Below are 71,839 nucleotides of genomic sequence, written 5' to 3'. Positions count from 1 at the left end.
ATTGAACTCCCAGCCTTATGGGCAAAGCTTTCAGACGGCTGCCTTACCACTCTGCGCCACAAGAGGCTCTAATGTTCTCTTAGGGAGGTTTAACTGCATGCATTTAGCGGAGAGACTATGTCTTCATGGTTGTATGGTTCCCGATCTTCTTCCTCATATTATTTTGTTTTGCCCCAAGTTTTCTTTATACCTCTATGTGATATCTGACATTCTATCCTCCCTTCAATTCCACTGTGACGAAACTGTAATAGTTAATAAATTACTTGATAGCAAGGATCCTGCCCAAACCACCTGTATTGCAGCATTTTTAGGTAAGGTTTTTAGAATTAATTCCTTGTTTTTAACAAAACTGAGTAACTGCTTGATTTAAATTTTTTTTTACTTTGTATCGCCCTTCTTGTGTTGTTCATTATGCCAATAAAGGCCTCTGTATCTATATCATGTAATGTGTGCATACAGAGGTGAGTAAACTGTTCAGATGACCAATCATTAATGGGATTTTCCTCCATTTCATACAGTGGCTTGAGGCACCACACATTCACATCCCACTGTCCTTGTCAGCAAGTTCTTGTTCCTCCAGCCACAATAATATCTTACTTGCGGATGAACGTGCATGTAATTGTTGACACACGTTTCTGTGCTAAAAAAAGTATTTTCACACAATGCCTGTAAGTGCAGGACAAAATTAAGGCCTATGTTGAGCAAGGGACTCTGTGACGTTATGAGGCTCACTTGGGAAGTTTAAAGAGATTTGAAGAAGGATGCTCTGTCTTATCGTCAGGCACTTCTGTCTTGGTTAAATAGGGCCTTTGGCCAAACAAGCCGTGTGCTTGCTTGTTCATTGCTTTTGGCGATTTGTAGGGGGGGAAATGGCATTGCCATCTCCCAGAAGCTTGGGGGCAGGATTGAAGGAGGGACATACTTTCTACTGCTATTCCGAGAATGCACATGTCTTTTGCTGATGCGTTGCTGGTTGTTGTCAGAAGTCAAGTGCTTTTTGGGGGGTAATCAACTTTTTGCGATTACTCGAGTAGCACTACAACGGACCAAATGCTGCGGGAGTATTGCAGTTTGTGTGCGATGTCATGCGGAATGTCAAAATTGTAGCATTTGCAATTTGTTACAATTCAGCTACTTTCTAGTTGTGCGGAATGGGCCCTTATTTTCTCCCCCTAAGTATGCAAAATGCTTCACATACATTATCCTGCTTATCCTGTGACTATTGTTCTGGAGCATCCACCAATCTGAGTCAGTGTTGTGGCTAGGGCAGTCAAATGAGTTTTTTTTAGAAAGCATCTTTTTACTTGCTCTACTTTTTGTGTGTGGTATGTAAATCAGGTTCTGGAGGTTTTTTGTATCATTCCAAAAAACTGTTTGACATGAGGCAACATTGTCATTAGATAAATGTATGCTGACTTGTAAGGTTGCTACCTCTCTTGCCACATTTGAAGATGTCAGTATTCTACTGTTCGTCTATAGTGCTGTGACTGATCTAGGCCACATTTGGAGTTTGGCAACTGTAATGTGGAAGGTTGTGCTGCTGGTTGGCATGATCTCAGAGGGCCCACCACTGACAAGAGAAACTTAGCCCATCTGCTGCTGCATGAAACAAGACATTCCCCACAGGAGAACAGCACTCCGGCTCCCTTTAGCTTGAGTGGTGCTATACCTAAAAAAGTATACCTAAAGAAGAAGACCTAAATATGCACTGATGGGGGGCAGTGGAGTGGTTTTGGTTCCTGTATTCTGAGCTGTCTATGTCTGTCCACCATAGGAAATGGAACTTCCATCTGACAACTACTCTGACAACAGGCTGAGATTCAATTTGAACTTCCACAATGAAGTGCTCATTGTTTAAGGTCCTCACCACTAAGCTTTGCCAAGTTTTCTCATTTCTCCTCTGGGCTCACTGTTTAAGGTCCTCACCACTCTGCTTTGCCAAGTTATTTCTCTTGGATGCAGTAGGGAGAATTCCTGCCAAATAGGAAACTCCTGAAAACAGAGGGGGCTTGACTGCAGCCATCCACATGTTTGTTCGGACCAAACACGATGTACATCACTGCCAGATGACTCTTAGAGAGCATTCACTGCTGCATTTTAAATTGGAGGAAGAGAAAAGATTGAACTTGTCTGAAATCAAGGGAGAAGCCCTGAGATAATGATCCCAAATTAGCCAGATACAATACACACAAACAGTAAAAGTTCCTAAATGATGGGGCAAGCAGAGGCCAGGTCATGGGGGCAGGAGTCACTTAATTACACTCATAGCATTAATGAACATTTCACTTATGGTGAGAAATGCTGAGAGTGTACAGGCTTACTGGTACATCTCTAAAGTTATTAATTTTGCTAGAGGTGTCATTTTCCATTTAGGAAACCATGAAGCAAAGGATTTAATTATGCAGGCTTAAAAATCGATGAGGCTATATTTTGCAGTCTGGAGAATTAAAGATATACATGCAAACAAAGGCCTGGTCCTGTCCATGGAGGAAGGGGAAGTAGGAGCCCAGGTGAAATTAGTTACTCTCCCCATAAATCTCTGGGAAATTCGAACAGCCATTAATGTTTGTAGAAATTTTAAGCGATGGTTTCATAATTGTGCAAATCTATCTGTGGCTTTGCTATAGATGAGGGTCATTTGGTTTAGTGTACATTTCAGTCTTCATTGCTTTTTAAGTAGTTTTTAATCAGTAATTATTGCTGAGCTGGAATGGTATGCATGTGCCTTCCTGTCCGCTCCCCAGAAGAATGCCAGTCAATATGTCATGTCAATTAGCCCATGGTGTGTAGACTGGCAGGAAGCACCGGATCTCTCTAGCAAAGGGAAACTTGAAAAGTAGCTTGGGGAGGATGGGCTGGAATGGAGAAGCTCCCCACTGCTGGTTGCAGTCTTCCCCAAGGGTTTCAAGGCAGAAGGGCCAAGATGGCTAACGATTATAAAGTGCCTTATTCAAGGCATGAACTTTTGAGTGCAAGCACTCTGATGAAGAGGGCTTGCACTCGAAAGCTCACACCTTGAATAAATCTTTGTTGGTCTTAAAGGTGCTACTGGACTCTGATTTTACTGTGCTATTTCAGACCAACTCATTTGAATCTATTATAAAGTGAAACAGTTACCAGTGCCTCCGGGTTTGCTCGCAACCAAAGTATATTAGAAAGTAAGCCAAGCTAATTCTTATTTTAGACAAGCTCATCTGAGACCATTTAGGCTGCTCCTGGCGCTGTTTTTAAAAACAGAGACAATCTGCACCTGTAATCTAGGAAATGGGAGCCCAAGGAGTGTATCAATATTCTTTCTCATTATTTTACCTGAAAAGTTATGTAAAAAATAGAAATTTGCACCTGGTTAACTTCTCAACTTAGTGTTAGGGTTAAGGAAAGTATGCTTCAGGATGGGTAGGCTTTTGGTTTCAAGGAAGCATTAGGGCTGAGGAAGATGCTGTTATGTGGTTGGGAGACCCCAAGGAGTGCATCAATATTTTTTCACATTATTTTACTTGTAAAAATTATGTTAAAAATACGAATTTTCACCCGGTTAAGTTCTCAGATTAGGTTTAGGGTCAGGGAAGATATGCTTCAGGATGGTTTTTTTTTTTGTTTAGTGGAAGCATTAGGGCTGGGGAAGATGCTGTGATGTGATTGGCAAAGCCCAAGGAGTGTATCAATATTTTTTCACATTATTTTACCAGACAGATTATGAAAAAAATAGGAATTTGCACCCAGTTAAGTTCTCAACTTAGTTTTAGGGTTAGGGTGAGGGAACGTATGCTTCAGGGTAGGTAGGTTTTTGGTTTGGTGGAAGTGTTAGGGCTGGGGAAGATGCTCTGACATGGTTGGGAATGGCCAAGGAGTCTGTAAATATTTTTTCACATTATCTTACCTATAAAAATTATAGAAAAAATAGGAATTTGCACCCGGTTAAGTTCTCAACTTAGGGTTAGGGGAAGTATGCTTTAGGGGAGGTAGGTTTTTGGTTTACTGGAAGCATTAGGGCTGTGGAAGATGCTGTGATGTGGTTGGGAAAGCCCAAGCAGTGTATAAGTATTTTTTCACAGTATTTTACCTGAAGGCTCGAGGCGGGTCACATAAAAACCAATCCCCTAAAACAATAAAAGCACAATAAAACATAATACAAAATACAAACGTTACGACAAGAATGGTGGCAAAATTCAATATAGCTAACACAATTCCACACCCCCTAAGTAGGAAAAGGGAGGGGGCAGATGACAGATGCAACTGTCACATTTGTGAGGGGAGCTAGAGCTTCTTGCTGCCTGGCCTCAACCGAAAGCCTGGCAGAAGAGCTCCATCTTGCAGGCCCTGCGGAATGATGACAATTCCCGCAGGGCCCACAGCTCTTCCAGGAGCTCATTACACCAGGTTGGGGCCAGGAACGAAAAGGCCCTGGCCCTGGTCGAGGCCAGACAAGCCTCCTTGGGACCGGGAATGACCAATAGGTTATCCCCCACAGAGCATAAGGCCCTGCGGGGGGCGTAGGGCATTAGGCGGTCCCTCATATACACTGGGCCCAGACCATGGATGGCCTTGAAGGTCAAAACCAAAACCTTGAACCTGATCCGGAAGATAACCGGCAGCCAATGCAGCTGCCTCAGCACTGGCTGGATATGTGCCCTCCAAGGTATAGCAGCGAGGACCCTAGCAGCCACATTTTGGACGAGTTGCAGTTTCCGGATCAAGCCCAAAGGCAGGCCAGTGTAGAGCGAGTTACAGAAATCTAATCTGGAGGTGACCGTCACATGGATCACTGTGGCCAAGTGTTCAGAGGACAGATAGGGCACTAGTAGCCAAGCCTGGCTTGCTACCTGTTTGACCTGTGCCTTGAGTGTTAGTGAGGCATCCATGGTTACCCCCAGGTTTTTGGCCTGAGATGTGATCTTAAGTTGCGTCCCGGCCAGAGAGGGCAAGCGCGCTTCCTGGTCTGCTCCCCTACGGTCCAACCACAGGACCTCCGTCTTGGAGGGGTTGAGTTTCAGGCGACTCAAGCCAGGAACGCTAGGAGCTGGTCCGCCGCAGCCTTTTCACCACCTTACCCAGGAACGCTAAGTGCGTTACCAGGTGGTAGCTTGTGGGGTCATGCGGCTCCAGAGATGGTTTCTTGAGGAGAGGGCACACCACCGCCTGTCCCCTGACTGGAGAGAGCAGTTGACGATGTCCCTGAGCTGATCACATATTCGTACAGGGACGGATAGGGATCAAGGGGGCAAGTGGTCACCCTCATCCTCCCTAGCAACCCGTCAACTTCGGATAGAGAGAGCCGCCTGAAGCCATCAAACGTTGTCTCCAAAGGCGGCCAATGGGCCTCCAGTTCATTAACTGTATTAACTGTGTCAGGAAGGGAGTGGCGGAGCGACAAGACTTTATCCGCAAAATGGCTCGCAAATGCCTCACAGCTGATGGTCAATTTCCTACTATTTTGGCACCCTTCTTTCAGGGCGGTAAGAGATCTAACAACCCTAAATAGTCGATATGGGCGAGAGCTAGCGGATGCAATTTCCGCGGCAAAGAAGTCACGTTTAGCTGCTTTCACTGCCGTCTCATACGCCCTCATAAGAGTGCGATGAGATGTTCTTGTAGCCTCGTCATGAGCCTTCCGCCACACTCGCTCTAGTCGTCTCAATTCCCTCTTCTTCTCCCGGAGCTCCCCGGTATACCAGGGTGCCCGTTTGAGTCAAGGGCAGAGAGGACATCTAGGAGCAATTTTGTCTATGGTGGCTCACAGGTGGGACTGCCAGTCCTCCACCATGGCTGCCAGCGAGATCCCGGGAGGTTTTGGGCCTTCCAATTGGATCCAATTGGAATCCATACGTCTCCTGGGGCGGGTAAAAATACGCCTGCTGCCCAACTGGGGAGAGGGTGGAGTCTTGATCTGAGCCCACAGGGCGTAGTGGTCTGACTATGGTACAGCCAAGGCCGTATCCAGAACTACCTCTATCGCAGCCCGAAAATCAGGTCGAGGGTGTGGCTGGCCTGATAGGTGGGCCCAGCAACAAGTTGCGAGAGCCCCAGCGTCGCCATGGACGACACTAGGTCCGAGCCAAGTCCTGGGGACGGCGCATCCGCATGAACATTGAAGTCCCCCAAGATTATAAGCCTGGGGAACTGCAAAGCCCAGGCGGCTGCCGCCTCCCGCAGCCTTGGCAGGGCATCTGGTGTCGCATTGGGCGGGCAGTATACCAACCAGATGGCCAAGCTCTCAACTGAGTCCAACCCAATACCGACACACTCCACTCCCTGAAGGAGAAAGCCTCCTGAACCAAGATTGCCACCCCCCTTCCCTACTATGGACCCGGGGTTGGTGGAGGACCGCAAAACCTAGGGGGGCAAGTTCTTTTAAGGCGACTGTTTTGCTGCCCCACACCCAGGTCTCGGTCACGTACGCAAGGTCAGCCCCAGACTCCACAAAAAATTGTTGCAGGGTCAAGGCTTTGTTGTTGATTGACCTTGCATTGCACAAGACCAAGACCGGATCCACCCTAGCCTCCTCCCCAGTATATCTAGGGATGAGACGGAGGTTAGAAGGACAGCGAGCACACCCCGAGCATCTGCGGTGTAACCACGGCTTGGCCCGAGGACCATCACAAGTGTTCCCTGGCCTTCTCTTGTCCAGCCTCCTCCCCCAACCATATCGCCCTTGACCCAGTACGGTCATGATCCCAGCACCAGATTGGGCCCCCCTTGTGACGGTCCCACTCCCAACATACTTACAAGGGGACTACAATCTCAACTAATTCCCTAGCACTAACAATCCCACTAGCTGCCTATAATAACCCACCCTAACCCACCCAACCCAATCCCACCCATAACAAAACCCTCCCTAACCACCCTCCCTAACCTCATGTCTACCAGCCAGTGGTCTTATTTCACTGGCTGATTGGAGCAAGGCCAGATCCCGCCTCAAGGGGGTTCTCACAGCTCTGCCCCCAGCTGGTTCCTATAGACCACTGCCAGGGATACCATTAACTAGCTTAGTTCCCTGTAGATGGTCTTAAGTATTCCCTTCTTCTCCCCCTAAAAACCCTGACAGCCAATTCAAAGGAGGTGCTGGAACCAGATCTTCCCACTTTAACCAGACTCCTGCTATCAAGTGGTACAAGGGTAGGGCTAGGGAAGATGCTATGATGTGGTTGGGAGAGCCCAAGGAGTGTATTAATATTTTTTCATTTTATGACTGGAGAAGGAAATGGCAAACCACTCCAGTATCTTTGCCATGAAAACTCTATGGACAGTACCAAAAGTTAAAATGATATGACACTGGAAGATGAGCCCCTCAGGTCTGAAGGTGTCCAATATGCTACTGGGGATGAGCAGACGGCTAGTATGAGTAGCACCAGAATGAATGAAGCGACTGGGCTAAAGCCGAAAGGATGCTCAGTTGTGGAGGAAAGTGGAGGTGAAAAAACAGTCCGATGCTGTGAAGACTTATTATTTAGGAACCTGGAATGTCAGATCCATGAATCAAGGCAAGCTGGACGTGGTCAGACAAGAGATGACAAGACTGAACGACATTTTAGGAATCAGTGAACTAAAATGGACAGGAATGGGTGAATTTAATTCAGAAGACAATCAGGAATACTACTGTGGGCAAGAATCTTTCAGAAGAAATGGAGTAGCCTGCATAATCAATAAAAGAGTAGGAAAAGCAGCATCTGTAAACGGCTCTGTGGTTAAAAATAAAAGCCTAAGGGCAAGTTGGGAGGAGTTAGGGCGGGTGCTGTCCGTGATAAAAACTCGGCAGGCCGAATCAGGAGCCGCGAAGCTCCTGATTCGCCCCTCCGACTGTTACTCCTGGCCCAACCAGGCAATGGTGAGGCGTGCAAAGTGCGCCTGCTTGCCCGTCGTGGACTATGCCTCCATGCGGGGAAAGGAGCAGGGACGGCACGTCGACGATGCGTCGGCCCTGCTCCTTTCCAGCCGCACACCCTCCCAACTGCCCCGCGAAGCCACGAGCCAATCCCATGCCTCCCGCTCGCCCTTCCACTGACGACCACGCCACCGCCGCTGGCCTCTGGAACCCTGCCGCCCCCCCCCACCGACCCAGGTAAACCCCCCATTGCTGCTACACCTCTTCGCTTACCACCCCCCCATCCCGCCCCATCCCCACTCCCCACACTTCCTTTGTTGCCGCCCACGTGAACACTCACCTCCCAACAAGCCACGCTGACTCCGCCGCACTTCCCACCCTACACCCTCAACCCCCTCACATTATCCTTTCCTCCCAACACACCCACCCACCCTCCGCCGCGCCCTTACTTGCCGCGTCGCCGACCGCTCCGTTCTCCCATGCCCTGCTCCCAACTGCTCCGACGCCGCCCCCAGCGCAGCTGGCCCGACACCAACAGACTGAGCCACACATGTGCACCGTCCCGCACATGCTTTGCTCAGCTCCCGCACCCTACCCCCGCCCACCCCAGGCTGCCAAACCACACATGTGCCGACTCCCGGACATGCGTGGTTCTCCTGCGCCTCCCCTCCCCCTCCCCCCAACCTCGACCGCCTGCTCGACTCCTGCTGCCTGATGCCACACCGGCCCGGCCCCACACTCCACCCTCCACCCACCCCTCCTGAGCGCTGCCGCGCAACCTCCCCAAACCTCTCCTTATTGCCCATTTTTACAAATGAGCTTTCTTTCTAGTTGGGATATAATTCCCAAAATCACAGTAATCCAGGTCTATGCCCTAACCACGGCCGCTGAAGAGGATGAAGTTGACCAGATCTATGAAGCCCTACAACACCTTCTAGAAGCAATGCCAAAAATAATGTGCTTATAGGGGATTGGAATGCTAAAGTAGGAAGCCAAAAGATAACCGGGATAACAGGCAAGTTTGGCCTTGGAGTACAAAATGAAGCAGGGAACAGGCTGGTAGAATTTAGTCAAGAGAATACAATGGTCATAGCAAATACTCTTTTCCAACAACCCAACTCTACACATGGTCATCACCAGCGGAAGCACCCTGATTCGCCCAGCCCCAACACCTCATGCCTTCTGAGCCCGCTCACTCCCTAGTGCCTCGCCATTTCTCAGTTGCTCCGCATGCCGACTTGTGCCACCAAGGCAAGTCTATAGCCCACCGCGGCAACCACAGCCCACCTCAGGAGCCAATGCTTTACAGCCGACCCTGTCGGCGTCTGCCACCTGGCTGCAGTGCCCACTAACAATGGGGACCACCCATGTGGGAGAGCCGCCACTGAACTGCCACCCATGATGCCCTCTGCCACCCACCCCCCAGGGCCTGCTCACCAGGGGCCATTGCTGGTTGAGGACTCCACCATGGCCGCAAATGCGGAGACGAGGCGGCACTGAAACATGCAGAGCCCGCCATAGCCAACTCCCAGTTAGGCCTCCACCCACCCACAGCCCACGTGCGCCTGCCAGCAACTTGCTGCCCATCTAGCAGACTGCCTCCCACCCCTCACCCACCCCTCACCCACTGCAGCCAGGCGCCTGCTGTATTTTTACTACAGTGGGCTTAGAAGCTAGTAACTATAATATTTTTAAAAACCTCTAGTAGAATAATGTTATTTCCATTTTCATATCAAAGCTCCACTATTGCCAACCATATTGTTATTTCAGTAATTTCTAGTTACTAAAGACATGAGTACAGTACCCTCTGCTGGAAGAAATAATGAAATATCATCAAAATATTAGAATTTTTTTGAATAAAATATTTGTATGGTTATTAATGCAGACTGTATCCTGTATGGTTCATAAGTTCAATGTAAACCATCCTGAGCCTCCAGGGAGGGCGGTATATAAATATAATAAATAAATAAAATAAATAAATTGGGAACAAAAAATAAGTCATTTATTAAATATACACATATCCAAAAATAGCAGAGGATTCAGTGACCCCCTTACGCGTAACAGCTGCAGTGAGGTATCCTAGAGTGACGAGCGGGCCAGGTAATGTCATCTCAGAAAAACAGAAGCTGAATTAATCTATCCTGCATTTTCCATTTGTTTCAGCACTGGAAAAAAAAGTTAAAAAAAAAACTTTTCAGGGAATCAGTTTTGAGAACCTGGAAATGTAATAATTGCAGGTTTGCCCCACACTTAAGCAACTAATTTAACTTATCATAGCTTGGTTCTACCCAAGCTGCTAGATTTCATCAAGATCAACCATATTTGACCCTGAATGAGATTTGGATCTGAATTATAGTTCGATTAGCTAGTGTGTTTGAAATTACTGAAATGATTTCAGATAACAAGGGAACTTTATAACATTTTAGAGATTAAAAGGAGGCAAGGGCTGGAAAAGGTTTCAAGGAGATTTTTTAAATCGTTCAAATCAGAAAAATCCAAGGCAAGGAAATGTCACCACTGCCATGAAACAAACATGGATATCCAGCAGGACGGCTGGTATCTGAGGGGGAGGAATGAATTATCCTGATTTGGTGCTCTGGCCTGATTTGCATTCAGAATCACATCACCCCGATGAGTGCCTGATGAATAAATCGTAGTCTTAGGCAATCTCCATGGTTTAGAAAATAATCATATTTGAAGAGAGAAAAAGAAAGTTTAAGACTAGGGAATTTGTTAAATCTCCCATAACACAAATAAAGCCACCCACTAGGCATGGCTTTTTGAAGGATGAAAGATTAGAAAACTTTTTTCCCCTAAAGATAGTCATATGAAATTTGTTTGAAACAGTACTCTAACCAGTGCTTTGAACTAGTCTTTTAAAAAACAGTCATCAAAATCATTAATTTTTTAATGGTGCATTGACAATTGAATTCTAACAAATAAAATAGCACTATGTATATAGAGATTATAACAATGTTGCAAAGATTATTAGTGGGTGTTGAAGCACCTGGCCTATAAGGAAAGGTTGAAGAGGCAGAGCATGATAAGTGGTTTATCAAATTTTACATGGGGTGGAGTTTAATGTTTTCCCCCTCTCCTAAAATATTACAAAAGAAATACTTTATTTAAAAAATAATTTAAATGTAGCTGCCAGAATATGTAGTGATGGCCACAGAAATTAAAAGGTGATTACACAGGTTCTTGGAGGATAGGTGTTGAGGCAAGGTGTTGAGGCAACCTCTGAATACTGGCGACAGGAGGTGCTATCATGGGAAGGTCTTGGCCTCTATGCTTTGTTGTCGGCCCTCTAGAGGCACTGTGTGTCAGGATGCTGGACTAAGAGGAATCACTAGTCTGATCCAACAGGGCCTCTTCTCTTCTGGAGACAATGGCAGCTTCAGGCAGCAGTCTTTAAAGTACACCATAGATACCAGGCATAATCTCTCCTCAAACCTCTTCAAAGTCTCCAAGAATTTACTTGGCCGACGTTAAATAAACAAATACTGGAAATGGGCTCCATGCAAATACTGCTTTGTCTGCACAAACACTTGTGGCAATGGAAGGGAAGAGATGGGAAATAGGGCATCAGACATGTGATCTGGAAAGTTAACGTTTCGTTAACTTTGTGGGCAGCAAGGGAAAGGTAACCATTCATGCTTTGGAGGAATTACTGCTAATTTCACAGAATAATTGAGCCCTTTACTTTAGTAAGGCAGAATCAGAATCCATCAAAAAGAGAGGAGCTATTCTGAAGAGCAGAAAGATCAGATTTAACTTCCTATCAAGCCATTGTCATCAAGATGTCCTCCATTCCAAATGGCAGGACAGAAAAGAAAATTAATTTAACAGCACTAGTTTTTGCAGGGTTCCTGCAGCAGTTTTTGATAAAGTGTGGGACCTTGTGTAATCTTACACCACACAAACTGATTGGGCCATTTGATCACTTTTAAATATTCTGCTAAAGTAGTCATGTTGTCATAATTTGAAAATTCATGCACTGCAGCCGCCTGCCAAAGACGTTAATCCCCCCACCCAAGGCTCTTTTGTTGATTTTATAAATTGTTTATGTCTCTCGCCTTAGCTTTTATGGTCCCATTATGCTGCCATTTAGTATTCTTTGTGCTGGTTTTAAAATTCTACAGCTGCCATTTCTTTATTTATTGGTCATTGTTTATTGGCCTTTATTTATTGGCCTCTTCACTATTTATTTTCAGGTATATATATTTATTTAATTCCTATGTGTGTGTGTGTGTTTCCTATTGATGGAACTTTCCTCAGAACTAAGAGCAATATGTGAATCACGAAATAATGGCAGCTATTTTGTTTATTAGCCATATTTGTTTATTAGCCATTTTTATTTTGTTTATTTTGTTTTTGTTTATTTGTTTATTTGTTTGTTTATCAATCATCAGAAAGGCCAAAGCTGAGAGTGAGCTAAGATTGGCCAGGGAAGCCCATTGTAACAAGAAAAGATTTTTCAGTTATGTGAGGAGCAAATGTAAAGTAAAGGAGGCAATAGGCCCACTATTGGGTGCGGATGGACAAACTCTAACGGAGGATGCAGAGAAAGCAGAAAGGCTCAGCACCTATTTTACATCTGTTTCTTCCCAGAGGTCAAAGGGTTTAGACACATCTAGAGATGGCAGTAGCCACGGGATAGTGTCGGGGTGGCAGGTTGACATGGACAGAGAGGTTGTCTAGAGGCATTTAGCTGCACTGGATGAGTTCAAATCCCCTGGGCCAGATGAAATGAACCTGAAAGTGCTCAAAGAACTTTCCAGAGAACTTGCACAATCCTTGTCCATCATCTTCGGGACCTCTTTAAGGACTGGAGATGTCCCGGAGGACTGGAAGAGAGCAAATGTTATTCCGATCTTCAAAAAAGGGAGGAAGGATGACCCGGGAAACTACAGACCAGTGAGTCTGACCTCTGTTGTGGGGAAGATAATGGAGCAGATATTAAAGGGAGCGATCTGCAAACATCTGGAGGACAATTTGGTGATCCAAGGAAGTCAGCATGGATTTGTCTCCAACAGGTCCTGCCAGACCAACCTGGTTTCCTTTTTTGACCAAGTAACAGGTTTGCTGGATCATGGAAATTTGGTTGATGTCGTTTGCTTGGATTTTAGTAAAGCTTTTGATAAGGTTCCCCATGATGTTCTGATGGATAAATTGAAGGACTGCAATCTGGATTTTCAGATAGTTAGGTGGATAGGGAATTGGTTAGAGAACCGCACTCAAAGTGTTGTTGTCAATGGTGTTTCATCAGACTGGAGGGAGGTGAGTAGCAGGGTACTTCAGGGCTTGGTGCTCAGTCCGGTACTTTTTGACATATTTATTAATGATCTAGATGAGGGGGTGGAGGGACTACTCATCAAGTTTGCAGAGGACTGGCAAATATTCCAGAAGATAGAGACAGAGTTCAACGAGATCTGAACACAATGGTAAAATGGGCAAATGAGAACAAGATGCAATTTAATAAAGATAAGTGAAAAGTTCTGCATCTGGGTCAGAAAAATGAAAAGCATGTCTACTGGATGGGGGATACGCTTCTAGGTAACACTGTGTGTGAACGAGACCTTGGGGTACTTGTGGATTTTAAACTAAACATGATCAGGCAGTGTGATGCAGCGGTAAAAAAGGCAAATGCCATTTTGGGCTGTATCAACAGGGGCATCACATCAAAATCACAAGATGTCATAGTCCCATTGTATACGGCACTAGTCAGACCACATCTGGAGTACTGTGTGCAGTTCTGGAGGCCTCACTTCAAGAAGGACGTAGATAAAATTGAAAGGGTACAGAGGAGAGCGACGAGGATTATCTGGGGCCAAGCTACCAAGCCCTATGAAGATAGGTTGAGGGACTTGGGGTACTTGTGGATTGTAAACTAAACATGAGCAGATAGTGTGATGCAGTGGTAAAAAAGGCAAATGCCATTTTGGGCTGTATCAACAGGGGCATCACATCAAAATCACAAGATTTTGTATATGGCACTGGTCAGACCACACCTGGAGTACTGTGTGCAGTTCTGGAGGCCTCACTTCAAGAAGGACGTAGATAAAATTTAAACAGAGGAGTGCGACGAGGATGATCTGGGGCCAAGGGACCAAGCCCTATGAAGATAGGTTGAGGGACTTGGGAATGTTCAGCCTGAAGAAAAGGAGGTTGAGAGGGGACATAATAGCCCTCTTTAAGTATTTGAAAGGTTGTCACTCGGAGGAGGGCAGGATGCTGTTACCATTGGCTGCAGAGGAAAGGACACCCAATAATGGGTTTAAACTACAAGGACAATGATATAGGCTAGATATCAGGACAAAAAATTCACAGTCAGAGTAGTTCAGCAGTGGAATAGGCTGCCTAAGGAGGTGGTGAGCTCCCCCTCACTGGCAGTCTTCAAGCAAAGGCTGGATACACACTTTTCTTGGATGCTTTAGGATGCTTAGGGCTGATCCTGTGTTGAGCAGGGGGTTGGACTAGATGGCCTGTATGGCCCCTTCCAACTCTATGATTCTATGATTCTGTGATAGCCCTTTCACATGTAAAGTGCCCTGGACTTGTGTTTGGGGTTTTTGGAGAAAGAAAAGAGACCAAAATCCAGCCCAACCCCTCACCCCTGATTTCCTTCACTTTTCTGTCATTTTGAAAAATACCCATGCAATGGAGGGTTAGGAACCAAGCTGGAGAAAGGTTCTATTTCAGATAAAACTCATACCCATAAACGGGACATAAATATTATCAAAATAGCTGCCATCACAATGTCTATTGATAGTCATGTGGAGGCTCCATGTTTTTTGTTCATTGTGACTAGAGTTGTTTACTAGAGTAGAGAATTTTTAATCAAGTAACGAAGACCGGGCCAGTCTCACCGATTCTTTATTTTTCCACAGTGCTATTTCAGCTCCTAAACTGTGCTAAATATTTATCCTCTTCACATAGGGGCATATTATGGGTAAAACAAAACAGGAAAGGCACAGCTATTAAACAGAAAACTAAGATGAAAGAACTAACATCTTTGTGTCTGAGAAGTAGAATAAATCCAAGACCAAGGGGACTTGGGGAGTCTTTTCCATCACATACAGCAGGTGCTCTCCAAGATGTGGTTATGGCAACAAAATAAATGATAGATAATTGCTTTTGTGACAACTTGCCAATTAAATTAGGCTCAGCAGGATAACATAATGACAATTTGTTATGCTCTGGTGGGCACTAAGATACCAATCAAAATTAAATACTATGACTGGAATAGAAGGTGGCTCTACCCAGGAATATATAACCCCAATTCCCTCCCTGTGAAACGTTATAGGTTTGGACTTGATATTTAATTTCAAGAGGATATAGTATTAGCACACAGCAGAATGAGCTTGCAGTATGCACAGTGCTGGTGTCCTCGATGTTTGCAGCTCTGTTCGCCTTGCCTCTTTTCTCCCCCGGGACTGCAGCGTGTTTTCTGGCTGTTAGGTAGTCCTGAGGCTCGCTGTCTTCCCTCAAGCCCCCCCCGTGCAGGACATTCTACCACTTCGTTGGCTCCTTTACCTTTCTCTCCCTCCTTAGCCCCGTCTGGACATCCCTCCCCCCTTAGAGTGTCCAGAGATGCATTCGAGGGTTCAAAGAGATGTGAGAGAAAATAAGCATTGGTCCCCTGCCTGCTGGGCCTGTGGACAACCTGAAATGAGAAAGGAGAGAGAGACATATACCATCTCATTATCCTTGCATTATTATCCTTGTCCATCATTTCAGGGGTTCATGATCTATCACCAATAAGAAGGTATTGTCCATCAGATAGAATTTCAATGCTCCCACGGCCTAGAAGATCATGATGGCTTCTCTTTCAATTGTGGAATATCGAACTTCTGACGGTGTCAACTTCCGACTCAAGAACCAAATAGGTCTCTCCACCGTGTTCTTGAGCCAACACTGCCCCCAATCCTCATTCTGAAGCATCTGTTTGCACAATAAAAGGTTTATCAAAGTCATGATTTTGCAGCACGGTGTCAAACGTACAGAAAACTCACAACAGGCTTCTTAATGAAAGAAAGCTTTATTGGAAAGTACTATACGCTAGGGACTGAAAAGTCAAATCTGACCAGAGTACAGATTTGCCTCTGCTTATCAATACAATTCTCCCGCTCAAAACTTGACAGTTCCCAAGGGAGGGGAGCCAGAGAAAAGACATATGTGTAAGAAAAACAAAGATACATTCACACAACCTTGAGGAGGTGTCAACAATCCCAGGCCCAGGCAAGAGCCCACAACATGTGATAAGGTTAACATAACAAACTATTCACTTTTATGGCTAGCAAGGATACAGGGCCTGGAGCAAGCAGGCGCCAAGCAATATAAAACAATATAACTGACATGGAGGAACTCAAGCTAATTTATGACAGAGATTCTACAATCCTGACATCCCTCCACACTAAAAGGACCTCCCCCACCCTAGCCTGCATCGACAGGGCGGGGGCAATCAGGGAATGCCCGGTGGAAAGCCCGGAGGAGGCGAGGTGCTTTCACGTTCTCTGCCTCTACCCACTCCTTGTCCCCTGAAGGGAAATCCTTCCAATCTACCAAATACTGGAGGCGACCCTTGTGCACACGAGAGTCTAAGATTTGGTTGACTTCGTAGTGAGTGTCCTTATCGATGTAGACCGGCACAGGTGTAGATAGCGGGGGGTGCCACACATCCGGAACAGGGGCTCTTCGCAGCAGGCTGGAATGAAAAACCAGATGTACATTCCTATAAGTTTTTGGCAAGGACAGTTCTACAGTTACAGCATTGATAAGTTTCACAATAGGGAAGGGCCCCACATATTTAGGACCAAGTTTCTTGGACTTTTGCTGGCAGCGCAGGTTCTTGGTGGATAAATAAGCCAGGTCCCCCACTTTCCACGCGGGCGCTGGTGCTCGTTTCTTGTCAGCCTGGGTTTTGTAAGCCTGTTTAGCCTCCTCGAGGCTTGAAACGATAACAGGCCAACCAGCACTAATGGTTGCTGCCCATTTGGTGACTTCAGGGGCTTCGGTCGAATTTAGCTCCCAGGTGGGAGCAGCCACCAAATCTGTCCCATACACCACCTTAAAAGGTGACACCCCCGTGGAGGCGTGCGCTCCATTGTTATAGGCAAACTCCGCTAGCGGCAAAAGGGCAACCCAGTCATCCTGTTGATGGTTGATAAAACAGCGCAAGTATTGTTCAAGAATTTGGTTCACCCTCTCAGTTTGGCCATTTGATTCAGGATGGTAGCCAGATGTTAAGGCTTGCTCCACCCCTAACAGTCTCAAGAGCTCCCGCCAGAACTTGGCAACGAACTGGGGGCCCCGATCCGTGAGCAGGCGCCTCGGGATCCCATGTAGGCATATTATGTGGGTCACAAACAACGAGGCCAATTTGGCCGCTGAAGGTAGGCCCGCACAAGGGATAAAGTGGGCTTGCTTGGAAAATGCATCCACTACTACCCAGATGACAGTTTTCCCCTGGCTGGGCGGTAAGTCCGTGATAAAATCCATGGTGACATCAGACCACGGGCGGGAGGGGGTGGGCAGAGGCTGCAGCAACCCCCTTTTCTTCCCGCCAGCGGGTTTGGAGACGATGCATGTGGGGCAACCCTGTACGTACTTCTCCACATCAGAGCGTAAAGTCGGCCACCAATAATGTCTCCTGATCAGATGCAGAGTTTTTACAAAACCAAAGTGTCCTGCGGTTTTCGCATCGTGGCAAAGTTTCAAAACGTACCCGCGCGCTGCCGCCGGGACGTAGAGACGCTCCCCCTTAAAAAACAGGCCCCCCTTCTCGATCAAGTCGGGGCGGAGGGAGCCAAACTCCGTGTCCAGTAACACCTCTTTCTGAACCCACCCTCCCGGGATCGAATTTCCCTGCTTGGTTTGACTGCGCGTCACTGCGGCCATTCCCAGTTGGGCGGGAGTAAAAACTGTGTCCACCAATGGATAGCGCTTGCTATTATACTGGGGCAAGCGGGAAAGAGCGTCCGCCAGAAAGTTCATTTTGCCCAGCAGATGCTTTAGAGAGAAGTTGAAGCGAGAGAAAAACTACGCCCACCGCATTTGTTTCGCTGAGAGCGAGCGGGGCTGCTTGAGCGCCTGAAGGTTCTTATGGTCTGTCCAAACTACAAAGGGGACGGCGGACCCTTCCAACCAATGCCTCCAAGTGGCTAAGGCCAATTTTACCGCAGCCGCCTCTTTCTCCCAAATCGCCCAGTTTCTTTCAGCCCCGGAGAATTTCTTAGACAAATAGGCCAACGGGTGCAATTTCCCATCCTCCCCCTCTTGTAGGATCACGGCCCCCATTGCTACATCCGAGGAATCTACTTGCACTGTGAATTGCTTAGCGGGGTCGGCATGGGCCAGCACGGGCTCAGAGGTAAACAGGAGCTTCAGATTCTCAAAAGCTTCCTGACACTGGGGAGTCCACTGGAGTGGGGCCCCTGGGCGGCTTGCCGCTTTTCCCCCTTCTTTTGTTTTTAACTAGTCCGTGAGAGGCAGTGCCACTTTGGCAAAATTGGGGATGAAGGTTCTGTAGAAGTTTGCAAATCCTAAGAAACTTTGCAGCTGTCTTCGCGTGCGGGGTGGTTCCCAGGACAGCAAATCCCGCACCTTGCTTGGGTCCATCTCAATCCCCGCTTGGGAAACCCGGAAACCCAGAAATTCCACCGCATCCCGGTGAAATTCACATTTTGAAAGTTTAGCAAACAACTGATGCTTCCACAGGCGGCGGAGCACCTCGCGGACTAATTTGGCGTGCTTGCCCACATCCTCAGAATACACCAAAATATCATCAATGTACACCAACACCCCCTGATACAATAAATCATGCATAATTTCATTTATCATGTTCATGAACACGCCCGGAGCGCCGGCGAGGCCGAACGGCATGACGGTGTACTCAAATTGGCCCAGGGGGGTGTTGAACGCAGTCAAATATTCATGCCCCTTTTTTATCCGGACCCGGTAATAGGCTTCCCTCAAGTCCAATTTCGTAAAAATCCGCGCCTTCCCCAAGTGACCCAGCAAGTCTTTAATCAAAGGCAGTGGGTAGGCGTTGCACGTGGAAACAGCATTCAGCCCTCTGTAGTCCGTGCAGAGGCGCAAAGACCCGTCTTTCTTTTTCACAAACAGGACCGGGGCCGCCAGGGGCGAAGTGGCGGGTCTGATGAACCCCCGGGCTAGGGTTTTGTCCAAAAACTCCCTGAGTTCATTCATCTCCCTCGGGCTCATCGAATAAAGTTTGGCTTTAGGAAGGGGCTCCCCTTCCTTTAACTCGATGGCACAGTCAGTTTTACGGTGGGGGGGAAGCTGATTGCACTCAGCTTCAGCGAACACATCTGCAAAGTCTCGATACTCCTGTGGGAGGGCCGCTCCCCCGGCGGACCCCACCGCGGCCACGACTTGGTCGTTTTGGGGGAGCTGGGGGCGAACATGCTGCTTACAACTGGGCGAGGAAAATTTCACTGTCCCCTTTTTCCACTTCACCGTGGGATCATGCTCCCTCAACCAATCCAGCCCCAGGACACACGGGAATGCTGAGTGGGGTGCTACCAGGGGTTGAATCTGCTCCCAATGTTTTTTCACGTCCAAGTCCATTGGGCGCGTCTTTACGGTAGCCTCCCCCCCTGGAACGCATTTCCCATCCAGCTGAGTGATGGGTAGGGGTTCAGCCAACAGCACCTTGCCCACCCCCAAAGTCTCGGCCAGTGCTGGGCTTACTAAAGTCTGGGTACACCCTGAGTCCACAATGCAGCGAACCCCCACTTTCCGCCCGGACTTGGGGTCGGTGAGAGTTGCAGGCAAGAGTATCAGGGGGGAATCACTCACCACTCGTTTGCCCCTTCCGGAGGCCTGCTGGCGGGGCGCCTTTACAGCAGACCGTCTTCGTTTCCCGACTGCTCTTCCGCTTGATCTTCTCCGTCTTGGCCGTTGCCCTCCTCCGATTCCTCCACAATCGCTGCAGCGCCGGCTGGGACCAGCAGAGACTTGGCACTTTTCTTCGGGACCGTCTTCTTGGCAGGAGAAGCTTTAGGAGGGGTACCTCCCGGTGCTTTGGCGCTAGGCACCGTCTTCGATGGGCATTGTGCGAGAAAGTGGCCAGCCTGACTGCAGCCCAAGCACAATCCCTTCTCCATGCGCCGAGTGCGCTCGTTCGGTTCCAGTTTCACCTTTGGCTTTGCTTTCACGGGTGTAGAGGTTTTTGCCCCCGCCTTCCCTGCCATTCCTTGATACTCGGCAGCCCTTTCCAGGCGACTCTCCATCTCCCCAGCCAGCTGGACCCACCTGGCCACCGTGAGGGGGTCCTCCAGGAGGAGGCACTTGCTAGACAAGTCCCCAGAGAGGCCCCCCACGAACGCGTGCACACGTTGGGGCTCGGTCCAGTCCGGCACCGCTGAGGAAAGCTCCTTGAATTCCCTGGCATATTCGGCCACGGTCAGTTTCCCTTGCTTCAGGGCTTTGAGTTTCTTCTCCGCCGTCTCCTTCTCGAACGGCTCCACGTACATCTGGCGCATGGTTCTCAGGAAGTGGTTGTAATTGCGGATAGCTCTTGGGTTGTAACGGTACAAGTCCATGAACCACTTTGCCGCCTTTCCTTCCAGGGACTCACCCACGAAGCGCACGCGCTCGGCATCATCATGGAAGGTGAATCCCATGTCCATCATGTAGGCTTGGAGGTGCACCAGGAACGAAGGGAAAGTCGATGGGTCTCCCGAGAATTTAGCTTTGAATTTGTAGGTGCTGCGCATTTCCACTCCCCGGAGATGGGGAGGCAGTCGTCCCTGGCCCCAATCCACCGGGGCCCTCGCTCCACGACCGATGCCACGACCGACTCCTGCTGCTGCTCGCGCCGCCGCTGCCGCTCGCGCCGCCGCCGCCGCTCGCGCTGCCGCCACCGCCGCCTCTTGCGCCGCTGCCGCCGCCGCCTCCGCTCCGGCCACATCCACTGCTGCTCCCGCCGCAGCCGCTCCTGCCGCCGCTCCGGCGCCTTCGGCCGCCCCGGCGCCTTCAGCCGCACCGGCCCCACCTGCGCCCTCGAGGTCGCCTTCTTCTGCCTCCCGTCGCGCTCTCGCCAATGCGGCGGCCTCGGCCTCTGCTGCCGCCTGCATGGCCGCTTCCTCGTGTTCTCGCAGGGTGGGCAGATCCCCCGATCTCCGACCACTGGGTTCGTGGACGCCTCCGTGCACCTCCCGCAGCAGGCGCCGCGTCTCTCGCTGCTCCTCTGGGTCCAACCGGCCCGAGAGGTCCTGTAGCCAATTGGTCACCTTGTCCAACTTGTGCTGCAAGTCACGCGTCTCACCGGCGGGCTCCGACCTGTAGCTAGGCATCCCCAGCTGATCCGGCCACTGCTCATCCCCCGTCAGGCGATCATATTTCGACAAACGCCTGCGCTCGGTGATGTGCCTTTCCAAGAATTCGGCAGGACCCGGGGTCGCTCCTTCCACGGCCCTGATCATGCCCGAACTGTACGGACCCACACCGGCTCCGTAACTCTGGGAGAGGTCCCAGTCCAGGCCCTCTCCCTGTTCCGTATAGGTATTTCCTTCGTCCTGCATGTTGGCAGGCGAAAGGGGTTGTGAGATTTGACTTAATGTCAAACGTACAGAAAACTCACAACAGGCTTCTTAATGAAAGAAAGCTTTATTGGAAAGTACTATACGCTAGGGACTGAAAAGTCAAATCTGACCAGAGTACAGATTTGCCTCTGCTTATCAATACAATTCTCCCGCTCAAAACTTGACAGTTCCCAAGGGAGGGGAGCCAGAGAAAAGACATATGTGTAAGAAAAACAAAGATACATTCACACAACCTTGAGGAGATGTCAACAATCCCAGGCCCAGGCAAGAGCCCACAACATGTGATAAGGTTAACATAACATACTATTCACTTTTATGGCTAGCAAGGATACAGGGCCTGGAGCAAGCAGGCGCCAAGCAATATAAAACAATATAACTGACATGGAGGAACTCAAGCTAATTTATGACGGAGATTCTACAATCCTGACACACGGTTCCCTGTGACAGGCATGCACAAAGATCTGCAAAGGCTGCCTCCCACTCGGGTGTCCATTGTATGACATTAGGTTGTGCTTTTGCTAGCGTATCGGTGAGGGCAGAAGCTTGGTGAACAAGGGTACAAAATGTTGGTAATAGCCGATGAATCCTAGAAACTGCTGCATCTGACGTTTTAGGTTTGTTATAATTCTCAAGGAGCACAACCTTCTCAGGAACTGGACATAGCTGGCCATTGCCCATGATAAACCTTTAGGTACCTAAGGTGCTTGAATCCCAGTTTACTCTTCTTGGGGTTCACCAGTAAGCCATCTGCCTTTAATGCTTTGAATACGGCTGTCAGATGTTTGATGTGAGTGGTCCAGTTGGGGCTACAGATGATGATGTCATCTATAAAGGCGAAAGCAAGGGTAGAACATTCATGCAAAGCTATGTCCACCAAATGCTGAAAAGTGGCAGCAGCTCCATGCAATCCAAAAGGCATTACTGTAAATTGATACAGCCCTCAGGGAGTGGCAAACGCTGTTTTCTCCTTATCTTCTTCCCGTGGGGGAACTTGCCAATGCCCTTTAGTTAAGTCTAAAGCTGAAATGACTTGAGCTCAACCTAACTGATTTACCAAGTGTTCAGCTCGGGGCATGGGGTAGGCATCGAACACTGCTTTTTGGTTCACTAAAGTCTAGACAAAAGTGTACCGAGCCATCTGGTTGGGGAACCATCACAATCGGGCTTCTCCACCCGCTCCTGGACGGTTCTATGACCCCTAGGGATAACATCTCCTCCACTTCTTTCTGAATTACCGGCCATTTTTTAAAGGGGATGGGTCTCCACTGAACCCATACCACCTCCCCTGGCTCTGTGCAAATTGTATGTTCTAACAAATGGGTTCTACCTGGTATTTTGGAAAATAGTACCTCATACTGCTTCACCAGTGTTTCCACCTCTTGTTGCCGCTCGTCCCCCAATGGCGGGTCTGTTGGAGGTAGCTCTGCCATGTCCTTTTCTTCCTCTTGCCACAGGGGAATTCCCTCTGAGAGCTGGTCTGCTACTTCCTCCAAGGCACATTCTCCCTTCACCCAGATATACCAGGGCTTCAAATGATTCACATGAATTTTGCGTGTTTTTCCTTTACCCAATACCATCTTTACTTCACATGTCACAGGACCAGGTACTTGTGTTATCTTGTACGGTCCCCTCCATAGATCTCCTCCAGAGAACACCAACCCTTGGCAATGTATTAGGATCAAATCTCCTTCCTTGAAATGCCTCTCTGATCTTCTGGTCATTATACGATTTTTTAAAATATATATATTTTATTTATTTTTATTGTATATAAAGCGCTTACAGAAAGATGAAAAGAAAAAGAAACAACCAGCTAACAAAATAATTGTTGATACATGTAAGAGTATGTTATTATCTTAAAAAGAACATATTCAGTTCCCATTGCATATTAGTCCTAACCTAAAAGTTACTGTTGTCTTTCTTAGCAAAGTAATTGTTAATATAAGAATACAATCTATTATTATCCCAAATAATATATAGTCAGTTCCCATCGTATGTTGGCCCTAACCTAAAAGTTGCTGCTGTCTTTTCTAAGAGAGACCAGGTAATTGCTCCACTGTTTGTCACATTCTTCAGGTGGTCGCAAAAGATGGAATTGTGCTCTTTTCCATGATGTATCTGCTGGCAGGTCTTGAAGTATTTGTGCTTCTTGATCCACCGAGCTCAGCGGCGTCGCCTGAAGCATTTTGAGTAGAGTATTTCTTGCAGCCTTGCTATCAGGGCCTACAAAGCTGTCTCTTGATTACTTGTTGCAGGCGGTCGCCTTTGAATAGACTCTGTATATTTTGTCAATCCGAATCTCTTCCTTCTCTAAGTAGTCTTCCAGGCTTTTGGTGATTTCCTTCCTTAGGCCTGTTTTCTCAGATTTTTCCAAGACGCCTTTGATTTTTACGTTCCTAGCTTTAGATTCTACTTCCAGAGCTTTGGATTTATCTTCTGCCACTCTCTCTCACTCCTGTTGATTAACTTCCAGACATTGGACTCTCATTTGGTGTGTTGCCAGCTGAGTTGTGTTTTCATCAGCTATTTTTTACAAACCTGTCTGAGAGCTCTTTCTTGGTGTCTTGGATTTCCTTTTCAACCTTTTAAACTACTTCCAGTATCTCTGAGTTACCTTCGCATAACAAGTGAAAGAACTGTGCCTTAGTTAGTTTTTCCATAGCTCAAAACAATCACAGATTACAGGCAGAAGGTCTCGCGAGAGTTCGGGCGGTCAGAAATTATCAGTTTGTCAATCTCCGTATTAAGTCAGCATCCCCCACTGAGCTCTCTTTAACAAATCTTTAAACTCTTTCTTTTGTTTGTTTTAACGAGTGTATTTAGCTGGCTTGCTTCCCGTCCGAAGAAAGGATTCCCTTGTAAATTGGTTAGGGGGGAAGGAGGGGGGCTGGTGCCTGGCTTTAAAAAATAGAAAAGCAGAGAGAAAACTCACAGTCTTTGCGTTGATTTTATCAGACTTTGGCTCTTGTCAATCTGCAGAAGAATGCAGGATTTTATACAGCTGGTCGCTTCAAGCTTAGAAAATTATTTACAACAAGGACATCATCATGGCCCCAAGCACAAGCAGCGACGATCCGGAGAGCTCAGTCTCCGGTTCCTGGGGCAACCAGCGAGCGAGATTTGCGCATCCCGCTCAGGTCTGCCAGGTACATCTGCTCCTGGCCCTCTGCTTGGCTCGAGAGCTCGTCACGGAACGGGCTAGCATGGCGCCATCTTCAGTCGTCTCCCCATAATATGATTTTTGATACCTTTGAGCCACAGCTAGGTTATCGAGAGCCTGAGACCGTAGGGCATCTAGGTGATTTTGCAACTCTTGTACATAAACTGAGGGTTCCTATCCAGATCTTGGAGGTTCTTGGATGCATTTTTCCCCAACTAAATCTAATATTCCCCGGGGCTCAAATAGGGAGTATCCGGTAGAGGCTTTCCCTTATGACGAAAAAGATGGGGTCAACATATAGATCCCAAGTACCCGGTTTTCATAGGCCAGAGCCCTGAGACAGTTCTTTATAGTCTGATTCATTCTCTCAGTTAGTCTGTTTATGGGTGATATACTGTCGTAAACACTTGCAAAATGCCCAATATTTGTTTCATGCATGATGAAGCAAATGGCAATCCCTGGTCTGTTAAGATCTCTTTCGGCAACTCCACCTACGCGAAGAATCGCATTAACGCTCTAGCAACCCCTTCAGTCTTCATAGAGCGCATGGGAATGGCCTCAGGGTATTGTGTAGTATAGTCCATGATGACTAGTAAATACCGAGACCCTCTAGGGGTACATGGCAGAGGCCCTATGAAGTCCATGCCAATCTGTTTGAAAGGGGTCTCAATGAGGGGTAGGCTTTGGAAGGGTGCTCTAGGAGGTCCTACCCCAGTGGTACTCTGACATGCCTCACACAATCGACAGTGAGCCAATACGTCACTAGCCACGTTGGGCCAAAAGAAGCATCAAAACCCTCCGTAACGTGGCTTTACTCCCCTGATGCCCAGCCCACTGGTGATGATGGGCGGTTTCTAACACCTCCTGCCTATACTCGGGGTATTATCAATTGTCTGATGATGATGCCCTTTTCTTTCTGACACCTAAACCAGAGGCCTCTGACTCGCACCATCTGAGGCCACTGCTGACTCTGCCGAACATCTCTTACCTCTCCTTCATAGACGGCCACCCGATTCCACAACTCACTGAGAGACACTTTTTTGGATCATTTTGTAAGTTCTCTGGATCATTTTTTAAGTTCTCCTGCAACTTAGGCCCGATTCGGTCTCCTCTCCGTTGGTCTCCTCTTTGCTGTTGGCGGGGCAACTAATTTCAGGCCTGACTGCTGTCACCCATCCCAATGCCTCTTGGAAACAGGGGGCATCTCGTCCGAGCAGCATAGTATAGAGCAGATGTGTCACCCAAACCATTTCCATCATCCAACAGCCATTAAATTTTTTAGCTTGTACTCGTACCACTGGAAACTGTTCAACATGTCCATGATGGCAGGTTATGGCAACCCAGCTAATAATGGGGAGGTGCCTGGGTAGTTGGTCTTCCCTGGCCATGGACATGGAACTACCACTATCCACTAATGCCCGGCAAGCTTCCTCTTCTAATAAAAGAGGCAGTAACTGGGGTCTATGGGGGTCTGGTCATACATTACCCTGCATGGCTACATGCCACCCCATTTCACATTCCATTAGGGGACATTCACATTTAAAGTGCCCCCACTGTCCACAGTTAAAGCAAGGCCCCTTATCACTACTGTTCTTAGGCCTTACTTCAGGTCTTGGGGTTCCAGGAACAATGGCCGGTGAACTGGGAAGGTGACTGTAAGCCACTTTGAGACTCCTTCGGGTAGAGAAAAGTGGCATATAAGAAGCAACTCTTCTTCTTCTTCTAGAGATGACTGAGGAGAAAAATGAGTTAAGCAATTCAGCCCTCTCTTCACCATCTGTTATAATGTCCTGAAGAGGATAAGGGGATTGACCTCACTACGGAGCCTCTGCAGACAGTTCGGAAAAAGACTCAACGGCGTAGAGCGAGACGGTTCTTGGGGCCTTTGGAGCTCCAGAATAGATTTCAGGCCCTTGCAGAGGAGGTGCAAGGGTCAATGAGGGAAGAGGTCCCAAAACAAAGTCTAAGACAAAGTGAAGAGGCCACAGGAATAGAAGGAAATGGAGTTGAGAAGAAAAAAAAAGGAGAGTACTGGTAATTGGAGACTCCCTGCCAAGAGGAATGGATTGCCATGTGGCTGGGCCCGACCCCCTAAACCGAGAGGTGTGTTGCTTGCCAGGGGCGAAAATTAAAGACGTTTCAGAATGGCTGTCCAAACTCCTCAAATCTATAGTCCATGTGGGAATGAATGACATATCCCTGAATACCATCGCTCCTATTAAAAAAGACTATCAAGATCTGGGCAGGAAGCTCAAGCAAATGGGGGCACAAGTGGTATTCTCTTCAATCTTGCCTGTCAAGGGAAGAGGAATGCGTCGGGAGAGGAAGATAATGGAGGTGAATCAGTGGCTGCGTAGTTGGTGCTGGCAGGAGAGATTTGGTTTCTGGGACCATGGGATAGGCTTTCTTGAGGAAGGCCTACTAGCACCTGATAGACTGCACTTATCGAAGCTGGGGAAGAATGTGTTTGGCAGGAACCTGGGGAGATTCATCAGGCGAGCTTTAAACTGAAGCCACAAGGGGAAGGAGATGATCAACATAGGGAATGTAAAGAAGGAGAATGAACGCCCGAGCTGGAACTTCTCATGCTGATGGAAAGGCATGATCTACTAGGCATCACAGAAACTTGGTGGAATGATTCTCATGACTGGAATGTAATGGTGGATGGATATGAACTGTTCAGAAGAAACAGAATAGATCGAAGAGGTGGAGGAGTGGCACTGTATGTGAGGAAAGGGCTTACCTGTCAGGAAATTCTAGTGAAGGAGAGCATATCTACAGTGGAAAGCATCTGGGTGAACATAAGTGAGGGGAAAAGAAACAGTATGGTGGTTGGTGTCTGCTACCAACCGCCTGACCAACAAGAGGATGTGGATGCTGCACTTTGTGAGCAGCTTGAGAAAATATCCAAGTGGCAGGACCTTGTCATCATGGGTGACTTCAATTTCCCAGATGTGTGCTGGGAAACAAACTCTGCGAAGCGTCCTCAGTCATGCAACGTTCTGACCTGCCTGGCTGACAATATCATTTATCAAATGGTAGATGAACCCACAAGAGGTTCAGCCATACTGGACTTAATACTGACCAACAGGCAAGAGTTGGTGGATGAGGTGAAGGAGGTGGGGACCCTAGGGGGAAGTGACCATGTCCTCATAGAATTCCTTTTGAGATGGGGAGCCAAGGAAGCTTGTAGCCAGACACAGATGTTGGATTTTTCTAGGGCAAACTTTAATAAACTCAGAGACATGATGAGTGTCATACCATGGACAAGAATGCTGGAAGGGAAGGGAGCATGTGAAGGGTGGGCGCTACTCAAACAAGAGTATTGCATGCTCAATCAATGCCTATCCCAGAAAGACAAAAACACTGCAGGAGCTCTAAGAAGCCTATTTGGATGAACAGGATAAGAAGCCTTCAAGAGGAACTAAGAAAGCAAAGGAAAATGTTCAGGAAATAGAGGGAAGGACAGAGCTCTAAAGAAGAGTACCTACAGGTTACTAGGCACTGTAGATCAATCATCATAAAGGCCAAAGCTGTGCTAAGATTGGCCAGGTAAGCCCACTGTAACAAGAAAAGATTTTTCAGTTACGTTAGGAGCAAACGTAAAGTAAAGGAGGCAATAGGCCCACTGTTGGGTGTGGATGGACAAATTCCAACGGAAGATGCAGAGAAAGCCGAAAGGCTTAGTGCCTATTTTACATCTCTTTTTTCCCACATGTCAAAGGGGTTAGGCACATCTAGAGATGGCAGTAGCCAACGGATAGTGTCTGGGTGGCAGGTTAACAAGGATAGAGAGGTTGTCAAGAGGCATTTAGCTGCACTGGATGAGTTCAAATCCCTTGGGCCGGATGAAATGCACCCGAGAGTGCTCAAAGAACTTTACAGAGAACTTGTGCAGCCCTTGTCTTCAGGACCTCTTTAAGGACTGGAGATGTCCCGGAGAACTGGAAGAGAGCAAATGTTATTCCGATCTTCAAAAAAGGGAGGAAGGATAACCCGGGAAACTACAGACCAGTGAGTCTGACCTCTGTTGTGGGGAAGATAATGGAGCAGATATTAAAGGGAGCGATCTGCAAACATCTGGAGGACAATTTGGTGATCCAAGGAAGTCAGCATGGATTTGTCTCCAACAGGTCCTGCCAGACCAACCTGGTTTCCTTTTTTGACCAAGTAACAGGTTTGCTGGATCGTGGAAATTTGGTTGATGTCGTTTACTTGGATTTTAGTAAAGCTTTTGACTAAGTTCCCCATGATGTTCTGATGGATAAGTTGAAGGACTGCAATCTGGATTTTCAGATAGTTAGGTGGATAGGGAATTGGTTACAGAACCGCACTCAAAGTGTTGTTGTCAATGGTGTTTCATGAGACTGGAGAGAGGTGAGTAGCGAGGTACCTCAGGGCTCAGTGCTTAGCCCGGTACTTTTTAGCATATTTATTAATGATCTAGATGAGGGGGTGAAGGGACTACTCATCAAGTTTGCAGATGACACCAAATTGGGAGGACTGGCAAATACTCCGGAAGATAGAGACAGAGTGCAACGAGATCTGAACACAATGGAAAAATGAGCAAATGAGAACAAGATGCAATTTATTAAAGATAAGTGTAAAGTTCTGCATCTGGGTCAGAAAAATGAAAAGCATGTGAGTAGCGGGGTACCTCAGGGCTCGGTGCTCGGCCCAGTACTTTTTAGCATATTTATTAATGATCTAGATGAGGGGGTGGATCATAGAATCATAGAATCCTAGAATTGGAAGGGGCCATACAGGCCATCTAGTACACCCCCCTGCTCTACGCAGGATTAGCCCTAAGCATCCTAAGGCATCCAAGAAAAGTGTGTATCCAACCTTTGCTTGAAGACTGCCAGTGAGGGAGAGCTCACCACCTCCTTAGGCAGGCTATTCCACTGCTGAACTACTCTGACTGTTAAAAATTTCTTCCTGATATCTAGCCTATATCGTTGTACCTGAAGTTTAAACCCATTACTGTGTGTCCTCTCCTCTGCAGCCAACAGAAACAACATCCTGCCCTCCTCCAAATGACAACCTTTCAAATACTTAGAGGGCTACCATGTCCCCTCTCAACCTCCTTTTCTCCAGGCTGAACATTCCCAAGTCCCTCAACCTATCTTCATAGGGCTTGGTCCCTTGGACCCAGATCATCTTCGTCGCTCTCCTCTGTACCCTTTCAATTTTATCTACGTCCTTCTTGAAGTGAGGCCTCCAGAACTGCACACAGTATTCCAGGTGTGGTCTGACCAGTGCCGTATACAATGGGACTATGACATCTTGTGATTTTGATGTGATGCCCCTGTTGATACAGCCCAAAATGGCATTTGACTTTTTTACCGCTGCATCACACTGCCTGCTCATGTTTAGTTTACAATCCACAAGTACCCCAAGGTCTTGTGCACACACAGTGTTACCTAGAAGCGTATCCCCCATCCTGTAGGCATGCTTTTCATTTTTCTGACCCAGATGCAGAACTTTACACTTATCTTTATTAAACTGCATCTTGTTCTCATTTGCCCATTTTTCCATTGTGTTCAGATCTCGTTGAACTCTGTCTCTATCTTCCGGAGTATTTGCCAATCCTCCCAATTTGGTGTCATCTGCAAACTTGATGAGTAGTCCCTCCACACCCTCATCTAGATCATTAATAAATATGCTAAAAAGTACCGGGCTAAGCACTGAGCCCTGAGGTACCCCGCTACTCACCTCTCTCCAGTCTGATGAAACACCATTGACAACAACACTTTGAGTGCGGTTCTCTAACCAATTCCCTATCCACTTAACTATCTGAAAATCCAGATTGCAGTCCTTCAACTTACCCATCAGATCATGGGGAACCTTGTCAAAAGCTTTACTAAAATCCAAGTAAATTACATCAACCGAATTTCCCTGATCCAGCAAACCTGTTACTTGGTCAAAAAAGGAAACCAGGTTGGTCTGGCAGGACCTGTTGGAGACAAATCCATGCTGACTTTCTTGGATCACCAAATTGTGCTCCAGATGTTTGCAGATCGCTCCCTTTAATATCTGTTCCATTATCTTCCCCACAACAGAGGTCAGACTCACTGGTCTGTAGTTTCCCGGGTCATCCTTCCTCCCTTTTTTGAAGATCAGAATAACGTTTGATCTCTTCCAGTCCTCCGGGACATCTCCAGTCCTTAAAGAGGTCCCGAAGATGATGGACAAGGGCTGTGCAAGTTCTCTGGAAAGTTCTTTGAGTACTCTCAGGTGCATTTCATCCGGACCAGGGGATTTGAACTCTTCCAGTGCAGCTAAATGCCTCTCGACAACCTCTCTATCCATGTTAACCTGCCACCCAGACACTATCCTTTGGCTACGGCCATCTCTAGATGTGCCTAAACACTTTGACCTGTTGGAAAAAACAGGTGTAAAATAGGCACTAAGCCTTTCTGCTTTCTCTGCAGCTTCCATTAGAGTTTGTCTATCCGCACCCAACAGTGGGCCTATTGCCTCCTTTACTTTATGTTTGCTCCTCACATAACCGAAAAATCTTTTCTTGTTACAATGGGCTTCCCTGGCGAATCTTAGCTCACTCTCAGCTTTGGCCTTTGGTGGAGGGACTACTCATCAAGTTTACAGATGACACCATATTGGGAGGACTGGCAAGTACTCCGGAAGATAGAGACAGAGTTCAACGAGATCTGAACAGAATGGAAAAATGGGCCAATGAGACCAAGATGCAATTTAATAATGATAAGTGTAAAGTTCTGCATCTGGGTCAGAAAAATGAAAAGCATGTCTACTGGATGGGGGATATGCTTCTAGGTAACACTGTGTGTGCACGAGACCTTGGGGTACTTGTGGATTGCAAACTAAACATGAGCAGGCAGTGTGATGCAGCGGTAAAAAAGGCAAATTCCATTTTGGGCTGTATCAACAGAGGCATCACATCAAAATCACAAGATGTCATACTCCCATTGTATACGGCACTAGTCAGACCACATCTGGAGTACTGTGTGCAGTTCTGGAGGCCTCACTTCAAGAAGGACGTAGATAAAATTGAAAGGGTACAGAGGAGAGCGACGAGGATTATCTGGGGCCAAGCTATGAAGATAGGTTGAGGGACTTGGGAATGTTCAGCCTGGAGAAAAGGAGGTTGAGAGGGGACATGATAGCCCTCTTCAAGTATTTGAAAGGTTGTCACTTGGAGGAGGGCAGGATGCTGTTTCTGTTGGCTGCAGAGGAGAGGACACGCAGTAATGGGTTTAAACTTGAAGTACAATGATATAGGCTAGATATCAGGAAAAAGTGTTTCACAGTCAGAGTAGTTCAGCAGTGGAATAGGCTGCCTAAGGAGGTGGTGTGCTCCCCCTCACTGGCAGTCTTTAAGCAAAGGTTGGATGCACACTTTTCTTGGATGCTTTCGGATGCTTAGGGCTGATCCTGCGTAGAGCATGGGGTTTTACTAGATGGCCCGTAAGGCCCCTTCCAACTTTATGATTCTGTGATTCTATGATTCTATATATCTGCCCAAATGAGTGTAATAACACTGTGCATCTGAGAAAGGAGCCCTACCCCTCCAAAAGCTCAAAGGACAATACATTTGCTAATTTTTAAGAGGACATCCTATCCTTTGATATTTATAGCTGTAGAAGTCTAAACCAAACAACTTATCGAAGAAATGCTATGGAGCTACAGACTTTTTTTTTGGGGGGGGGGCTAGATGCTACATGGAGAACACCCATGCCAAAGCCTGCATGAAAGATCCGACAGTGCCCCCAAGTGGACAAATGCAGAGCTGGCAATATCCCCACAGCTCCTGCTATCATTCCAGATGTGCCATTTGTAGAACAATCAATATCTTCTAATTATTGACTATAATCACTAGTCAGTTGCTTGTTTTTTTCTTTTTTGCAGAAATCTAAATAAGAAAACACACTCTTCCCCCTTCTTTCTCTGTGTTAAGCAGCCTCCTAAAAATCAAAATCATTATTGGCAGGAAAGTTGCATCCAAGGCTGGAAGGAGCAAAGGAACATCCTTTTCATCTAAGCTAAAAAAAAAAGAGAGAAAGGAATAATAATCTGAGGGAGGGAGAGAGAGAGAGAGAGAGAGAGAGAGAGAGAGAGAGAGAGAGAGAGAGAGAGAGAGAGGCTTGAACTCCAAAGCTTGTGGTGACATTTCTGTAACTGCAGGAAGGTATATGCTTGATAAATAAGTGAATAGGTCCCCCTTGGGAGTTTTGCTTACAACCTTTTAATTAAAATCCCCTAGCTTTAACTAAGGTCACTGTGAATAACAGAACCCCAAGTACAAAGCATTCTTCCAGGGACAAGGAGTAGAGCAATTTATTTGGGGGCAATGTCAGAAGGAGCCACTGCTTACATTCTGAATTCACAAACAGTTAACCACACACAACACACACATATTCCCTCATTTTCCCATTTCCCAGCCAGCTGAAAAAGACAGACAGAAATTTCCCTGGCTGGAGTCACTCCATTCATATGCTCCTTGGGACTGAGGTCAGCTACACAAGCATCTTGAGTTCCAAAAGCAATATCTAACTCTGGAAGCTGTGGGGGGTTAGGGAAAACATTGCCCATCTCTGTTACCATACAGGAGTCAACAAACCTCCCTCCTCAGCAGACTAATTCAGACCAACTAATTCAGGCTGCCTGTGTACACATGCATGTTGAAGTTTAATGGAGCCACATGGGTGGCTATGCAGAGCAACACCATCCTTTGGCAGCAGGCCTGCTGTGGCAGGGGCTGCTTTAGAGAAGCAGTATGATGTAAAATATTGTGATTCCAAAACCAGTAACCAAGACAATAGTTCTCATTTTGGACAAGCTGACTTTGTGGAGATTTTGTCTGTCAGTGGAAATTTATTTTTAGAATAACAACATTATCAACTTTGTGCCAGCGTGCTTTACCAGCTGGATCTCATAAAAAGCAGGTGAGAGAAGAAAAGATGTGTAAGGGCCCCTAGGTCTCCTGAATGCAGCCTTAAACAGATAAGGGAGAGCTGGTATGAAGTTGCACTAATAGGTTTTCTGGTAAGAAGGAAAAAATGGCAGCCTTAAATGGATAATATAAACAAAATAATACATCAGGTGCTCCTTGGACTCACAAATCTCTTAAAAGAATGAGAACAAAAGGAAAGTATGGTAGCTAGTTAAGGCCATCAGCATTGTGTTGAGAGATTCCTTGAGATTTGGGGGGTGGAACCTGGGGAAAGGTAGAGTTTGTGGAGGGAGCTCATCAAAGATGGACCCAATGGGCAGGAATTGACCTCATCATTTCTAAGCAAAGAAACACCACTTTCTAGTGGCCAGGCAAATGCCTTTAAACAAGGCTGAAAGGCTTCACTGTGGTTAGCCTCTCACCAATGTCTTCAAAGCATCCTGGCAGCTGTCAATAAATCAAATAATCTTTTCTTTTCTTTTTTTTTAAATTTATTATTTATTATTATATAAAGCATTTACAGAAAGGTAAAAGAGAAAAAAAAGTGACCAGCTGATAGGTAATTATTATTACATAGTCTATACACCATCTGTACAAGTATACCATACATAGTATAGTCTGATATTATCTCAAGAAATATGTAGTCAGTTCCCATTGCATATTAGTCCTAACCTAATAGTTACTGCTGTCTTTCTTAAGAAAGTCCAGGTAATCACTCCACTGTTCATCATATTCTTCCAGTGGTTTCTTCTTAACCATGTTAGTGAGTCTTGCCATTTTTGCGAAGTCCGCTAATTTGTCAAGCCATGTAGAAATAGTTGGGGTCTCAGTCGCCTTCCAGTGCTTCGCCCACACCAACCGTGCCGCCGTAGTTGCATGGAAGAAGAGGATTCTACAATAACTTGGTAAAGCACTTGGGTGAAAACTTAGCAACATAGATTCAGGCTTCATTGGGTATTGCATTTTAAATATTTCCTGTAACACCATATGTATTTTAGCCCAATACTTTTTTGCTTTCTCACAATTCCACCATATATGATAAAAGGAACCTATTGCTTTATTACATTTCCAACATTTATTATCAAACCTATCTGAGATTTTTGCAATGACTTTTGGAGTAATATACCATCTATAAAACATCTTATACCAGTTTTCCCTTAAAATCTGGCTGTTGGTTTGTTTAGGAATTTTGGTCCATACTTGTTCCCATTCCTCCATAGCAATTATGGAGCCCAAATTTTGCATCCATTTAATCATACAGTTCTTTACTTGTTCCGACTCAGTCTCGTATTTCAAAAGTAGTTTATAGATCTGGCCCTGTAGGTGTGGTTTTTTGAGCAGTAACATGTTTTCGAAATCACTAAGAGGCAAGTTTTTGTCCACTCAAATAATCTTTTCAAGTCATCTAAGGCCCCAACCTTTTTATCACCGGGGACCACTCAATGCCTTTTACTGAGGCCCGGTGGGGGGGTAGTTTACTCCTCTACTCTCAACCACTGCCCTAACGCTCTCTGATCGCTATGGTAATGTTTAAACATCCCTTCAAAATAAGATACAGACATGCCACAACAATGAAGTGTGTTGTAAAGGGCTGGGGGGGGGAGAAGGCGTCCTTCGGGGCCCACCTCCAATTAGTCGAAGGACCACATGTGGTCCGCAGCCCACAGGTTGGGGATCGCTAATCTAAGGCAAAGGTCCCCTTCAAGGATCGCTGCCTTGATGTGGCGAAGGGACTTGCGTAGCTCAGTGAAGCTATGAGCTATGCCGTGCAGGGCCACCCAAGACGGACAAGTCACAGTTGAGAGCTCTGACAAAAGGTGACCCACTGGAGAAGGAAATGGCAAACCACTCCAGTATCTTAGCCATGAAAACTCTATGGACAGGTTCAAAAGACAAAACGATATGACGCCGGAAGATGAGCCCCTCAGGTTGGAGGGTGTCCAATATGCTACTGGGGACGAGCAGAATACAATGGTCATAGCAAACACTCTTTTTCAACAACCCAAGAGACAACTCTACACATGGACAACACCAGACGGTCAACACAGAAATCAGACTATGTGCTCTGCAGCCAAAGATGGAGAAGTTCTATACAGTCATTAAAAACAAGACCAGGAGCTGATTGTGGTTCAGATCACAGGAAGAAAGTGATTCCTTTGAAATGTGATGTTGAAGAATTTTACGAATACTGCAGACCCAAAAACTCTAAATCAGTAGTTCTTAATCTGGGGTTTGCAGGTAGATTTCAGGGGGCCTGTAAACTTGTATGGTGAAAAACTGCATCTTTATTTTCACTAATCTAGCATTTCCTTTAAGTATAAACGTAGGCAAGAAACTGCAGTAGTATTAGCAATACCTGGGTCAGAGATATTTTCATACCAAATTACAATTGTTGTAGACAGCTTGTAATTATGGTAGTTATTTAGACCCACCATTAGATCACATGTGATTGCAGCCTTCTTGTCTACAGATTTTCTTGCAATGTAGCTCTCCAAATATCAGGCAACTCTGCACCTGGTATTATTTGTTGATCAGTACGTGGAAGCGAACTGTTTTGTTTGTTAAAGTTTTGCAAAACTGGACAGTTCAAATGAGAATTCATTAGGTGGTGCAGCCTTCTGTAACACAGGTAGATCAGGCAAATTCAATCATGTCTGATGGCTGAGATAACTGGATGAAACTAGAGACATCTCCAGTGGAGCCAGCTCATTTTTGTTTGCTAAAGGCATGCTGATGGAAGAATTGTTGTTTTGTGAGTTTCTTTTCGAAACTACAAAAGCTGCTGCTATTTTGGATATGATTAAACTTTTGTTGTCAAACAAAACTTTGACTGAAAATAAAAACTTTATAGTTTTTGAACAGATGGAACTCCTGTGATGCTTGATAATACATCTAGTTTTGCTACTTTTGTGAAAAAGGAAGCTTCTCACTTTATTGTCATTCATCGGTTTTCACATAGACCTAGCTTAATAACAAACGCTCTTCCAACTACCCTGAAGAAAGTTGTCAACGGACTTAAAAGTCCTCAACTCTGAAGCAGGTCTTTGAATCCACATTTGTAAAGGTTTGGTCAAGAAGCAGTAGACTATGAAGTGCTTCTCTATCACACAGAAAGTGTTCTGGCTTTCAAGAGGACAAGTAACACATACAGAATCCTAGAGTGGGAAGGGGCCATACAGGTAATCTAGTCCAACCCTCTGCTCAATGCAGGAACAGCCTCAAGCATCCATAAGTCCAGGTGCTGCTTGAAGAATTGGAGGGGAGGGCTTACCACCTCCTTAGGCAGCCTTCTGTGAGGTCCAGTGATTGTGATATTTGACTGTATGAGGCAGCATCTTTGAATTTCTCATTGTTAGGAAACATACCAGGTGGGTTTTTTTTTAATTCTTAATCCTGTAGGAATAATTTTCTGTCGACAATAGTCCTTTAGGGTGGTGGTCCCCAACCACCGGGCCACAGCTCCCTCTAACTGCCCCCCCCCGCAGTTAGAAACTTCCCAGGCCGCAAGCAAATTGACTGCCAAAGCAGCTGATTAGCTTGCAGCCCAGCAAGCTTCTTTTTGTGGGGGGGGGGAGGAAGAGGGAAGCAGGGCCGCCGGCGCAAATGTGCACGTGTGGCAATTTCGTGCATGCACACATGCACAGAAGTGCTGCACATGCACCTTTGCGGCTGTGCATGGTGCATGCACGGACCTGCTGCGCGTGTGCGGCCACTGGATAACCCTCCCTACCACCACCAGTCCACAGCCTTAGAAAGGTTGCGGATCACTGCTTTAAGGCACCTGCATAAGCATCAATCCTCATTTTCCTATTTCTGGTTTCTTAAAATCTTCCCACTCATCACCCTCATCATGGTTATCTATAGTCTTGAAAAATGAATCTTTTTTTCTTAAGTAAAGCAGCAATCTGGTCTTCTGAATTGCTAAAGACATTGAGGTCTCTATGGGTCATGAAGATGAACAGACAATCCCAGCTAACAAAACAAAAGGGGGGGGACTGGAACTAAAAACACAACTGATGACAGTTAGGACCTTCAACAGTTGAATATCTGTATTAATGTTAAAATTTTTTTATTGTTCATAATTTTAAAAAACTAGGAATTTAAAACATATATATACTCCACAGACTATTGCAAAACCGTATGCTATACACTATACCAATGGACCTTCTTGAAAGGTCTGGTTTTAACACACATCATGCATTACACACATGCAATATGTATAGCAGGCAATAAAGAAAGAGCCTGTAAAGGATAAAAAATATACTGTAAATCTAAACAATCCAAGCTAAGACAGAACAAGAAATTGTAAAGTCATAAAATTTACTGTAAAATACCAAAGTCACTTAATCTGAATAAGATGTCTATTTATCAGTCATTAGCTGTTTGTAAAAAATTAATTATGGAAAATTTAATCAAACTGTTAACAACTTATACTGGAAAGGGAAAAATGGAATGAAAAGTACTTTCCAAAGGCTGCCCAAAATTTCAATGGTGTGTTCTCTTATTAGGGCATGCACTGCAATGAGTGAAGCGGTTGTCTGATGAAGTAGTTGGTTCTTATGTTTTATTTATTTATTTATATTTCTATACCGCCCATATCTTTGCAGCTATGGGCGGTACTTTTCTCTACCCAAAGTCATCTCAAAGCGGCTTCCAATCGCTTTCCCTTTCCTCTCCCCACAACAGACACCCTGTGAGGTGGGTGAGGCTGAGAGAGCCCCGATATTACTGCTCAATCAGAACAGCCTTATCAGTGCTGTCGCGAGCCCAAGGTCACCCAGCTGGCTGCATGTGGGGGAGTGCAGAATCGAACCCAGCATGCCAGATTACAAGTCTGCACTCCTAGCCACTACACCAAACTGGGGGAGAAAATCTTATAAAGTGAGAGGTTGATGCAACAGTGCTGATGGAAAGCCATGGCTAACCAGCTGCAACTAGACACAGCAAGAAGGAAGGGGGGGAACCCTTTAAATTGTGTATCTGAAAATAAACATTTTCTCATGTACAATTGAATCAGATAACAAACTGAGCATGGTTTGTCACTTGCGGTGATGATTTCATCCCCATAACACCCCCATATCATTGTTGTAGGAAAAATGAGACTTTGGATCATTGACATTTTTATTTTACTGTTTCCTGGGATTGCAAAGAAAGAACACAAAAAGATCACAAAATACCAAGAGCTACAAATACAGTTACAGCACTTCTTGGAGAAGAAGGTGACCATTGTGCCAGTTGTCACTGGAGACCTTGCAGCAGTGCATAGGAGTCTGAATACCTGGACATTCTGGGCATCAAACAAATAACACCAGCTGAATTCTAGAAGACAGTGCTGCGTGGTACAACAAGAATCTTGTAAAGTCACATCTGCAATTTCCAAGATCTTACAGATACGATCTACAAGTCAAGTATCTGTTACTATTCGTAATAATAATATAGGTAAAGGTAAAGGTATCCCCTGTGCAAGCACCGAGTCATGTTTGACCCTTGGGGTGACGCCCTCCAGCGTTTTCATGGCAGACTCAATACGGGGTGGTTTGCCAGTGCCTTCCCCAGTCATGACCGTTTACCCCCCAGCAGCAAGCTGGGTACTCATTTTACCGACCTCGGAAGGATGGAAGGCTGAGTCAACCTTGAGCCGGCTGCTGGGATCGAACTCCCAACCTCATGAGCAAAGCTTTCAGGTGGCTGCCTTACCGCTCTGCGCCACAAGAGGCTCTAATAATAATATAGCGGGCTCTAAATTTTAATGTACAACATGAGGACTTCATCATGCCTTTATTATATAAAGCTATAAATGGTGAGGAGAAAGAGGTGTTTTTCTCCATCTCCAATAACACTACAATTCATGGCCACCTAATGGTGACTTCTTTGTACAGTGCATAATTGACTTATGGTACATGCCATCACAGCACATAATTACATTAGAGCAGCCCTTAGGATGTTCAAGGGTCTTGCGCTTCCACAAATTTGGCTTTCTGGGCTTCTGGGTCATTCTGAATAGTTTGAAGTGCACTTTGGAGCCTTGTTGACATAGCATCCTTGGAGGCGTCTTCCTGAGGAACCTGTTGGGCTACCTGCAGGTCAAAGACAGATCCAAACTGCAGAGTTCAAGACTGAAGTCAGGATGGGATCTTTCATTCCCTCATAATAAATATATTATTATAAAGCATCACAAGCAGAAGGTGCAGGACAAAATCTAACCCACTCAAGATCTGAGACTCACCGTCAGCCAGAGCAGATGACACTGGACAAGATGGGCTTTGTGTAAGGCAGCCTTTTATTCTCCAAAGCCACTGTATGTAACTTTTCAGTTTTTTTGTTCTGATTCTGGAAACTAAGTTAGGCAGCGGGCCACTTGGACTCATGCAGTCCGCAGAACTTACTACGTCTCCTGCAGCCACCGTTATTTCTTCTCTGGTATAAATCTTGATCATGGAGGTTTTGTTTAATAGGCTGACTTTTAAATGCATATATTGTCTACAAATATTTCCTTGCAGAAACAACCTGAAAAAACATGCAAAGTCAACCCTCTATGGCCAATAACAAGTTCTACTGGGTAAAAGTTCTACCTAACCATGCCTAGAAATATAGAATAATAGAGTTGGAAGGGATCTCCTGGATCATCTAGTCCAGTGGTCCCCAACCCCCGGTCCGGTGACTGGTATGGATCAGTCGGTACCGGGCTGCGGCTCCTCCTCGTCCTGCTGCCCTGCTACTCTGCCGCCGGATCACCGCAGTGTGGCGATCGCCGTCAGGAAAAAACGAGCAAGGGTGGAGCTGCTGTGCTTGCGCGTTTGTTCCCGCAACCCCCTCCTTCCATTTGTCTCGGCGCTTCCCTCATCCCCCGGTCCCCGGGCCTCCCTCTCCCCCCTCACGGCTGGGGACCACCACTCTAGATGGCAGCCTTTTAAATACTTGAAGATGGTTATCAGATCCCCTCTCAATTGTCTCCCCCCTAGCCTAAACATACCAAGCTCCCCCAACCTTTCCTCATACGTCTCCAAGGTGAGGTTATTGTGCTGACTGGGTGAGGTGATTGCTGGGAGGATTAAAAAGGGCTGCTCCTCGCGAGAGGCAGAGCTCAGACAACTGAGAGCACATGGAGAGAGCTACTGGGGAGTGTTGCTGATGACCAGGTGAGGTTATTGTGCTGACTGGGTGAGGTGATTGCTGGGTGATTGCTGGGAGGATTAAAAAGGGCTGCTCCTCGCCAGAGGCGCAAGCCTTTGGCACGAGCCGAAGGGCGAGAGACAAAGAGCTCTTGGCCTGGAGTTCTTGGCTGAGTAATTAGAATCAGTAGATTATATTTCCCTAGTACCAGGACTGCCTAGAAATTACAATGGACCTCCAGGACACTCATCCCATCATCTGGAGTGAGTGTGACATGATTGCCTTCCTCCCGGAAGACAAGATGGACTACATCTGCCCCAAGTGTAAGATGGTAAGACTTTTGGAGGAAAGGATTAGGGCAGTGGTCCCCAACCTGCGGGCCGCAGCCCGGTGCCGGGCCGCGAAGGCCATGGTGCCGGGCCGCGGCTCCCTCTCCCTGCCCCCCCCCGCAGTAAAAAACTTCCCAGGCCGCAAGCTTGCGGCCCGGGAAGCTTCTTACTCCGGGAGGACGGGGAGAGGGAATCAGGGCCGGCTGCGCCCATGCGGGCGTGGCCCGCGGCCCAATGCGTGGGTGCGGCCCGCGAATGCGGCCCGATGCGTGGGTGCGACCCGCGGGCGCGGCCCGATGCGCGGCCCGCAGGTGCGGCCGATGCGTGGGCGTGGCCCGCGCGGGCCGCGCCCCGATGCCCTGCCGGTCCCCAACCTCAGAAAGGTTGGGGACCACTGGATTAGGGGATTAGAAGACAGCATTATTACTCTGACCCAAAGTAAGAAAGGGGAGGAGTTCATAGACCACAGCCATGCAACTCGGAATAAAGAGGATACAACCAGTCCTGAAGAGGATAAGGAGATTGACCTCACTACGGAGCCTCTGCAGACAGTTCGGAAAAAGACTCAACGGCGTAGAGCGAGATGGTTCTTGGGGCCTTTGGAGCTCCAGAATAGATTTCAGGCCCTTGCAGACGAGGTGCAAGGGTCAACGAGAGAAGAGGCACCAAAACAAAGTCTAAGACAAAGTGAAGAGGCTACGGGGATAGAAGGAAATGGAGTTGAGAAGAAGAAAAAAATGAGAGTACTGGTAATTGGACACTCCCTGCTAAGAGGAATGGATCGCCATGTGGCTGGACCTGACCCCCAAACCCAAGAGGTGTGTTGCTTGCTAGGGGCGAAAATTAAAGACGTTTCAGAACGGCTGTCCAAACTCCTCAAATCTACGGATTGCTACCCATTTGTGATGGTCCATGTGGGAATGAATGACATGTCCCTGAATACCATCGCTCCTATTAAAAAAGACTATCAAGATCTGGGGAGGAAACTCAAGCAAATGGGGGCACAAGTAGTATTCTCTTCAATCTTGCCTGTCAAGGGAAGAGGAATGCATCGGGAGAGGAAGATAATGGAGGTGAATCAGTGGCTGCGTAGTTGGTGCCGGCAGGAGAGATTTGGTTTCTGGGACCATGGGATAGGCTTTCTTGAGGAAGGCCTACTAGCACCTGATGGACTGCACTTATCGAAGCTGGGGAAGAATGTGTTTGGCAGGAACCTGGGGAGATTCATCAGGAGAACTTTAAACTGAAGCCACAAGGGGAAGGAGACGATCAACATAGGGAGTGTAAGGAAGGAGAACTATCAGGGCAAAGCATGGGCAATAAGAAGGAAGAGCTGGAACTTCTCATGCTGATGGAAAGGTATGATCTAGTAGGCCTCACAGAAACTTGGTGGAATGATTCTCATGACTGGAATGTAATGGTGGATGGATATGAACTATTCAGAAAAAACAGAATAGATCGAAGAGGTGGAGGAGTGGCACTGTATGTGAGGAAAAGGCTTACCTGTCAGGAAATTCTAGTGAAGGAGAGCATATCTACAGTGGAAATCTGGGTGAAAATAAGCGAGGGGAAAACAAACAGTGTGGTGGTTGGTGTCTGCTACCGACCCCCTGACCAACGAGAGGATGTGGATGCTGCACTTTGTGAGCAGCTTGAGAAAATATCCAAGCGGCAGGACCTTGTCATCATGGGTGACTTCAATTTCCCAGATGTGTGCTGGGAAACAAACTCTGCGAAGCGTCCTCAGTCATGCAACTTTCCGACCTGCCTGGCTGACAATTTCATTTATCAAATGGTAGATGAACCCACAAGAAGTTCAGCCATACTGGACTTAATACGGACCAACAGGCAAGAGTTTGTGGATGAGGTGAAGGAGGTGGGGACACTAGGGGGAAGTGACCATGTCCTCATAGAATTCCTTTTGAGATGGGGAGCCAAGGAGGCTTGTAGACAGACACGGATGTTGGATTTTCGTAGGGCAAACTTTAATAAATTCAGAGACATGATGAGTGTCATACCATGGACGAGAATGCTGGAAGGGAAGGGGGCATGTGAAGGGTGGGTGCTACTCAAACAAGAGCTGTTGCATGCTCAATCAATGAATATCCCAGAAAGACGAAAACACTGCAAGAGCTCTAAGAAGCCTATTTGGATGAACATAGAACTTCAAGAGGAACTAAGAAAGAAAAGGGAAATGTTCAGGAAATGGAGGGAAGGACAGAGCTCTAAAGAAGAGTACCTACAGGTTACTAGGCACTGTAGATCAATCATCAGAAAGGCCAAAGCTGAGAGTGAGCTAAGATTGGCCAGGGAAGCCCATTGTAACAAGAAAAGATTTTTCAGTTATGTGAGGAGCAAACGTAAAGTAAAGGAGGCAATACGCCCACTGTTGGGTGCGGATGGACAAACTCTAACGGAAGATACAGAGAAAGCAGAAAGGCTTAGTGCCTATTTTACATCTGTTTTTTCCCACAGGTCAAAGCGTTTAGACACATCTAGAGATGGCAGTAACCAAAGTATAGTGTCTGGGTGGCAGGTTAACATGGATAGAGAGGCTGTCGAGAGGCATTTAGCTGCACTGAATGAGTTCAAATCCCCTGGGCCGGATGAAATGCACCCGAGAGTGCTCAAAGAACTTTCCAGAGAACTTGCACAGCCCTTGTCCATCATCTTCGGGACCTCTTTAAGGACTGGAGATGTCTCAGAGGACTGGAAGAGAGCAAACGTTATTCCAATCTTCAAAAAAGGGAAGAAGGATGACCCGGGAAACTACAGACCAGTGAGTCTGACCTCTGTTGTGGGGAAGATAATAGAGCAGATATTAAAGAGAGCGATCTGCAAACATCTGGAGGACAATTTGGTGATCCAAGGAGGTCAGCAGGGATTTGTCTCCAACAAGTCCTGCCAGACCAACCTGGTTTTCTTTTTTGACCAAGTAACAGGTTTGCTGGATCGTGGAAATTTGGTTGATGTCATTTACTTGGATTTTAGTAAAGCTTTTGACAAGGTTCCCCGTGATGTTCTGATGGATAAGTTGAAGGACTGCAATCTGGATTTTCAGATAGTTAGGTGGATAGGGAATTGGTTAGAGAACCGCACTCAAAGTGTTGTTGTCAATGGTGTTTCATCAGACTGGAGAGTGGTGAGTAGCGAGGTACCTCAGGGCTCGGTTCTCGGCCCAGTACTTTTTAGCATATTTATTAATGATCTAGATGAGGGGGTGAAGGGACTACTCATCAAGTTTGCAGATGACACCAAATTGGGAGGACTGGCAAATACTCCGGAAGATAGAGACAGAGTGCAACTAGAGCTGAACACAATGGAAAAATGAGCAAATGAGAACAAGATGCAATTTATTAAAGATAAGTGTAAAGTTCTGCATCTGGGTCAGAAAAATGAAAAGCATGCCTACTGGATGGGGGATACGCTTCTAGGCAACACTGTGTGTGAACGAGACCTTGGGGTACTTGTGGATTGTAAACTAAACATGAGCAGGCAGTGTGATGCAGCGGGAAAAAAGGCGAATGCCATTTTGGGCTGTATCAACAGGGACATCACATCAAAATCACAAGATGTCTAGTCCCATTGTATATGACACTGGTCAGACCTCACCTGGAGTACTGTGTGCCGTTCTGGAGGCCTCACTTCAAGAAGGATGTAGATAAAATTGAAAGGGTACAGAGGAGAGCGACAAGGATGATCTGGGGCCAAGGGACCCTATGAAGATAGGTTGAGGGACTTGGGAATGTTCAGCCTGGAAAAAAGGAGGTTGAGAGGAGACATGATAGCCGTCTTTAAGCCGTCTTTAACTTTAAGGTTGTCATTTGGAGGAGGGCAGGATGCTGTTCCCATTGGCTGCAGAGGAAAGGACATGCAGTAATGGGTTTAAACTACAAGTACATCGATATAGGTCAGATATCAGGAAAAAAATTTTCACAGTCAGAGTAGTTCAGCAGTGGAATAGGCTGCCTAAGGTGGTGGTGAGCTCCGCCTCACTGGCAGTCTTCAAGCAAAGGTTGGATACACACTTTTCTTGGATGCTTTAGGATGGTTAGGGCTGATCCTGCGTTGAGCAGGGGGTTGGACTAGATGGCCTGTATGGCCCCTTCCAACTCTATGATTCTATGTTTCTATGATTCAAACCCCTCACCATCTTTGTTGTCCTCCTCCAGACACATTCAAGTTTGTCTACATACCTCTTCAACTGTAGTTCCCAAAACCAAACACAGGACTCTATGTGAGGCTGAACCAGAGCAGAACAAAGCGGTACCATCACCTCCCATGATCTGCACAGGATACAGCCCTAAATCTCATTTGCCTTCTTAGCCACCAAGTCACACTGCTGACTCATGTTCAATGTATGGTCTACTAGGTCTCCTAGATTGTTTTCACACATACTACTGCCAAGACATGTCTCCCGCATCCTATATTGGTGTAAATGGTTTTTCCTACCTAAATGCAGAACTTAACATTTGTCCTGATTGAATTTCATTTTATTTAGTTTAGCCCACATCTCGAGCCAATCAAGATCATCCTGTATTCTGATTCTGTCTTCGGTTGTGTTTGCTACCCCTCCCAGTTTAGTACTGTCTGCAAATTTAATAAGTACCCCCTCTTAATTCCTCATCCAAATCATTTATTGAACAACACAGGCCCCAGGGAAGATTCCTGGAGCACTCCACTTGTCACTCTTCTCCAAGAGGATGCTGAACCATGTACAAGTACCCTTTGGGTACAATCTGTCAATCAGTTAACAATCCTCCTCAGTGGTCCCCTAACCCTGGTTCGGGAACCGGTCCCAGTTCGTAGAACAGTTGGCCGCGGCTCCTCCTTGTCTTCGTCCCCGGATGCCTTGGGGGCTGCCTTGCTACAATGCCGCCGGCTGACCTTTGGTGTTCTCTTGTGGCCACCATGGCTGGGGCTTCCCATCGGCATTGCACTGTGCAGCTGCTGCTGGCAGCGCCCCCAGTGGGTGGCGGGAAGTCAGGGGCGCCAGCGGGAAATCAAGAGGAGCAGGGGCTCAGGCGGTGGCGACGTCCCTCGGCAAAAGAATACCCCCACCTCAGGTGTCAGTAAAATTTTCAAGCGTTGACCGGTTCCCCGTGATAAAAAGGTTGGGGACCACTGATCCATCTAACAGAATTAGGATCCATACCTCATTATACCAACTTATCAACAAGAATAACATTTGGAACCTTATCAAAAATTTTACTGAAATCCAGATAAACTATGTCCAGTGTTCGCCTAATCCAGCAAGGTAGTTATTTTCTTGAAAAAAAAAAATAAGGTTGGTCTGACATGACTTGTTCTTGCAAAACCTGTGCTGAATCTTAGAAATCACAGCTCTGTGTTCTAGCTGCTCAAGGACCGTTTGATTTTTTTTTTTTTTGCCAGCTACAGATGTCAAGCTGATGGGTCAGTAGTTACCCGGATCCTCTATTCTCCTTTTCTTGAAGATGGGGACATTTGCCCGCCTCCAAGTATCTGGCACCTCACCTGTTCTCCAAGAAGTGTCAAAAATAATTGACAGAGGTTCAGAGATGACATCTGCAAGTTCTTTTAGTGCCCTTGGATGCAATTCATCTGGCCCAGAAGACTTTTCATTTACAGAAACTAGGTGTTTGTGGACTGTTCCAACAGTGATCCTATGCCACCATTCCCGTTCCCCTGTTGAGATACGTTTTTGCCACATTGAGCACTATTTCCTGAGACTGAGGAGAAATAGGAGTTAAGCAGTTCAGTCCTCTCTTCATCTGTTATAATTTCACTTTCTTGCCCTCGCAGTGGTCCTACAATGTCCCTACTCTTTTTCTTATTTGAAATATAACTAAAGAACCTTTATTTGCTATGTTTAGCACTTCTTGCTAGCCTAAGCTCATATTGAGCTTTAGAGTTTCTAACATTCTCCCTACAATCATTGGTTATTTGCTTATACTCATCCTTGCTAATAAGGCCTTCTATTTCCTAAATGACTCTTTTTTATTCCTCAAGTCATTTGACAGCTGCTTATGGAGCCACCTTGGTTTCCTTAGGCTACTTCTATCTTTTCTTCTCAAGGGAATTGTTTGTGATTGAACCTCCGGTATTTCAATTTTAAGAAACTCCCAGCCCTCTTGGACTCCCATCTCTTTAAGTCTTTTTGACCACGGGACTCTACCCAACATACCTTTAAGTCTGTTAAAATCTGCTTTCATGAAGTCCAGTCTATACGACTGACTACGTAAAGGTTTTTCCCCACATTTGAAAATTCCCAAATCACATGGTCACTACTACCAAGTGTACCCACTACTTCCACCTCATCTACTAGTTCTTCCGTATTGATGAGAATCAAGCCTAAAATAGCAGACCCCCCTGGTTCCCCTCTCTACTTTCTGGGGAATGAAGCTTTCAACCATACAAATTAAGAAGTTAATGGAGTTTGTATTTTTAGCAGCCCCCTTGTGGCAAGGGGGTTTGCGTAGCTCAGTGAAGCTATGAGCTATGCCGTGTAGGGCCACCCAAGATGGACAGATCATAGTGGAGAGCTCTGACAAAAGGTGATCCACTGGAGAAGGAAATGGCAAACCACTCCAGTATCTTTGCCATGAAAACCCAATGGACAGTACCGAAAGGCAAAATGATATGACGCCGGAAGATGAGCCCCTCAGGTCGGAAGGTATCCAATATACTACTGGGGATGAGCAGACGGCTAGTACGAGTAGCACCAGAATGAATGAAGTGACTGGGCCAAATCTGAAAGGACGCTCAGTTGTGGAGGGAACTGGTGGCGAAAAGACAGTCCGATGCTGCAATGACTTTTTTCCAATAGGAACCTGGAACATCAGATCCATGAATAAAGGCAAGCTGGACGTGGTCAAACAAGAGATGACAAGACTGAACATCGACATTTTAGGAATCAGTGAACTCAAATGGATAGGAATGGCTGAATTTAATTCAGATGACCATCAGGTATACTACTGTGGGCAAGAATCTCTCAGAAAAAATGGAGTAGCCTTCATAATCAATAAGAAAGTAGGAAAAGCAGCATCTGTAAACGGCTCTGCGGTTAAAAATAAAAGCCTAAGGGCAAGTTGGGAGGAGTTAGGGCGGGTGCTGTCCGTGATAATCCCCAAAATGACAGAATTATCTCAGTTCGAATCCAAGGCAAACCATTCAACATCACAGTAATCCAGGTCTATGCCCCAACCACTGCTGCTGAAGAGGATGAAGTCGACCAGTTCTATGAAGCCCTACAACACCTTCTAGAAGCAACACCAAAAAATGATGTGCTTATCATCATGGGGGATTGGAATGCTAAAGTAGGAAGCCAAAAGATAACTGGGATAACAGACAAGTTTGGCCTTGGAGTACAAAATGAAGCAGGGCACAAGCTGGTAGAATTTTGTCAAGAGAATACAATGGTCATAGCAAACACTCTTTTTCCAACAACCCAAGAAGAAGCTTTACAAATAACTGAGGAGTAAAGGTAAGTGAAAGGCAAGGAAGAAAGAGAAAGATACACCCAACTGAACGCTGAACTCCAGAGAATAGCTAGAAGAGATAAGAATGCCTTCTTAAATGAACAGTGCAAACAAATAGAAGAAAACAATAGAATGGGGAGGACCAGAGACCTTTTCAAGAAAATTGGAGATATGAAGAGAACATTTCATGCAAAGATGGGTATAATAAAGGACCAAAATGGTACGGACCTCACAGAAGCAGAAGAGATTAAAAAAAGGTGGCAAAATTATACAGAGGAGCTAAACAAGAGCGAGGTTAACATCCCTGATAACTACGATAGGGTAGTTACTGACCGGGAGCCAGACATCCTGGAATGTGAAGTCAAATGTGCCTTAGGAAGTCTGAGCAACAATAAAGCTAGTGGTGGTGACAGCATTCCAGCTGAACTACTCAAAATCTTAAAGGACAATGCCGTAAAAGTGCTACACTCAATATGCCAGCAAACTCAACAATGGCCACAGGATTGGAAAGGGTCAGTTTACATTCCAATCCCAAAGAAGGGCAATGCCAAAGAATGTTCAAAATACCATACCATTGCACTCATTTCTCATGCTAGCAAAGTTATGCTCAAAATCTTACAAGCTAGGCTCCAGCAATATGTGGATTGTGAACTTCCAGAAGTACAGGCATGATTTCGAAGAGACAGAGGAACTAAAGATCAAATTGCCAAAATACGCTTGATCATGGAGAAATCTAGGGAGTTCCAGAAAAACATCTACTTCTGCTTCGTTGACTATGCTAAAACCTTTGATTGTGTGGAGCACAACAAATTATGGCAAGTTCTTAAAGAGATGGGAATACCAGAGCATCTTATTTGCATCTTGAGAAACCTATATGCAGGTCAAGAAGCAACAGTAAGAACCGGGCATGGAATCACTGACTGGTTCAAAATTGAGAAAGGAGTTCGGCAAGACTGTGTACTGTCGCCTTGCCTATTTAACTTGTATGCGGAGCACATCATGAGAAAGGCGGGATTAGAGGAGTCACAAATTGGGATCAAGATTGAGGTTGTTGATATATCTCCCTGCAATTATATGCAGATAATACCACTCTAATGGCAGAAAGTGAAGAGGAACTAAAGAGCCTGTTGATCCGTGTGAAAGAGGAGAGTGCAAAAGTTGGCTTGAAACTCAACATCAAGAAAACAAAGATCATGGCCCTCTCAATTCCTGGCAAATAGATGGGGAAGAAATGGAGATAGTGACAGATTTTATTTTCCTGTGCTCCAAGATGGGGACTGCAGCAAAGAAATTAAAGAAATTAATTAAAGAAAGAAAGAAATTAAAGAAATTAATTAAAGAAAGAAATTAAAAGACACTTGCTCCTGGGGAGGAAAGCTATGGTAAATCTAGACAACATCCTAAAAAGCAGAGACATCACCCTGCCAACAAAAGTGCGTCTAGTCAAGGCTATGGTATTCCCAGTTGCAATGTATGGCTGTGAAAATTGGACCATAAGAAAATTGGACCATAAGGACCATAAAATTGGACCATAAGGAAGGTCGAGCGTCAAAGAATTGAGGCTTTTGAACTCTGGTGCTGGAGAAGACTCTTGCGAGTCCCTTGGACTGCAAGGCAAACAAACAGACTGCTCCTTAGAAGGCCAGACCCTGAAGATAAAACTCAAATACTTTGGCCACCTCATGAGAAGGAAGGACTCCCTGGAGAAGAGCCTAATGTTGGGAGTGATTGAGGGCAAAAGAAGAAGGGGACGACAAAGAATGAGGTGGCTGGATGGAGTCACTGAAGCAGTAGGTGCAAGCTTAAATGGACTCCGGGGAATGGCAGAGGACAGGAAGGTCTGGAGGATCATTGTCCATGGGGTCACAATGGGTCAGACACGACTTCGCACCTAACAACAACATTTTTAGCAGAGTTGGTCTTCCAACAGATATCTGGTTAATGGAAGTCACCCATGACCACTGTTTCCCCCCTCTTTGAGAATTGTGTAATTCTAGTCTAGTAGTCTCTCATCCAATGTCTAGTAGTCCTCTGACTGGCTTGGTGGTCTATAACAGACCCCTACAATAATACCATTCTCCTTTCCTACTCCTTATATTTTTACCCAAATACACTCAACTGAACTTTCATGCTCAGGTACCTGTATTTCTTCACAAGTATAAAGATTCTTAACATATATTGCTACATCTCCTGCCTTCTTTACTTGTCTGTCCCTTTTGAATAGATTGTACCCCTCAAGTATTCCTATTATGAGTATTATTCCACCAAATTTCTGTGATTCCTATTAGGTCATAATACCCTTCCTCTATTAGGATTACTAGTTCCTCCTGCTTGTTTCCCATCTTCTGTGCATTAGTGTAGAGACATTATAATCCATCCTTTGTGCACCCCATAGTTTTGGTTTTTGAACTTCCTTGTAAATTAGCAGTTCCCGGCTGATGTGCCATTCCCTGTAGATCTGCAATCTTCTCATCTTCAGTTCTTGCCATCACACCAGGTTTGGAATTTACGTCTCACTCCCCCTTTGGATTTAGTTTAAAGCCATATTCACCAGTTGCGCAAGGGTTCTACCAAAAATACTTCCCATCCGTTGTGAGGTGCACACCATTGTCTGATAGTAGCCCCTCATATTGACATCGTAGACCATGATCCATAGCCACTTATAGGAAGAACTCATGAAAACACAACCTGTGCTCCCAGGTCCTTTACCTTTTCCCCCAGATCCACAAAATCTTTCTTAATAAGTTCCATGCTGTGCTGGGCAGTATCATTTGTTCCTACATGGATGAGAAGGAAGGGGTAATGATCTGTGGGCTTGATGAGCCTGTCCAGCCATTCTGTCACATCCTTGATGCATGCACCAGGTAGGCAGCAGACCTCTCGAGATTGGTCTGGTCTACACACTTCAGTCTCTACGCCTCCCAGCTTGGAATCCCCAATTACCAGTATCCATTTCTTTGTACCCTTGGGGGCAGACCTGGTACTCTCACCTGTGGGAGCCTGTGAAGTGTGTCTTGGGCTTTGTGGGGGCTGCAGGGGAGAAGACCTAGAACTGTCACCTGTGGGGGCCTGTGACTTGTTTCCTGGTCTTTGTGTGGGCTTGGGGAATTTTTCATGCTCCTGTGTTCCCAAATCAACATCTTCAGGCAGATGCTGGAACCGATTGCAGAGCATCAGTGGGACAGACCTTCTCCTTATTCTTCTACTCCTATGTGTAACAGCCTTCCATTCATTATCCTCCTGTGTTTGTTTTGATAGCTCTGTCCAAGAACTCTTCACCCTCCTTTATATGTTACAGTGTATTCAAGTATTCTCTTCACCCCCATACCTTCTCCTACAGCAGAGCCACTAATTTACACTTGCTGCATGTGTAAGGTAAGAAGACAAACATGCCGCAGACAGTACATGTCACTACCTCAGCTTTTTCAGATGCTCAGATGTCCACTTTGATCCATTCCAAATGCTTCTCAAACAGACCTGCACTTCACCGAATCCTTCGGCTTGATCGTCCGGTGAAGAGCCAACAGCTAAGGGACCTTTAGGTCTTGCCGTTTGGCTCCTTACAGAATCTTCTGACTTGATCCAGAACCCAAGAGTCCTTTGGTTTTTGTAATTTGTAGCACAAAGGCCCGCTTAGCATACAGCGGAACTAGCAGTCAGCTCCTGAGTCAGCTCCTGATATGCCACTTGCTCCATCTCCCAGCTCCAAGTGCAGCTTACTTCCAACATACTTCCTAAAAACACTTGGAGGGAACTAGAAAAGGGATTGGCAGGTACCACAGTCCTCATTGGGGGGGGGGGGGCTGCCCTTAAATGTTAGTTCAATTGATCCATTCTTTTCAGTGCTAAACTTCATGGTTCAGCACCTACCAGTAGAATAGTGAAATTAGGCAGAAGTTTCTACATACTCAGAGGTGGGGAAATCTCTTCCCACCATGTGGGAAAACTTGATTTTTAATAAAAGAAAAAATGTGCATGCTCTGGGAGACCCAGAAAGCTAAAGAGCAGAGTGTATTCTGCCGAAGTAGTGGGGAGAGGGATTTCTCAATGGCTTATTCCACTACACTTCCCGAAGATTCTCACAGGCCCTCAACCTGTTGACAACACTGCCCAACCTCACTGGGAAAGTAATCCTACCTGGCTTAATTCTGGCCGAAGATTTCAAAGCTGAGAGAAGGAACCCGAGAAGTTAGAGAGGTAGAAGGCGGGAGAGAAGAGAAAGATGACCACTAACCAAAACCTCAAGAGCTTCTTGGGACAGAAAGACAAAAGAAGGATTTTTAAAGCCCACTAAGAAAGCTGGGTACCATTTTCAAACACAGAATATCTAGGACTACGGAAGGCCATGTACAAGTTGGCACTCCATGGATTTATATGGTAAGCCTACAGGAGGAGTTAACAGTGTGTCCATTTCCATTTACCCTGAAGTAACAGACCCATCCCCTTAACTTGCTTTAGCAATCTGGAAAGATGGAAAAAAGATGAGACCTGCTCTTTCTGAGGTCAAGCCATTGTGTAAAATCAATAGCAGGCCCCAGTCCAAGGAGGCACTCTGAAGTAGCAGACCAGTGGAGCAACCCAAGTCCATCTGAACAGGCCATGTATGTGGATTCAGGAAAGCACGGCCTGAGTACAGAGCACAACAGAGCTCCACCACAGTTAATTGACAGAGCCTCTCACAATAAAAAGGTGAAGAAAAGAGTGGAAAAGAGTGACAAGTGGAGTACCCCAAGGATCTGTCCTGGGGCCTGCGTTGTTCAACATACTTATAAATGATTTGGATAAGGGGTTAGATTGGATACTTATTAAATTTGCAGATGATACTAAACTGGGAGGGGTACCAAACACAACTGAAGACAGCAATGGAATACAGGATGATCTTGATAGGCTCGAGAAGTGGGCTAAACTGAATAAAATGAAGTTCAATAGGGACAAATGTAAAGTTCTGCATTTAGGTAGGAAAAACCAAATACACCAATATAAGATGGAAGAGACTTGTCTTGGCAGTTGCATGTGCAAAAAGGATCTAGGAGTCTTAGTAGAACATACATTGAACATGAGTCAGCAGTGTGACTTGGTGGCTAAAAAGGCAAATGGGATTTTGGGCTGTATCAAACAGAGTATTATGTTCAGATCACAGGAGGTGATGGTACCACTGTAGTCTGCTCTGGTTCGGCCTCACTTAGAGTACTGTGTTCAGTTTTGGGCACCCCAGTTGAAGAGGGGTGTTGACAAACTATAACGTGTCAGGGCAGGAGGGCAACAAAGATGGTGAGGAGTTTGGAGAAAAAGACCTATGGAGAAAGGTTGGGGGAGCATGGTCTGTTTAGCCTAGAGAGGAGACAACTGAGAGAGGATCTGATAACCATTTTCAAGTATTTAAAAGGGTGCCATATGGAGGATGTAGCAGAATTGTTCTCTCTTGCCCCAGAGGGACAGACCAGAACAAATGGGATGAAATTAATTCAAAAGAAATTCTATCTTAAGTTCCTGACAGAGCGGTTTCTCAGTGGAACAGGCTTCCTCGGGAGGTGGTGGGTTCTCCATCTTTGGAAATTTTTAAACAGAGGCTAGATAGCCATCTGACGGAGAGGCTGATTCTGTGAAGGCAAAGGGGTGGCAGGTTACAGTAGATGAGCAATTGGGATGTGATTGTCCTGCATAGTGCAGGGGGTTGGACTAGATGACCCATGAGGTCCCTTCCAACTCTATTATTCTATGATTCTATGGAATAAGAGGTTACTAGCAAGGCTTGCAAGGAGCTGTAAACATGCCCTTAGCAATCTTCTGACTGAGTCTCTGCTGCAGATACCAACTCCAGAGGTTTGAATGGATCTTGTTGGAAGACTCCCCACCCCCGCGGTAGTGGTCTATAAACAGGTAAAAATCCTACCTGTTTTCCCCTCCCCAGTAACTATGTTGATGATCTGGATTTTTGTCACCATTTTATATGCTGAATTTTACTGAAAGATTAATTTGGATTTCATGTGCTCAGGCAGTAGCAGCTCTGAAGCGACTTCCAGCTAATAACCTTTCACTTCCAGGTCACACCATCACTCATGACACAAAGCAGCTCACTTCCATACTTACACTGCCTGTCATTTTTCTTCGCAAAATGATGCCCTCTTCCAAGAGAGCTTTTCCTGTTTCTTCGAACAATCTGTCCTCATCCACATCTTCCTGCTTCTGCAGTTCAGTATACTTCTCAACAAACCTGGAATCCAACATGCATGAGATCAGCCAAACAGTTATCAACTGGGGAAACAAATTTCCATTCCATTTGCTCAGAGGAATATCCTCAGGTCAATGTTCTCCTACTTACCTTTGACAGGTAGATTTAAAATATAATTTGGATAGTTCAAAGGCCTTTGGACCATTTCCATAAGCTTCATAAAATTTCCTGTATGATAAGATAAATATGTTTCAGTCTGGGATGACTCTGTATAAGCAGCTTAAAATAACAGTTTCAGAGCAAAAGCTAATGTTAAAAGCCCCCTTAGCTAAAAGCCTGAGTGAACGGAAATGTTTTAGCTATGTGTCTAAACATTTGGGTGCTAACAAGATGGCGGCCAGAGCAGTCAAATAAACTGACTGCTCCCATGCAAAACCACCAAAAGCTGCCAAAAACATCCATAGAATTCGACCAAAGCTGGCAAAAGGAAGGGCAGCACAAAAATGTAACAAAGATACTTGGAATTTCTGTATATCTTTATCTTTATCAAAATTTATGTTAAGTATCTGTCTGAGAGCTGACATATGTATTGTTCCTTGTTCTATGTAAACCGCCCTGAGCCTCCGGGGAGGGCGGTATATAAGTATGATAAATAAATAAATAAATAAGAGCCATGTAGACACCAGGTGAGCCTTGTTACTATCAACAAGGATTTAAAGACACAGAGAAGGTAGAGCAGTTTCTTCTCTGTGTTGTATGGCATTGGGAGGGGGGGGAGTATATGATGCAGCAGCCTTGGTGGAGCTCAACAGTGTCTCAAAAATGCCTTTGTGGGTCCCTAAAAATAATTTAGAGGAGTCACAAATTGGGATCAAGATTGCAGAGAGAAATATCAACAACCTCAGATATGCAGATGATACCACTCTAATGGCAGTAACTAAAGAGCCTGTTGATGCAGGTGAAGGAGGAGAGTGCAAAAGTTGGCTTGAAACTCAACATCAAGAAAACGAAGATCATGGCATCTGGCCCTCTCAATTCCTGGCAGATGGGGAAGAAATGGAGATAGTGACAGATTTTATTTTCCTGGGCTCCAAGATCACGGCAGATGGGGACTGCAGCCAAAGAAATTAAAAGACGCTTGCTCCTGGGGAGGAAAGCTATGGCAAATCTAGACAGCATCCTAAAAAGCAGAGACATCACCCTGCCAACAAAAGTGCGTTTAGTCAAGGCTATGGTATTCCCAGTTGCAATGTATGGCTGTGAAAGTTGGACCATAAGGAAGGCCGAGCGTCAAAGAATTGAGGCTTTTGAACTCTGGTGCTGGAGAAGACTCTTGCGAGTCCCTTGGACTGCAAGGCGAACAAACCAGTCAGTCCTAGAGGAGATCAGCCCTGACTGCTCTTTAGAAGGCCAGATCCTGAAGATGAAACTTAAATACTTTGGCCACCTCATGAGAAGGAAGGACTCCCTGGAGAAGAGCCTAATGCTGGGAGCGATCGAGGGCAAAAGAAGAAGGGGACGACAGAGAATGAGGTGGCTAGATGGAGTCACTGAAGCAGTAGGCCCAAACTTAAATGGACTCCGGGGAATGGTAGAGGACAGGAAGGCCTGGAGGATCATTGTCCATGGGGTCGCGATGGATTGGACACGACTTCGCACCTAACAACAACAAGAACTCCTACCTGAATCCACGACAGAAGAAACAACACAGGGTATCACTATGAAAACGAAACATGGAGCTTGCACCAGCGTCCAGATAACTCTGAAAATCTGGGCTTTTTCATGGCTTTGAATAAGAGTTAATTTTTAATGTATTTTTTAAATTTGTTAAATATTTATCGGTGATATGACCATATATGGTCATGTCAGCCCACCCACCCCTTCTCAAAATGGCCAATGATGGGCCTGGAGAGGTCTAGATGGGTGTATACACAGCTATGCTTCCCAACCATATTCTGAACAATTGCAGAAGCCTGAAGAATATTTCAGGGGTTTCTCAGTAGTTAAAAAGTTGAGAAAGGCTGGTCCAGAGTTATAGAAAAACAAAGTGAAATGGGTCATTATGCCTGACAGATGACTTATTTTCTCTCCCCCCCCCTCCAGCAACACTGCCCTGATAATTGGCCTCTCTGTTCAAGTCAACCTCTGCAAATTGCTTCTGGGGACTATATTTTATCTGTTGTCTCCCCACCCTTTTCATTTTTACAGGATGCAGTGTTGGAAGCTAGTTTTAAATCAATTTACACCAGTTTTATAAAATTTTTAAATTTGTAATGAACCCTGAGCCTTTGGGGGTCTAAAAATCCAAAAATAAATAATCTCCAAGACCAGCCAAAGTATTCCCAGTAATTATGGCAAGGAAGGTGTGATCGCACATCTGGAAAAGCACATGCTTTACAGAACATCCCATGTTTAAAGCCAAACAACTTTTCTTTAAAAAGATCTCAGGCAGCTGGTCTCAGGAAAGACCTTTCTCTGCTTGAGACCTTGGAGGGCATCAGCCAGTAAGAGTGGACAATGGGACGACACTATGATGCAATACAAAGAACAACGTGTTCATGCAGTCCCAAACTATGGGACAACAATAAGAATTCTGGTTTCCTTGGTTAGCACAGTCTTCTCTATAGAATTCCTTGCAGAGTTAAGCCTGAATATTTTATTTTAAGGACTGATAATAAAATTTTAGTTGGACTGGCTTTTTGTTGTTGTTGTTGTTAGGTGCGAAGTCATGTGCAACCCATTGCGATCCCATGGACAATGATCCCCCAAGGCCTTCCTGTCCTCTACCATTCCCCGGACTGGCTTTTAGCAACATACAAGTCTCAAAATGCAAGTGCATTTTGGTTTTTAGAAGACTGTAAAGGAAGTATAGCTACCTACTCCATACATTTGGCATGGAGCAGGTTAAATCGCTTTAACATGCACTTTGATTTCTTGCAGTTCAGTCAGAGGCCCTTTATTGGCATAAAATAGCAAAACATTAAACTAAAATTTAAACATTGCAGATACAGAATTCATAGCGGAAAGATTTTAAGATTGCCAACAAGGACTTAGCTACTTTTACAATTACTGCTGAGTCCTTCACACTTAGCATAGTTTTAATCCACTGTTTCTCATCAAGACAGATAGATCTCAGTTTCCTCAAATATTCAGCTAAAGGAGGGCGATGTAGTGTGAACGTAGGACATTACAAGTGTAATTGGGAAGGGGAGGCGGCGAGGGAAGAGGGGGTAGAGAGGAATGTGTGCATGGATGTGTGGGGTAGGGGAAGGGGTGGCAGAGCTGTGTGTGTCTGTGGGGGCAGGGAAGCGGCGGCGGGGCGAGGGGGGGCGGCCAGGGGTTTTGTGTGTGTGTGCGCGTGCCTGTGTGGCTGTGTTCGGTGAGAATCAGCAGCGGGGCGAGGGGGGGGCGGCCAGGGGGTTTGGCTGGTGAGGCTGTGTGTGTCTGGGTGCAGGGGAATGGCCATTGGGAAGGGACCCCAGGCGGGAAAGGAGCAGGGACGCTGCGTCGCAGAGGGCGAGGGGAAGCCACCGGGAGGACTCACTGTCGGGGAAGGCTGCTTCTCCTCCTGTGCGGTGAGTCCCTGGGCCGGTAAGGCGAGGCTGGGCCAAGCAGCCAATGGGGAGCCGTGCTTTGCGCTGCTTGGCCATGGCCCATGGCTGCTTGGCCATGGAGTGACACTCGGAGGGCGCAATCAAGGAGCCGCTTCGTGGCTCCTGATTGGGTCCTCTGAGTTTTTATCCCGGACAGAGTCCGCCCTTTCTCCTCCCCTTAGGGCTTACTCTTTTATTTATTCCGCTCCACAGGAGCGGTTAAAGATACTTGGAATTTCCATAAATCTTTATCAAAATTTATATTAAGTATTTGCCTGAGAGCTGACATCTGATAACTTGTTGGTGACCAATGCTTTGTAAACTTAGAAAATGGCTTTACTTTTACTTCAAGAAACACAAAAAACACTAACCTAGATGCAGTCTGTTAGTACGGGAATTGGTAACTTGCTTGACACTAAACCAAAAACACAAGAATTGCCACCCCTTCAAAATTCATGTCCCTAAATGCATTGCTTACAACCCACTCTTGCCTGACCTATCAATTTCAAATACATAATTACATGTGCCCTTAAATCCTAACTGTCAAATCTCATCTGTTAAAAGGCTGCCCTGTTTTGCACAAACCTCTGAAACTATTTTTAAGTACAGGAGTTCTACTACAAGAATATAAATAAAGAAGCACCCCCCCCCCCCCATAAAAGACTAACGCTCGGATTTCATCTTCTTTGTAGAAGATGGTGGGGATGGTTTCCTGCACTTTGCCATAACGTGGACGAAGCTCCTGGTAGACAGGTTCCCTCAGTGGGGGGAAAGCAGCATAAACATCAAACCAAATTGGTTTTTTGGATTTGGGTATTGCTCCTGAGCGCATCAGGTCCCGTGTCCTGAGAAAAAAGACACAGACATGCAAAAGTCTTATCAATGAAGAACTGTGTCAGGGAAAGTAACTGCAAAAGGAGAGCTCACATCCCAAATGTTCATATTTCCCTCCCCCACTGGACTAATAATTTGCTAGGAAACATTTGCTAGGAAATCGCCCTGAGCCCCCGGGGAGGGCGGTATATAAATATAATAAATAAATATAAAATAATTAAAGTAGCAGTTATACTCCTTACTAAAGATAATTTCTACTTCCACCAGATATAGAAAGCAGAGTATTCATTATTTCCTCTACTCTTGCAATGTTTCAAAGAAAGGTCCTTGTAGACTATAAGAAAATGTTTTCAGCAAACACAGAAAATATATATTTCTCATTTTTGTTTCTTGCTCTTTTCCTCTCTCTGCTCCCCCGGACACACTACCTTGATTTTGCATAACAGTTCCTGTCACTTTACCGTATCACGGCCCTTTGTTGCTCAGACCATTCATTTCACTTTGCTCACTCTCGGATGGAATTGTCATGAAATAATCTGAAACTACGATTTCAAGCAACCTGAGCTAATGTACGTGGTTGAAGCAGCCAACAGATATTTAAGTGGAATGAAGTCCAATGTAATCAGCTCCCAGGTGTGTATGCATAAGACTGAAACTTTAGACTTTGAAGTTCCACTATGACATGGGTCCCAAACCTTTTTCAAGCTGTGACACAAGATAGGAGGCACCGCCACAAAATGGCTGTCACGGGAGGCAGAGCCAACAAAAAATGCCAGGTAGTGAGGTATGCTAGCATTCCATCTAACTGGGTTTAGCTTAATTTCAATGTCTGTAGGTCCACTGATCCTTTCTTTTAGCTGCAAATTAGCTGAGGGGAGACTGAATGCCATAATTAAAGGCAAATGATCACTATAATAGAAAGATTATACCTTGAATGATCTAATAAACTGTATAAAACAATGTCACTGATATGCAGATGACACCCAGCTCTATCTCCTGATGGACGGCTGCCCGGACTTCCCCTTGGATGCATTTGTTAGATGTTTGGAAACCATAGCTGGATGGTTAGAGCACAGACACCTGAAACTCAACCCCTCCAAGACAGAGGGCCTGTGGCTGGGTAGGAAGGGTGTAACTCCCCACCCTGGCCAGGGTGCAATTCACCATCTCACCTGAGGCAAAGAATTTGGGTGCAGTTCTAGATGCCTCCCTACCCAGGTCACAAGGGTAACTTACCTGGCATTTTCCATCTTCACCAGCTACCAGGAGAGTTGAGGGCATTGTCAAAGCTATCTGTTTCCGGAGCTCTTCTGCCAAGCCTTTGGGCGAGGCCAGGGCAATTAGACCTACTCCCCCACCCCCGGATTGGCTAGAACAGCTGCTATACCCTGATTACCATCTATTACCATACATCCCGAGACAGGGAGTTTGGAAGTTGCAGGTGGGGGAGGGAGGTGATTTTCATCATCAGGGTGATCCCTGATTATTTTATTGGAGTTTTATTGTGGGGTTTTACATGAGCCAGAGCCTCTTGTGGCGCAGAGTGGTAAGGCAGTGACATGCTGTTTGAAGCTGTCTGCCCATGAGGTTGGGAGTTCGATCCCAGCAGCCGGCTCAAGGTTGACTCAGCCTTCCATCCTTCCGAAGTCGGTAAAATGAGTACCCAGCTTGCTGGGGGGTAAACGGTAATGACTGGGGAAGGCACTGGCAAACCACCCTGTATTGAGTCTGCCATGAAAACGCTATAGGGCGTCACCCCAAGGGTCAGACATGACCTGGTGCTTGCACAGGAGATACCTTTACCTTTACCTTTACCTTTACATGAGCCAGCTTGGCAGGAAGTGGCAGGCTATAAATCAAATTTATATTAATAACAATTAATAACAATAATAACAATAATATAATGCTTCTTCTGTCTCCAGCCCAGTAAGTAAATTCAGCCGGATGATCCCCTTTAACTGAACCATTTAACATACCGTATTTGCCAGCGTATAAGACGAATGGGCGTATAAAACCACCCCCCAACATTTCCACTCAAAATATAGAGTTTGTTATATACTCGATGTATAAGACTACCCCCTCTTCCACACACCAAATAAAACGTAAAAGAGCATCAGAAAGGGGGGGGGGGAAGAGGAGAGAGGGAGAAAGAGAGAGAGCCATAAAAAAAAAAGAAAACAAAGCAAGAAACTATGCTCTGATTAGAAGAAGAAGAAGAGTTGGTTCTTATATGCCGCTTTTCCCTACCCGAAGGAGGCTCAAAGCGGCTTACAGTCGCCTTCCCATTCCTCTCCCCACAACAGACACCCTGTGGGGTGGGTGAGGCTGAGAGAGCCCTGATATCACTGCCCGTTCAGAACAGTTTTATCAGTGCCGTGGCGAGCCCAAGGGCACCCAGCTGGCTGCATGCGGGGGAGCGCAGAATCCAACCTGGCATGCCAGATTAGAAATCCGCACTCCTGGAGTCGACTGAAGATGGCGCCATAAAAAGCTGGACTTCTGTTCAGCTCTTCAGCCATGCCGAGGGTCAGGGGCTTCTGCACCTGGCTGACCTGAGCAGATACGCAAATCTGCTTGCCGGTCGCCCCAGGAACCGGGAACGGCATCCTGAGGGTCCTACAGATCCGTGGGGAGGTAGGGGGACCGAATTCCCCGGATTAATAGCGGCGTGTGCTCAAGGTCACGATGGCGTCCTTGTCGCAAACAACTTTACAAGCTTGAAACGACCAGCTGACCCTACATTCTTCCCAGACCATCTATTACCAGATTGACAGAAGCTGGAGTCTGCAACAGTAAGAATTGAAAGCTTTCTGGCTCTTCCCTTTCTTTTTCCACAAGCTCTTCCCCCCCCCCCTTCCTCAACCAATTTACAAGTGAATTCCCTCTTTCGCCGAGTGAGAGACTCCCAGCTAATTATACCCACTAACCAAACAAAGAAAAAACTTTGAAGTTTTGTTGAAAAAGGTTCAGTGGGGGTAACTGACTTGATACGGAGATCGACAAACTGATAATTTGGGATCGCCTGTGCTCCCGCGAGACCGTACGAGACTTTCTGTTTCTAATTTGTGACTGCCTGGAACTATGGAGAAATTAACTAAGGCACAGCTTTTCCATTTGTTATGTGAAGGGAACTCAAAGATACTGAAAGCAGTCAATAAGCTGGAAAAGGAAATCCGTGGGATTAAGGGGAAGCTTTTGGACGGAGAAAGAACAGCTGATACAGCTTTGCCAATAATAAATCAAACGAAAACTCAATGTCTGGAAGTTAATCAACAGGAGAGGGAGAGAGCCAGAGATGTAAAAACCCAAAGTACCTTTGAAGAACCTGGGAAAACAGATTCAAGGAAGGAAAGCACCGAAAACCTGGAAGTCTATTCAGAGCAGGAAATGATTTGGATCAGCAAAATAAAAAGAGTCTATTCAAAAGCGACAGCAACCAGGAAGCTATCAGGAGATATTCCTGTGCGACCAGAGGAAGAGATCCAGATTGACAAAGTATTCAGAGCCAACTCAAAGGCGACTGGCAGCAAGAATCAAGTAAGAGATTTCTCTGGCCCTGACAGAAGGACAATCAGAAACACTCTACTATGGAAAAAAACACAATTTCATTTTCTGCGACCATCTGAAGGATGAGTTGAACAATGGAGTATTCTCCTGACTTCCTGTGGGAAAGACAGCAGCAGTAACTTTTAGGACAGGACCAATATATGAAGGGAACTGACTTTATATCATCTAAGACAATAATAGAATATATCCTTATAATAGATTATACTCTCATATGTATCAACAACTACTTTGCTAAGAAAGATGATAATAACTCCTAGATCAGGATTAATATGCGATGGGAATTGAATATGTATGTCAATATGTATGCTAAAAAACGGTCATGACTGGGGAAGGCACTGGCAAACCACCCGTATTGAGTCTGCCATGAAAACGCTGGAGGGCGTCACCCCAAGGGTCAGACATGACTCGGTGCTTGCACAGGGGATACCTTTACCTTTACCTATGCTAAAAGAGGATGACAAACTATACTTCATAGGCATTAACAAGACGGCAGTAGTAACTCTTGGGTCAGGGCCAATTTATGAAGGGGACTGACCTAATATCATTTAAGATAATAACAGAATGTATTCTTATAACAGATCATACTCTCATATGTATTAACAATCACTTGGCTAAGAAAAATGGTAAAAACTTCTAGATTAGGAATAATATGTGATGGGAACTGAATATGTATGTTAAAAGAGATGGCAAACCATATCAGCTGGTTGCTTTTTCTTCTCAATTTTTCTGTAAATGCTTTATATAACAATAAACAAAATTATAAAAATAAAAAAAGAAATCCGCACTCCTAACCACTACACCAAACTGGATTAGTGATTACCTCCCTTCCCCCAAAAAAAGGCGAGAGGAGAGGGGTAACACTCTCTCTCTCTCTCTCTCTCTCAGAGGCGGCGCCTCTGTGCATTGAACTGAAACAGCTTCCTCTGCTTATTTAACTGCAAACAAAGAGGGAGCGAGTAAGCGAGTGGAGGGCAGATCAAGGAGTAGCATTCCCTGTGCGCCAGGCTGGCCGTGTGTGCTCTCTTCCTGAATGGGGGCGGGAGGGGAGCAGAGGCTGGAACCTCCCCCCCCCCCCAGCATCCTCCTCCTTTCCACTCCTTTGCCACTGGCTCACCTGGTCGGCCCTTCAGGAGCTCTCTCTCTCTCCCCCTTCCCGTTTCTGAGTATTTTGTGGGAGGGAGGGCCCGTCGCTGCCATGGCGAGGTGGGGCGTGCACGCAGGCACAAGTTTGGCGGGCCCAGTGAGTTCCGAGCCGGGAGTAGTTCACAAGACTGCAGCAGAGTTGGTGAGCCCAGTGGGGGGGAGCACCGCCACCGCCTCGGCATCCCTTAATTCTCGTCACCTTAAACTATGGGCACCGGGCAAGCCTCGGGAGGCCACTATGGGCAGCTATGTCTATCCCAACTGAAGTGCACCCGGCGTATAAGACGACCCCGCCACTTGGAGGCATGTTTTTCAGGGGGGAAAAGTCGTCTTATACGCCGGCAAATAGGTCCATTTGGCTTAACATTTGAATTAAAAGAAAACCTACACAGTTAAATTTAAGGTCCTCAGGTTGTCTTGTCCATGGCCCATTATGTACGAGCCATAAGGCCCGCACCCGTGGCATCAGCACTTCGCTTAAAATCAACGAGAACGCATGCTGCTGCCACAAGTGTGAGCGCCTTCCCAGCCCTGGAAGGCCCACGTTAAGAGAACACGGGATCTTCCGGAGCTTCCCGGGTAAGGCGGGGCTGCGGCAGCCCAGCACTGTGCATAATTGGCAGTGCCGCCCAGCCTCAACCTGCGGTGTCCCTTAAGGTGGGGGTCGTCAACACCCGGTCCACGGCCCGCTATCAGGCCGCAAAGGCCTCGGTAACGGACTGCCATGCCTGCCTCCCCCCCCCACAGCGAGAAGCTCACCAGGCCACGAGAGAAGTGGCCGCCAAAGCATGGCCTGGCTAGCTTTTTGCTGCGAGAGGGAGAGGGGAAGAATGCATGCACATTTTCACCACTAGGGGCGCTAACGCGCATGCGCAGAGCCCGGGCCGCCAGCTCTTCCCTACCCCCGGAGGTGGTCCTCAACCCTAAAAAGGTTGGGGACCGCTACCTTAAGGGACACCGCTCGCCCCTGAGGGCTCCGTGGTGGCAAGGAGCTGGAAGGGGCGACCCCCTGCCACCCCCACTCCCCTCAGCCCCTTTCCACCTCCCCGGCCTACGCCACTACACTTACCTTGGCCGGCCATCCTAGCCCCGGCGTAAAGCGCACACGCTACGCCGGGGCAACCCAGCTTGCCCCGCACCCATGCGTTCACGGGGAACGGTGGGGCATTGTGCCCCGCCGTAACGGCACAGTGCCAGCGTGTGTAGTCTGGCACCGTGCATAAAGGGCCCATGCATGGTCAGGTTTGTAGATTTTATACTTAACACATAACTTGGTATTATCATTTGGCCGAATTTTTGCCGAATTTGGCCGAATTTTTGCATTAAAGCCCCAACAATTTCATATGCAGTTGAATAGATGTTTATCAGTTCTGTTATATGTTTATATACCCTTCTGATCTTTAACATAGCATAAGTTTTTAGCATAAGTTTTTCCAGGAGGCATATAAACATTCACAACCAGAATCAAAATTTGTTGACAATAAATGATAACTGCCATAGCCAGATGAAGGAGGAGGGAAATTCAATAACTCTTACATCCAAAGACAATCAAAATGCCCAATCCCACCCTTGCTCTGCCATGCGTGGAGGCCAGGCCACCAGAGCACATGTAGCATAAACTTCCAAGGTGAGTGGGTTTAATAACTATGACTCCTGCACCATGCTTGCCCAACCTATAACATTCCAAGAAAGAAGTGAAATCCTTAGCAGTTGCTATGTGGTTGATCTTTTCCCTTTAAAAGTCAATCCTGCAGAATCCTGGAAGATATATCTATTGGTGCTTGCATGTCCCAGCACAGGAAGATGAGTGATTTATGCAGCCTGTCACCCACCTCGCTTTCATAGCACCTTTCTTCTTCTGTTCCTTTAATACACTGGATGGCATGGGGGCAGCAACAGTGACCAATAGTTGAATAGGGCCCATAAGTAATAAGAGATCCATAAGGTTGGAAGACTCATTAAAAGCTTGTTCCTAAGGATTTCCAGGCTGTCGGTGATAGCCTTTTGATCCTATGTGGGCAACAATGTGAAGGAATGAATCAGCTTCTCCTCGATTGAGTTATCCAGATTGTTGTCTTTTAATGAGAATGTTATAGGCTGATCAGTCCACTTTATTAAATAATTGCTGGATTTTATTGTTGCTGCCTTTTTGTCTGATGTTTCCCTTTCTCCTACTGACCATTTCTTGTAGGGATACATATAAACAATGGCTGTATTTTGGTGTTATGAAAAATCCTTGCTGGGTATATTCCGTCTCTTTTGACTTATGAGCCAGGATGGAATCCTATTTGTCTTAAAAGTAAGCACCCTCTTTTGGATCTGGTTGAGGGTGTTAAATTGTTCAATAGCTTTGTTATGGTCATATCACCCAATATGCCCATAACAAAAAATTAAAAATATACTGAAAATTAATTAACTCCCACCCATTCAAAAAACCCTTCCATGGTCATTAAGAAATGCCAGAGTTTCACAAAACCCTGGTTGAGAAAGCCTGGTTTAGAGTGTCAGACTAGGTTCAAATTCCCAGTTGTGCTGGATGATCCAGAGTTGGTCCCAAACTCCCAGTTCACCCATTCCCCCACAGCTGTTATGAGGATACATCTGAATAGAGAAGAATGATGTAAGCCACTTTGGGCTCCCATTGGTGAGAAAGGCAAGATCTTTAAAAAGTAAATAAGTAAATAAAATGATCAAACTACATTATAACTGGGAAGACCTGATCCTCCAACAGAAATTCCTGTTTGGTGCATCAGGTATTTTAGTGGTGCAGCCCAATTGTCCTTAATAAGAATCAAGACCCACCACTATTTGCACCAGCAAACTAAATGACAGAAACCACTATCTGCACGCTGTTAAAACTACCAAAAATTCAAGATGCTCCACTTATGGGTGGTATAGAAATCTAAATAAAAAAATAAATTATGCCCGCCCCGTTCCTAAAAACACTCTGGACAACAGGCCAGGTGACTGCAGGGCACCCTACTGGGGTCCCTGGCGCTATAATATTCCACACAGGTCTCTGTAGCTGCAAAATAAAGGAGCCCAGTGGCACTTTAAAGACTAACAACATTTACTCCTAAGTTTGAGTCCAGTGGCACCATTAGAAACAACAAACCATATAGCCAGAATCAAACTTTGTTGGTCTTTAAGATGCCACTGGACTCAACCTTTACTTCAGACCAACATACCTACCCACCAACATTTATTTCAGCATAAGCTTTAGGGCAGGGGTAGTCAAACTGCGGCCCTCCAGATGTCCATGGACTACAATTCCCACAAGCCCCTGCCAGCGCTGGCAGGGGCTCGTGGGAATTGTAGTCCATGGACATCTGGAGGGTCGCAGTTTGACTACCCCTGCTTTAGGGAATCAGATTGCAGACTCGGTGCAGCTTACTATCATTGTGCAAGAGTACACATAGGCGCCCACACACCTAAACAAAGATACACTATAACAGGGGTGGCCAAATGGTGGCTCTCCAGATGTTCATGTACCACAATTCCCATGAGACACTGCCAACAGCAGATTGCGGTGCATAGGCTTATACATCTACATACAGATCTACTTAATATACATATAGCCAAATATTAAACGTGCACACTAAATAAACGTATTTTCCAGCTGCAAAGAAGTTATAGTTAAGGATTACTAAGCAAATCCTCTTATGCAGTAGCAGTAGCACTGCACCCCCCCCCCCATACAGTCTCCAAAGCTACCCTCGCCCTTTTTAAGGTCAGCTCTAGACTACAGAGATCAGTTCTCTTGGAGAGTGTGCCGGCAGGGAGTTGTAGCCCATGGAAATCTGGAGTCACAGTTTGTCTCCCTCCCTGGCAATGCACCCCACCGAGGTTCTTGCCCTTCCCAGGCTCCATTCCTAAATCTCCAGGCGTTTTGCAGCCCTCGCCGTCCGCCTTCCTCGCATCGAAGCCGTTGCTCACCGCGTGAACACGGTCCCCCATTTCTCCAGCCTGCTACCAGCCATGGCCACGCGACGGCACGGGACGAGCTAGGCCTTCCCTAACAACCAGGGTCGAGACCTTGACAACGAGTGACGCCCGGAAGTCCGAAGCTGCGCGAGACTGACGGTAGAGACGGGCACGCCAAAGCGTTACAGTCCGTATGGATGCCTTGTAACAACTTCCGGTTCCCTTTTGCACGTGCCATCGAGCCGGGCTAGCATACTGGAAATGCACCATCTCTTATTTTTATTTTAGAAGACATTTAAAATAGTATGCATAGTTTGATATTCCCTTTTGCTGCAGCATTTTGATATAATGGTTGCCTCAGTGTACGTATTTAAAATCGTGCTATTGACTTTATTCGCCTTTATTTGTTGGCATTCAATTTCTCGAGGGGGCGTCACTGTGGGTGGACAGGTAGTTGTGAGTTTCCTGCATGGTGCAGAGGGTTGGACTAGATGATCAAAGCCATGATCCTGCCTTTCTCTCCAACAGGTTCCCAGAGCAGCTTCCTGCACTTTTCTCTATTTTACCTTCACAACAACCCTGTGAGCTAGGTTAGCTGACACTGTGTGACTGGCATCTCAAGGTTCCATGACAAAGTAGCGATTTGAACGTGGGTCTGGATTTCTCAGATGTTAGTTCAAGAGTCTTACCACTCTTGCCCGAAATAATCTCCCCCCACCCCAGGAAAGCTTTATCACAACAAGGATCTCCTCAGACAAAGAGGCTTAACCTTTTGCACTTCTGCCTATTGTTCAGGTTTCAAAGGCACAAAAATACAATTTCTTTACAATCTCGTTAGCTGTATTGAAAAGACTCTGCCCAAACTGCCCTCAAAGGAGAATGGTGGAAGGAAGGAAAGCACACCACAATGTCAGGCTGCTATTCAGCTGGTCCAGTCCTGGCAATCATGTTGCAGAAAGAATCATCATAGAATCATAGAGTTAGAAGGGGCCATACAGGCCATCTAGTCCAACCCCCTGCTCTACGCAGGATCAGCCCTAAGCATCCTAAAGCATCCAAAAAAAGTGTGTATCCAACCTTTGCTTGAAGACTGCCAGAGATCTCTGGCAGTCTTAATAAGAGTTCAGATTTTGTTAATTTTTATGGGTTTTACAAAGGCCAATACAACTGTTGAGAATTTTTTTCCTGATAGGTTCAAGATGTTCTCTGTGTTCTGATAGTTTGGCTGCTCAGCACTTCTGCTAATTGCGCCTTCCAGGGCCTAGAGTTCTGTTTAGGGGCCTACCAGAGCCTATAATTCTCTTGGAATTACAGCTGATTTAGTTTCCACGGGATAATAGAGATCACGATGGCTCAGTGCGGGAGCCTATGCTTCACATGCCAAAAATCTCAGGCTCAATCTCTGGCAGCATCTCTGGTTAAAAGGGTTAAGTGGCAGGTGATGAGAAAGGCCTTTTCTGCCTGAGACACAGTGCAGATCTGACAGTGCAGATCTTGATGGACCAAAGATCTGATCTAGTAGAGGGCAGCTTCTTGTTTCTCCAGATCTCTAAGAATTTTCTCAAGCTGCTCTATGGGCCTTGAGTCCTGAACTCTTTCCAGCTAGGGATGCCAGGCCCTCCCAGGCAACCAGGGGGATTGGGTGGTATATAATGGCTGCCAGATCTGGGCTGGGAAACCCCCAGAGATTTGGGGATGGAGCCTGGGGAGGACTGGTCAGACCACACCTGGAGTACTGTGTGCAGTTCTGGAGGCCATTTCAAGACATGGATAAAATTGAAAGGGTACAGAGGAGAGCGATGAAGATGATCTGGGGCCAAGGGACCAAGCCCTATGAAGATAGGTTGAGGGACTTGGGAATGTTCAGCCTGGAGAAAAGGAGGTTGAGAGGGGACATGATAGCCCTCTTTAAGTATTTGAAAGGTTGTCACTTGGAGGAGGGCAGGATGCTGTTTCTGCTGGCTGCAGAGGAGAGGACACGCAGTAATGGGTTTAAACTACAAGGACAATGATATAGGCTAGATATCAGGAAAAAAATTTCACAGTCAGAGTAGTTCAGCAGTGGAATAGGCTGCCTAAGGAGGTGGTGAGCTCCCCCTCACTGGCAGTCTTCAAGCAAAGGTTGGATACACACTTTTCTTGGATGCTTTAGGATGATCCTGCATTGAGCTGGGGGTTGGACTAGATGGCCTGTATGACCCCTTCTAACTCTATGATTCTATTATTTTGTTTGCTCCCCCCCCCCCCGCCACAGGTCCAGCTTGGTGAAAATCTGTTGCTCCAAGAGTTCACAAATGATGGATAAGGGGTAATGATCTTGACTGTAATCTGGTTGACTGTAATCTGGTTGAGGGCCTAGTAATCATCACACATCCTTAATTCTTTTTTGAAAATAGAACGGGGGCTGAGGTCAGGGCAATGGAGGGACAGATGAATCTGTGCTAGAGGTTTTTTTTTAGGAACTCCTGAAGTGGCCTTCATTCTGGCTCTGAAGGGTGTACATCTGTTTGACTGGCAGAGTAGCCCCAACTTGAGGTTGATCCAGCAGTCATAGTCCCTATGTGGGGGAAGCTGATCTGTTCTATTCTTCTCAAAAACATCTGCATAGTTGGCGTACTCAGACAGCAGTTCCTCGGTCTGGATTGTCAGTAGTAGCATGGATGAGTGGGCATATCGTTTTGCGAATCACACTTCCAGCTTTTGCCAGTCAATGAGGGGGTTGTGCTGGACCAACCAATCCATGTCCAGCACCAGAGGAAAACGTGGCATATGTGCTACTTCGAACGTAATAGTCTGAGTGCTGATGAACTTGAAGGAACAAGTGTTCTGTCTCCCACTTAACTCAGGCTGCTTCTATCAGGCAGCTGTCTATGGCTTCTGTGGGCTTGTCCATGTAGGACTGTGTGGCCCCCGAGTCCACTAATGCATGTACCAATAGCCAGGAGCCCACAGGCAGCTGCAGGTGCATGGGCAGGAACAGATGATTTATCCGGGTAATGGACCTGCATGTTCCTAACCAGTGGCTGGGCTCTGCGTTGCTTGGGAGCGAGTGTTTCTTGACCTCCGGAGTGGGTTTTTTTTCCTGCAGGCATTGCCCCACATAACATCCTGACCCTCAACAATAGAGGCAATAGATTGTGCTGGCGTCGGCACTGTTTTGTTGTTGACTCAAGGTGGGGCTGAGCTCCCCTCAACTGTACTGGCTCTTCCTCCGTTGGGGAGGCCAGCAGCTTAGGAGATGGGTTCCAAGGCAGTGATCGGTTACATTGGAGGCGAGGGTGTAGCTTGGCCCAGGTGAGCCAACGCTCCTCCAGTTAGTTACAAACTGGTCCACTAGTGTCAGCTCATTCCAGTCTAGATCTTGGGAAACCACCTGGAACTCCATTGCATAGTCCCGTACGGATTTGGAGCCTTGGTGCAATTGTTGCAGGCACTAGCTGGCTCTGAGCACCTTTTGGGCATCCCCAAATGATTCTTCTAACCTGGCTTTGAAGGCTTGAAAACTTGTCAGGTCGGGGTCATTGGCAAGTAGTAGTGGAGCTGCCTGGCAGCTGCTGACCCTTTTAACAGGCTGATAATAAAGCTTACTTTCACCTGGCATGAAGAAAATTCATAGGACCGTGCTGCTATGAAGAGTTTAACCTGGGCCAGGAACATTTTCAAATCTAATACCTGTCAAATTTCTCTGGCGCTTTAAGTGGACAAGTGGAACTGGGAGTGGCTGCTGCTGCCTCAGCCACTTGCTGTAGGGCCAAAACAGCAGTGGTCAGTTCTTGCTACCGGGTTGGTTAGTTGTTGCTCCATGGTGCCCCAGGTAAGCCTGCACAATTGGCTCAGGGTGTGGTGGGTACAAAATGTGCTGCCCTAGCCGGGCGCACAGAGGGGCAGTCTGGGTAGCTATGCTGTTGGCCAGTAAGCCAAGCCCAAATCGCAGACAGAGTAGCAGAGTCAGTCCGGATCTTAGCACTAACTGTGGTAGCCAAAGTCCAAGTAAGACCCAAGGGGGGTGTCAAGAAGTAAGCTAAAGTCAGGAACTGGGGAAGCAGAGTCCGAAGCCAAAACAAAATCCAAATACCACAGTCATAGTCCAAGAAGCCGTAAGCAGAAATCAGGAAACCAGAGGCCAGGAGGGAGTTTTGCAAACGTGTTCCGTCTCATTAGCGGAAGAAACTCAGGGCAGGGTAAGGGCTTGCTTGACTTTGGGCAAATGCCAGTTGCAGAT

The 71,839-nt window shown here is 46.3% G+C and overlaps 1 protein-coding gene and 1 long non-coding RNA gene across 4 annotated transcripts; both read right to left on the bottom strand.

The window, feature by feature from the left end:
- Positions 1 to 38,585: 38,585 nt before the first annotated feature.
- MRPS23 (mitochondrial ribosomal protein S23) lies at positions 38,586 to 67,781 on the bottom strand. 3 transcript variants are annotated; one of them, XM_077312174.1, is made up of 5 exons: positions 67,630 to 67,781; positions 58,818 to 58,994; positions 54,707 to 54,784; positions 54,475 to 54,598; positions 38,586 to 39,583 (listed from the first exon to the last, which is right to left on the bottom strand). In XM_077312174.1, the coding sequence occupies exons 1-5, from the start codon at positions 67,671 to 67,673 to the stop codon at positions 39,428 to 39,430; spliced, it is 579 nt and encodes a 192-aa protein (XP_077168289.1). In that variant the 5' UTR covers positions 67,674 to 67,781; the 3' UTR covers positions 38,586 to 39,427. The 3 variants fall into 3 exon arrangements, with proteins under 3 accessions (XP_077168289.1, XP_077168290.1, XP_077168291.1); XM_077312175.1 differs by having other exon boundaries at positions 38,586 to 39,559; XM_077312176.1 differs by lacking the exon at positions 38,586 to 39,583 and adding an exon at positions 39,639 to 39,989.
- On the bottom strand, positions 61,193 to 67,529 carry LOC143824684 (uncharacterized). Its single transcript, XR_013226834.1, has 2 exons — positions 67,074 to 67,529; positions 61,193 to 66,940 (listed from the first exon to the last, which is right to left on the bottom strand). It is a non-coding gene; the product is annotated as an uncharacterized LOC143824684 (long non-coding RNA).
- Positions 67,782 to 71,839: the final 4,058 nt, after the last annotated feature.

The sequence above is a fragment of the Paroedura picta genome, chromosome 15, assembly GCF_049243985.1.
Source record: "Paroedura picta isolate Pp20150507F chromosome 15, Ppicta_v3.0, whole genome shotgun sequence".
Lineage (NCBI taxonomy): Eukaryota > Metazoa > Chordata > Lepidosauria > Squamata > Gekkonidae > Paroedura > Paroedura picta.
This window is presented reverse-complemented; position numbering and strand designations above follow the sequence as displayed.

Coding starts and splice junctions, on each gene's coding strand:
- MRPS23 (XM_077312174.1), bottom strand. CDS start 67,673: ATGGCTGGTAGCAGGCTGGAGAAATGGGGGACCGTGTTCACGCG. Junction 58,995..67,629: donor TGGGGGACCGTGTTCACGCG/GTGAGCAACGGC, acceptor CTTTTTTCTCAG/GACACGGGACCTGATGCGCT. Junction 39,584..54,474: donor GAAGAAAAATGACAGGCAGT/GTAAGTATGGAA, acceptor TGAACTCTGCAG/TTTGGATCTGTCTTTGACCT.